Source organism: Cupressus sempervirens, chromosome 9 (genome assembly GCF_028749045.1).
Source record: "Cupressus sempervirens isolate cs-2001-9-10 chromosome 9, ASM2874904v1, whole genome shotgun sequence".
Lineage (NCBI taxonomy): Eukaryota > Viridiplantae > Streptophyta > Pinopsida > Cupressales > Cupressaceae > Cupressus > Cupressus sempervirens.
Genome location: NC_143126.1, coordinates 516,300,985 through 516,373,073, shown reverse-complemented (window position 1 = coordinate 516,373,073; position 72,089 = coordinate 516,300,985). Strand labels below are relative to the sequence as shown.

The following is a 72,089-nucleotide window of genomic DNA, read 5'->3' as shown; positions in this document are numbered from 1 at the left end:
CGATTCAAATATGTATATGTGACAAAAAGAGGGGAAATTATGAACATGATTCCACTTATGATCTAAATTAGATTAGTTAGGACCCAAAGGAAGAAGGGTGCTAATACTAAATCCAAATTATAAAGAGGAATACAATTTAAGGAAATGTACTCTTTGGCCCTTGATAGGATTATGTGAATGTGAAATTGAACTAATTGCTTGAATAATGTAAATCTAGAAGTTATATATGTACCATTATCCCAATTAATATGTAAATCGAGGGTAAAGATATAAAAGGAAATAAAATATGAAAGACTCACCTTGAAATATGTAGAGGAAGATGTACTTAATCTCCAAAACTTACAAATTTGAACTATTTCTAAACTTTTGATCATTGATTTTGGAATAAAATGACGAAAGAAACAAAACCCAAAAATATCGACAAAAATAGAGGCTGAAGGACTAGGTCAACTTGGGAAGATGTCCAAAAAATAAGTTAATGTAGTCTAGTGACCTAAAATTGACTTCTCCAAAAAGCTCCCAAAAATTGGGTTTAAGATCTGTACACCTTTCACTAATAGCCTATAAATCAACACATAAAAAGAAGGGTTTTGGGAATTTTGTTGGAGGAGGGCTTGCCTTGGTCAAGTCTTAGTTTAAGGAATTAACCATAAATGATAAATGTAAATGTAAAGGAAATAAGATAAATGTAAATATTCACCTTTCTTGTAAAAACCCTTGTCAATAAGGATTCTTTGTGATGTATGTTGTAGATCTTAAATTCGATAGGCAGGATGTAAGATATCTCCACAATTGTAATGGATCTACCATAACCACATCATGGAGCCATGGATGTAAATGTTCATCAATGAATAAGATAAAGAATGCCTTACCTTGATGGCCAACAATATGCTAGATCTTGAAGAGGAAATGCTAACAAAAGATCCTTGAATGCTTGAAGAAGATTTGTTTTCTTTCTTAAATACTTGAACTCCTTGTTTGAATGCTTTAATGTCTTGAGAATAAAATTCCATGAATGAGATGAGATGAGATTGAGATATGAAAACGAAGCACCCAAGCCTCCTTATATACTATTTTTTAGGCAAGAAAACAACTTAGGTCGACGAACAAGTAAAATTAATTAATTGGAAAACTCAAGAACTTTTGAGCCCCAAACCTTGCAATCACTGGGGACTAGGTTGACTTGGGTCAACTTAGTCTAGGCTAACCTAGGTCAACCTAGTCCTAATGGAAAGGTTAGAAAGGCCACAAAAAACTCCAAAAGGTGGTATAGGTGAAACTGAAAGATATTAGATTCTTACGAGATATGGTCAAAAAGGTATCAAATGACACCTAGAAGACCATGTCAGAGAGTGAGAGATGACAAAGAAGAGTGAAATGGAAGAGGAGAAGAGAAAAATAGACATTAAGCATAGGTTCATCCATGGTCTGAGAAAAGAATTATGGAAAAGGTTGCTAAAAGGTCTTAAAATGTAAGTGTGTCCATTTTAAGATGGTACATTTAGGCCCCACTTTAGTGAGAGTATGAGTTGCCTCAAACTCACGGTAAAGTAGATAAAAATAAAAATATGATATTATCAAAATTTAAGAGATCAAAAAATCATCAAGATAGGAACAATGCATAGATCTGAAGATAACCTAAAAATCATACCTAGCAATAAAGGCTAAAGTACTTTAGGTCATACTCAAAATCTGCATTTCCTCTAAGAAACTTGAGTCTTCATCAAATCCCAAAATCACTATAAGAGAGATTTCACTGATAGGAAATGAGAGAGAGAGAGAAGGGGGTGTGATCAACTTTCCCAATAATATTTGTGTTCCTTATTGTGAATCATACAACAAGGGATAGGATTGAATAGTCTAGCAATTTTGTGTGCCCAATAGTCAATCCCATAAAACAAAAAAGAAGGTATCTCAAATGGTGAAATGGGTTTGTGTTCCTGATAGTTAATCCTACAAAGAAAAGAAAAGGGGGGGATTGAATGGCCTAATGAGTTTGTGTTCTTGATAGTCAATCCACAAATTTGCACCTTGTGGTGGCTTTACACTCCCATGCTATAGTTCTCCTATATTATGAGAATGGTTTGTGTATGCACCAGGATAGGTTAAATGATCTAGAAAGTCTATGTGGCATGCTAGTCAACCAATCCAAGACATGTAAAAAGAGAGAGTAGCTATCCCTAGCAAGTTGTGTCACAATATTGTACTCTATATGATATTTTTGAGAAATAAACATATGAAAAAGATAAGGGTACCATGTATGCACCCACCTGCCCACCCCCCCCCCCCCCCGCCAACCAAGATTTAATAATAGTTCCATATTCTTAAGTAAGTAATGAAGAAGGATAAAGCAATTTCAACATCAAGGTAGTATCCACAAGCAACACGCAATCCATCACAACTCCTATGAGGTTATGGAAGGGTAGAATGCAAAGGCATGATGAGAAAAGTGAAAAAGGATGTCCTTAAAAGTGAGGATACACTATTATGAGACTCCAAGGTAAGTGATCTATCTACCATGAAAATCCAATTGCAAATGATGTAAGATTGAATGTCTCATGATAAACAAATAACACTCAACCAAAGGAAATAATGGATCACTGAGAAAGTGAAAAATAAGGAAATGGTTCTCTTGCCAACCCCCCCCTCCTCCCCCCACCCACCCCCCCCCCCCAATTATAGAAACAAGAGAAGAGAAAAAAAACATATTATGCTACTCACAAAGAAAACCATGTATGATAATGAGCCCCCACAAAGAAGGCCAACAATGTTACATGAGATGGAGAAATATAATAGGGACTTCAATGTTATTTAAAGAAATCAGAAGTAAAAGAGAGTTCATTATAAGATGTGTGAATAATCTCACTATTAGTGAGTTTTTGGATCTTATATTGTAAACCTTGACAATCATCAATAGAGTGATCACGATAATGGTGATACATGCAAAATAGAAGATTCATGAGTTTTTTACTATGTTTCTTTCTACATTTAGGCCTAGTAATCACCTTAGTATGAAGATTTTTAGGTAACTACAAGTTCTTGATTAGTAGGATAATATATGTGAGGAGAGGATATGGACAAAGAATGAGATTCAGCACATCTTAAATTGTGATCAATAATGGTGTTAAAAGAGTGCCTATGCCCCCGATTACCAAAAGAAATATGATTTTTATCACTAGATTTAATAGATTCATCATGAGTGGAAGTAGGAACAAAGTTGGTAAAGAGAGGAACCGGGATCCCCAATCTTCATCTAGAAGGGTAGAACGAGGATCATCATTAGATTCTTGATTTTGTTGTTCCTCAACATTTAGACAATTACTTGGTTTAGTGTCTATATGAAGAGTGTGTTAGAGAAAAAGGTTAATTTAATTTATTTTATTAAATTACCTTTTCTCCCTTCTTAAGATTTCACTTTATGCACCTATGCATTCACATTTTATAATTAATTAGTATTTATAAAATGTCTTTTCTCTTTTAGGTTACCCTTTTTTTGAGTTTCAATCTCCTTCTATAAGGATTGATCTTTCATAATTATCACTTATCTTTCTCATTTATGAGAATACAATTTGCATATATTGTGATACAAAAAAATATGGGTTATGGATGTGTAAATGTTTATTTTTTGGTGTTATTAACTTTTATGCATATGAATTTTATAGTTATACGAAATGCTATCGATTATATGAGAAGGTTTATCAATTTAAAGATTTGACAGTCTATCAATTTATGTTATGAAAAGAACTTTTCCAATTAACAATTGGTATCAAACCATGTTCTCTTGAAGAAATTTTGACAACTTGAGAGTAGACCTGGGAGCATGGAAATGCATAAGAAGGAAAATTAACTAGAAGAAACATTAGACAAAGCTATAGCCCAGAATGAAGAATTGAAGAAAAATTTGAAAGTCTCATTTCAAAAATGAAAAGAACTACCAAAATGATTATAGACAAGCCTTAAAGATCTTGAAGAACTTTCCCAAAATAGTAAGAGTTCAAAGGAAGTTAATCCTGCAGTTGTAGATATATTGGGCATAAATAATATTCTGGAGGAGAATTGAAAACAATCCAAAAGGGAACTCAAAGGTTAAGCCTTAAGAATGATAGAACTACTAGAAAGGATGAAAATTGTCAAAGATGAAAAAGGAAAACTTTAAAACAATAAGAGAGATTTGGAGAAAGTGATTGAAGACAAGGATGACATCCTTCTTCAATTAAAACATGAAAATAATACATTGAATGGATATGTGAGTGATGCAAATGAAGAAAATAGACAAATCCTTCTTAAAAATGAAAACCTAAGAAAAGAAGTGGAAGAATTAACAAATAAACTAAAAGTAGAATAAGAAATCAATGAAAATCCTATTGAGTTCAACATAAACATGAAGAAGATTATTGATACCTAAAAGGTAAAAGTAGATGTAGTGATACAACTTGACTTGGCTATGTCGATAAAAACAAATTTGAAATAGATAAATCATAATTAAATGCTTTAGAAAAGATACCACAATTAGGCAATAAACCAATCAATATCCAACACAAGAAACCTACTTGCTATGATTTTGGAAAGCAAGGACATACAACAAATGTGTGCAAAAGTAGACCATCAAATATCTCATTAGGAAAACCCTTTAATGGTTGTTGTTATAACTACAATAAATATGGGTATAGAATAAGTGATGAAGGGAAGTTTCTAGACATCAAACCCTAACTCTTGAGATTGACTAACTCTAAAATTACGTATAGAGTCAACCTGGTACATCTTTGACACTTATTTTGGAAATTTTGGTTGGCCCAACTTTAAAGGGGCATAACTTTTGAACCATTTCTCTGATTGGCCATTATAAGAACTTTCTAGATTCCATAACTTTTGATCTACATGGCATGGCTTGTGCAAGCTCAAGTCAACCCCCATTTAAGAGCCCATCTGGGGCCTTTAATGTCTTCAATGATAAGCCTAAATTTTTTACACCAAAAATCCACAATAAATCCATAAATACTTATGATATGGCATTGAGCCTCAACTGGCAAGTTGATATATCGAAGATGAACATTCACCTCTGAAATTAGGACATTTCAAGATCATTTGATTGACTTACTAAGTAGCAAGCCTTCACATACAACAACTCTAAACTAAGGCAACCCTTATTCAAGAAACCAAAAGGAATATTTTTTTGGGTGATGCAAGATTTCGCTTGCAACCAAGATGCTCATGCATCAATAAGAGATTCTAGAATGAGATCATAAAAATCAAACAAAGGAAACTTCATAGGGTACAGTTACACATGCAATATATTTGGACATAAAGTTATATATCGTAGGAACAAAATATCACCGACAATGAAACTAAGAAATATGTACATTGTGAGCATCAACAAAGCTCCAAAGCTAAAATGAAAGATCTACCCTATGGAATCAAGTGTAAAGGAAGATGCAAGAGGTTTATCATTACTACCACCATAATTATTACTAATAGGAGACATCAACACCTTGATTGACAACAAGATTGTATTATTGGGTAATACAGAGATTGAGAAAATTTATAATGAAGAGTTATGTGCAAATGAAATACTAAAAGATCAGTTCAAGCACCTTGAAGCTCAAGACCTCACACATATGGTCTACATGCCCAAATTATTCAGTGAGGAATGGATAAGATACATTAAAATCCATGTACATGATGGGTCACTTTGGATTGATGAGGAGAAGCCCATAAAAATCACCAAAGAAATCACTCATAAGGTAACTAGGCTATTGACACAAGGAAAGGAATGTCCCTTACGAGTCAAAAACATGTCTAAGTTGAAGCAAACCATTGAGCCCACTTCAAACAAGAGGGAAATGGTAGTTGATAAATTCAAGCACAAGGGTACTATATTTGCAACACTAATCATTGGATATAAAGTGTATCAATCTAACCACCCCAACAACATAACTGGTATAGCCATCTAGACAACCCACAAGATAGCCACTCAAGGAAATGTATACGATTTATCATATGGTTCTTAACCAACTAGATGTTAATATGGAATGACTAAAGAGAGATCGACAACAAGATATCAAGTATGCTTCTCTACTTGTTTGCATTTATTTATATGTCAGGAAATGTTTCCTTGGTATAGGAGAGGTTGTGTGGAAAGAAAATAAGCCAATTATTTATTGGATTAATGATTATTTTGAGAATCTATGAGGAGAATTCAAGGAAATTATGTGGGGATACTTCAAAGAGTTTCAACTTAGAATGCAAGAGCATTATCAAATTCCTACATATATTGTGAAAAAGTAGAGAGATACTTGAATATGTTTTATAGATGACATTGATCAGTGTAGGATATAGCCCATTGAGCCCAAAACATCTTAGGTTCTATTATTGGATTACAAGGTTACATAACAAGAAATGATTATGTATGCCAAAAAACATATTGAGTTTGCGAAAGGATACCTCAATCACCTATTTTGGTACATGTAAAGAAGTTTTTAACAACAAAGCAACATAAGCCCATACACCAAAGAAGGATAAAAAGACAAAGTAAGAGAGATAGGATGAAGCTACCACCATCTTATCTATGGAGGAAGTCACATAGGCCACAACCTCGGTATAATTGTCAACACCCAAAAAGAAAAAGAAATGTAAAAGCATTGAAAAACCAAAATAGACCACTATATCTATCACTATTCAAGATGAAGAAAAGGAAGAATAAATTAGAGATGAAATTGAAATGAGGGATCCTAAAGAAAATGTGGAGGAAAGAGTCATCAAGATTAACATGGGTAAAGTATTCAAAAAAATAAAAACATAAGCATCAGTAGCTGAAAGAAGAATCACCAGGAGTCAAGTCAAGATTCCATCAACAACAAAGAAATTAGAAGTTGAATTAGAAAAAGAGGTAATTTCTTGGTGGAGAGAGTGAGGAAAAAGAATGTATAAGGTTCTAACAAATCCCAAAGAACTAGCATAATATATTATTGATATAGGATTAGTTAGGAAGATAGATCCCACAGTAGTAAAATGTTTAGAAAGTGACAAGAAAATGGTTGAAGATTCTTTGATTAAACATTTTAGAGAATCTAGAAAATGTTTGCAAGATATGAAGGATAAAGTTCTAAAGGAACTATACACTACATTGTTAGTTAGATGGATCTCTGTGCATCTTAGAGTTGAAGAATTAAGGAAGCAAGTAATAAAAGAATTACATCCCAATTTCTTAATAAATGATATAAATGTATGGATGGACATGTATAGAAAATAATTTAGGATAAAAGTATTCAAAACCATGGTACTAGTAGATGAATAACAAATTGTGATTAAAAATATCAAGAAAAATGGATTGAATAGTTGGAGAATGATCAAAATCAAGTCCATGAAGAGACAGGTACTTCAACCATAAATGTGTTTTTTGTTGTTACTAATTTACTAGGTAATGCACCCATCATACCCGAGAAGGCATCCGATAAGGAGCAAGTAATCATTGAGGATATTATTGGTAAACAAGGAGAATTAGATGATAAAACTAATGCACAAGTGCAGATAAATGATCAAGAAATTAGACAAGACACTACCACTACTATTGAGAAAAGAGGAGATAGAGTTGAGAAGGATGTAGATAGCCATCATGCACTTATATTGGTAAGTGCTATTACTATGAAATCACTTGAGCTATTGAGTCAAATAATAATATCTAAAAAGAAAGTTTTAATTACAATGAGTAAATAGTATGATGTCTTGAACATGAATGTAAAGAACCCTATACCAGCTGAACAACAACATATGCCCCCAATTTCACAAGCACCAATGACAATGAAAGATAATATTGAAAAGAAAAAGGACACATGTGACTCTAATAGTCAATCAGAGGATTTAGTAAATAAATAAGAATAAGGGAAGAATGGTAGTTATTAGCTACAAAGGTCAAGGTGAATCCAAACTAGTCACTATTAGAACAAAGAAGTAGGATGACAAAGGAAAAGATGATGATGATAATGAAGTAGATATAATGGAAAGAAAGATCATGGAGAAGGTCAAAAGCAACTTGATGTGAAGGGTAAAATGAAAATAAAAAATCAAGAAGAAGAGGAGGATAATGATCCACCCAGTGATGACCCCCAATTTGATATTCTAAAATGTAAAGCTTTAAAGGTGAAGAGGAAAGAGCAAGAAGAGTTTAGATGTGCCTTGGGAATCAAGACATAGATTTAAAAGGGGAGGTCAAAGAGAATAAAGAAGCAAGTATAAAATAAGACACTTTACTTGTTTGAACATCTTATGCCATATTTTGTTGTAAATAAAGATAAATTTGTGCCAAGGCAATTGGAAGTTTATCTAGACACAATGGAGGCATCATGAACAAATTTGGAAGATCAAATACAAAATGAGGTTGAATACAGAGCAAGAGAAAGAACAAAATAAGTTTTTTCAAATAAAATTGTAGATGTAAAAGCCAAGTTACACCAAAGCATAATTTCCGTGTAGGATATTCTACATAAAGCATTCTACAATGTACATTGTGCTATGTAATTTTGATACATTCACTATGGAAATTGACATGAGTATTATCGACATTCAAAATGAAAGAAATAGTCATAGAAAAGGACTAGACTCCTCAATCAACATTGTGCAACATTCACTTAGGCTCAAGGAATTGGTTGCAAAGGAATGAGAGTTGATGACATAAAAGGAGAAGAATATTGTAATTTTTTTGGAATTGCAAATTATGATCAGCTTGCATATTGATTTCATGAAGCTTAACCTGGTAGAAGCACAAAAAAAATTCATATTCTAGATGTATGTATAGTAGAGAATTTAGAAAAATTTCCCTTAGATTTACATAAGCATATTCTTACACTGACAAAATTGAAGAGCACATGAGAAATGTTAGTGTTACTCACCAAAATAAGGTATACTACTATTGTGAAAAAAATGTAAATTGTCTAAATTTTTCATGTATATTCTATTATCATGTTTAGTAACATTGGTTGCCATAAAAAAATGGGGAGAGAACTATATCATAGGAGTATATCAACAAATACAATAAGATAAAATAGTATAAGTCATATGCATGAGGGAGTACAAAGAAAAGTAAAGGATAGAGTATAGTTTATGTTTGGTCATCAATGCCAAAGGGGGACACTATTGGCATTTGATGAGTATGATGAAGAATTTCATAGTGTTTTTTCATTGATGTCAAATACTCAAGGAAGATTCATAGAGACTATAAAAAATCACACTATCGGTACACAAAGGCACTATTGGTGTACAAGCACATTATCAAACTATAGTTATCATAGGTATAACTAAAAGTGTATAGTAATAATGATACTATTGGCCTACTATAAGCAACAATTATCATATTAAGAAAGTTTCATTTTCTGGCTGACAACAAAAAGAGGAAAGAGATGAACCCTAAAATATAAGACCTAGATCATGTGTAGCGTAAGGAAGATCAAGGATAAAGACTAAGATGCAAAAATATCAAGGGGAGAAGAGAAAAAACATGAACAAAAAAGAGAAATGACAAGAAGGTAGAAATATAATCATAGATAAAAAGGCTGAAGCGTAGCATAAAGGGATATGAAAAGCTTAAGACATAAGCATATTTAGGTCATGTTATCTTGTATAAATACTTAATAAAATTTCTACAAGGTTTACTAAATCCTTTAATTAAGATAGTCCTTCATAGGACTAACAAGTTTGTATATGAACTTTTTGTAAATCCTTTAACAAGGTGAATGCGAAGAAGGCGGGATAAAATCTCTTAGCAGAGTAGTCTTGGTAGGAAAAATATATGAATCACATTGTATCAATCACTCTTTACTGGGTGCTTTTCTTAGTAGGAAACATAATTATAAGCCTAATCGACAATCTTTTTCCACTACTTGAAAAAGTTGTGGGTATCATCCCCATCGTAGTTTTGCCCTGTAACAAAGGGTTTTCTACTATACCAAAACCTATGCATTATGGATGCTTAAATTTTTATGTTGGTGTTATTTACTTTTATGGATATGAATTTTCAAGTCATAAGCAATTCTACTAGTTATATGAGAAGGTTTTATATGACAGTCTATCAATTTATTTTATGAAAAGGTTTTAGAATTAGAATTGGATAAGTATAGATTCACCCCCCAGAAATTTTAGGATGACATTTTTCTAAGGCTAGGGTTAGAGGAGAGATTAAAGGTATCAAACTACCAGTAAATTGGAGTTAGCAAACCAAAAATTTGTAGATGACACAATATTGTATGGTAAGGCAGATATATAGGAAGCTAAGAATATTATGAAAATCTTGGATTTGAATTCCTCAACATTGGATCAAATGATTAATAAGGATAAATTGGACTTTAAAAAAAAAAAAAATTATGATTAGATTATAGAAGATATTTGTCATATCGTAGACTTTAGAAAAGGGAACCTCCCTAGAAAATATTTGGGAATACCCCTAGATAAAGGTTCTAGAAGCAATCACCTTTGGAGTAATATTCTAAATAAAATTGATAAAGAGGTAGAATCTTGGAAATGAAAGTGGTTGTCCTCACTTGGAAGGTTAGATATGCTTAAATTAGTTATGTTCTCTCTGACTCTATATCAAATGTCTTGCTTCAAGATTCCTTTGGATGTAAGCACCAAAATTATCTTAAAATTTAGGTTTTTTTTTGTAAGGTTCAGTAGATAAGGGACGAGTATCCATTATTATAGGGAATATGTTATGTAGATCTAAAGTAGTGTTAGAATTGCTTTAGAATAACTGAGAGGGGGGGTGAATCAGTTATTCAAGGTCCAAATTTCCTATTCAAACTTTTCACTAAGTATAGTGAGCCCATTCAATCATTCATTCATCCAAGCTTTAACTTTTCTAACTAGCAAGTTGTTGTAAATCAGCATGCAAGAATAACACATAAGAAATCAACACATAGCATAGTGATTTATTGGAAACCCAATTTGGAAAAAACCACTAGTAACATGCTACTCAATTCTCACTCTTCTGAAGTGATGCCCTGTGAAAGGCATGCCCCGTTAAAGGCTTACAACACACTGTTAAATGTGACCTTGTTAGAGGATTTAACCACCCTATTAGAAGTGGGCCTGGTTAGAGGACTTTAGAACATTCACTTGGAATGCCACCCTATTAAAGGATTTACAAATGGCTATTAAACCAACCTAAGTCCATAGGATTTTCATATCTAATACAATTGCTAGAGAGTATTAGAAAAATCTTTGACTTGACTACAACATACAACTTATCTTGTAGATCTCAGACCACTTCTCAACTCATACCATTGCTTGGCCTTCAATCTCTGCAACTCTGATAGCTTGACCTCTTTTCAAGCTTAGTCTGCTTGAATCTCCATGCTCAATGTACTAGTGCAATCATCTCTTCATGACCACTTGTAGAAGCAGAGCCTTTGTGCTCTTCCTTCTCCTAGATGTCTCCTTCTTGACACTCTTCAACCACTTTGCAGTTTTGGCACTTCAGCAATAACAGTATCAACAACATTTGCTTCTTGGTCTATGACTCCTTAAATAGAAGTCTTGGAGTTATTTTCCCACTCAATTCTTCCATCCTTTAATTTAAATTCATATGGATTAGGTAGGATTCATTGCATCTAACCCATATTTTTTTTCCTCTATAAACTTCTTGAATAATCCTCTTGAATTCGCCTAAAAATGGTTTGAATAGAATTTTGTACCACCAGCTCATCATCCTTATCTTCCAACTCATTCACAAATTCAAGGTAACCACTTTGTTGGCTCAATTTGGTGAATCTTCATCATTTGAAATAATGCAGTAGCTCGACACTATTGAAATACTGGTGCTCGACACATACTATGTTACTTGGCATCAATTGTGTTTTTCTTGATGCTTAGCACCTGAAGATCACTTGGCACCAACTAAGATTTTTTGATGCTCGACACTTGAACTTCACTCAGCACACACTATAATTTTCTGTTACTTAGCTCCAAGTGAGAATTTTCTCGGCTTCAACTAACTTGCTCGGCTCCCATTAATGATCTTAGTTTAAACTTTGCAGTCAACCTTGTTACAACTTCTTCCTCCAATGTTTCTAAGTGTGACCAACCTCTTTATCTTTGAGTAAGTTAGCAATACATCATTTAACCATTGTTTTAACTAATCCTTGCACTTCATTACAACATCATAACTCAACCTTTCCCTTAAGTGCTCTTGTTACATTTTGTTGATCAAATCTTTTTCATCAATCAACTAAGTGATAGTACTTGGATCTTATAAGTAAATGTCATTCCTACAAGTAGTAGGTTTGACATCAATGACAAAACAATGATTGAAAACATTCTTTTAACAACAATCTTCTTTCTTTGTAACAATCTCCCTCTTTGATCTTCATCAATGAACTTTTCAATTAGATTTCCAACAATCTCCCTCTTTGGAATTGATGGGAAACCAAATTGATCAACCATTAGAGTAAAATATTTAACCACAAGTTAACTAGGTTAGAATAATAAGTCAAATGCCAAAAAGTAAATTGTGACTTCACATCTCCTTCTACTATCTAATTGCTTCATTTCTGCTTCTCCCTCTTAGTTGTGGTATCATGCTCTTTTTTTTTCTCCCTTTTTATTGTTCATCTTCTGCTATTTTGATTAACTTCTCCCTCTATGTTCATTTGATCTCATGCTATTGATTAGTTTCTCAACAATCTCCCTCTTTGACAACAATGCCAAAGACATATTAGCATCTTAATATGCAGGTGTAACTTTTGCAGGTTGATTCAATTTCTCCCTCTGTTGCCTTACTTTTGATTGATTTGGAACTTCAACACTTATACTACTTTAGGCATGAATCCTAAAGTAAACATCCTCTGCATCAATGTGTAATATCTTTTAACAATTAGCTCATTTGATGCAGGGCATTCTTGCTTTTGCTTGAAGTAGCTTTGGCTAGGGGTATCACCCCTAACTTACCTCTAAGATACTCAAAAGCATCTTTAGGTAGTGCTTTTGTGAATATGTCAGCAATCTATTCCTTTGAGCTAGCATATTCCATCTTCACTTATTTGTCTTCCACCAACTTTCTTACATAGTGATACTTGATTGCAATGTGCTTGTTTCTAGCATGTATTACAAGGTTCTTTGATATATTGATAGCAGTTGTATTATCACAATAAAGTATCATAGGCTCAGTTACCTCTTCCTTCATACCTTGTAGCAAATGTTTGATCCATACAATATTGGTGCAATTTATAGTGGTTGCAACATATTCAGCTTCAGCAGTGGACTATGAGGTACAGCTTTGCTTTTTGCTAGTCCATGTAATCAACTTTTTTCCTAAGAAAAGTGCTCCTCCACTGGTGCTTTTTCTATCATCAATGTTACCTCCCCAATATGCATCAGTGTAGGTTCTCAGTTCAATTTTTTCACTCCTCTTGTAGTACAAACCAAAGACATTAGTTCCTTTTAGGTACCTCAGTATTCTCTTTACTGGCATTAAGTGATTTTCTCTTGGGTTTACAAAAAATCTTGCTACTATTCCAATAGCTAATGCAATATTTGGTCTACTATGTACAACATATTGTAGCTTTCCAATCATTGACATATATAATGTCTAATTCACTTTAACTAATTCATCATTCTTAGATAACTTATGTCTAGTTGCCATCGGTGTGCTGACTGGTTTTGAGTCTTCTAACCCAAATGTTTTGAGTATCTCCTTGATGTATTTGGATTGGGTCACAAATATGTCATGCTTCAATTGATGTACTTACAATCCAACAAAGAATTTGATTTCTCCAAACATTGACATCTCAAATTCATGTTTCATTTGATCAGCAAAATCTTTGTATAGACCATCTTTTCCTCCAAATATTATATCATCAACAAAGATTTCTAATATCAAAATGTCTTTACCTTTTTCAGCTTTGATATACAAGTTGTTATTGTCATCTGTTCTCTCAAATCCTATCTTCACAAGATATTTGTGCAGTCTCTCATACCATACTCTAGGTGCTTGCTTCAATCCATAAAGTGCCTTGTGCAGTTTGTAAACCATGTCTTTGTTCTTGTCATCTACAAATCCCTCAGGTTGTTCTATGTAGACTTCTTCTTCTAGTATACCATTCAAAAAAGCAGACTTTGTATCCATTTGGTAGACTTTGAAACCTTTGTATGTAGCATATGCAAGTAATGTTCTTACTCCTTCCATTCTTTCAACAGGGGCAAATGTTTCCCCATAATCCAGTCCTTCTTCTTGTGCATAGCCTTTGCAAACTAGTTTGGCTTTGTTTCTTATTATCTCACCATTCTCATGAAGTTTGTTTCTAAACACCCATTTGGTACCAATCAAATTCTTATTAGTTGGTCTAAGAACTAAGGTCCATGTTTTGTTCTTCTCAATCTGATCTACCTCCTCTTCCATGGCTTTATACCAGACATCATCTTGTAGTGCATCTTTCATTGTTTTAGGTTCAACCTTACTCAGTAGACATGATTCATTCCTAATTCTATTCCTTGTCATTGGTCTAGCATCCTTGTCACCAATGATTTGATGTGCAGGGTGATGTATTCTCACATACTTGGTTAACCTTGGTTCTGCCCTTCTTTCCATGTTTGGTCCTTCAGCTTTAGAATCATTTTGTTCTTCTTCATCTGGTATTTCATCATTCCTCTCATGTATGCTATTTTCAAAATCAGAATATGCATTTTGTACATTCTGCATCTTGGCATTCACTGGCTGTGACTTGGAAGATACTAAAATTTGTTGTTGATTCCCAACTTGATTTGCAACATTGTCTTCTACAGTTATTCCTTCATAGAAGTATACAAAGGATCTATAATCCTTTGATTGCTTGGACTCATCAACCTGAACTTCTACATGCTCATCAAAATTTACATTTGCACTCTCCACAATCTTGTTAGTGTTAGTATTCAAACACTTATATTCTTTGCTTCTAGTGGAGTATCCAAGGAATATGCCTTCATCACTTTTACCATCAAACTTTCCATTTCTAGTATCTTTAAGAATATAGCATTTGCAACCAAATACTTTGAAATGTTTAACATTAGGTGAGTGACCATATCATAATTCAAAAGGTATTGCATTTGTACCTTTCTTGACTTGAACTCTATTCAGTGTATAGACTGCAGTACTTACATCTTCTCTCTAGTACTTTAGTGCAACATTTTTCTCCATCACTAAGGTTCTAGCACAGGCAATCACTGACCTATTTCTTCTTTTAGCAATACTATTCTATGGTGGAGTTCTTGGTGCTAATGTTTTCCTTTTGATACCTTTGTCATTATAGAATATTTCAAATTCTTTTGATGTAAACTCACCTCCTCTGTCTGATCTTAGGCATTTCAGGTTCTTTCCTATTTCCTTCTCAGCTTCGGCCAAATACCACTTGAACATTTGAAATGCATCAAATTTTTGATTCAAAAACATAGCAGTCATCATCCTAAGAATAATCATCTACAAATGGCATTATGTATCTGTCTCCTAAGTAGCTTTGCACTTCTATTGGACCACATAAGTTTGTATGGACTAACTCTAGTACTTCTTTCGAAGTGTATGTTTTTCTTTTGAAACTAGACTTAGTCATCTTCCCTAGTTGACATTGTTTGCACATTGTGTTTTTAGGTTTCTTCAATTTGGGCAACCATCTGACCTTTTTCTTCTTGCTGATGCTAATCAGATTATCAAAATTAACATGACACAACCTTTTATGCCACAACCACACATCATCAAGTCTAACAACAAGACATGTTGCATCTTCCATATCTAGGTAAAATAGATTACTCCTAGTTTGTTCACCTTTTCCTATTAGATTTCCATCAGTGTCATAAATCTTGGCAGTTTTGTTTCCAAACTCTACTTTACAACCTACATTGCCTAACTATGATACACTCAATAAGTTGTAGTTCAATCCTTCAACATAGTATGCATTATCACATAAATTTTCTCTATGAGTTTAATAGAGCCTTTTTCCTTTGATTTGACATGAAGCATCATTACCAAATCTAACATTATTTCCATCATATTGAGTAAAGGTAATGAACTTACTTTTATCTCATGTGATGTGATGTGAGCATCCACTGTTTATGATCCACTTGTCATTCTTGTTCGCACATGTAATCAATATTTTTGCTTCATCTTCATCTTTATCTGATTCAGCCTTCATGGACACATAGACTACTTCATCATCATTCTCATCAAAGTCTTCTTGAACAATGTAACATCTTTTGCCTTTTTCCTTGTAGTCTTTGCTATCCTCTTCTCTCTTGTTCCTATACTTGTTTCCTTCTTTGTAGTTTTTCTTCTATGTACATCTTGCAACAATATGACCTACTTCATTGCAATTGAAACATGTGATAGGGAGCTTACCTTTGAATTTACCTTTGCCTCTATGGAATCTCCTAGCCAGTAGTGCTTCTAACTGTTCCACATCTTCATCATCTACACTGCTATCATTGGATGCATGCTTTTCTTTTCTTCTCTTCTTGCTTGATGTCTCCTCCTCATTGTCTTTTATCATCATCTTGGCCTTGAAAGTAGATTCAAGGTTCTTAGGTTTGTAGTTATCAAAATTGGATAGCTTAAATGTAGTAAGTCTTCCCACTATTCCTTCAAAGGTTAGTGTGTTTCCTTGTACACACCTCAACTCTTGGATGGCTAAAACTCTAATAGCATAGATAAGGAGCAGGGTTCTTAAGTATTTGTTGATGATAGTTTCTTCTTCCAATTGACCACCTAAACTTCTTATTGCACTTACTACTTCTTTTATTCTTGCAGCATATTGAGCAGCATTTTCTCCTTCCTCCATTTTCATGTCATCAAACTTTCCTCTTAGGCTTTCTCTCTTTGCTCTCTGGACATTTTGATCTCCTCCATAGATATCTAACAAGGCTTTCCACATCTTGAATGTAGTGTCACAATCTTTGATGTCATCATATTCTACATAACTGAGTGTAGAGGCAATTTCTAGCATTGTTTGATTGTGCTCCTTCCTTTTGCTCAAATCATATGTAGTAAGAGGTCCAACTGGATTTACATGTTCTATTCCAATTGAGGTTTTTGCATAGTCACCTATGGATCCAAGGTGCAATTTCATCATACTCTTCCATGTAGCAAATTTTTCTTTGTTGAGCTTGCAAACTTCTCTCTTGGACATCTTGATCTTCCTGCTTCTAGTACCTTGAAACTAAATCAGCAGATGGCTCTAATACCAATTGTTATAATTTCTTTAGAATAACTTAGAGGGGGGGTGAATTAGTTATTTAAGGTCCAAATGTCCTATTCAAACTTTTCACTAAGTATAGTGAGCCCATTCAATCATTCATTCATCCAAGCTTTAACTTTTCTAACCAGCAAGTTGTTGTAATTCAACATGCAAGCATAACACATAAGAAATCAACACATAACATAGTGATTTACGTAGAAACCCAATTTGGAAAAAACCACTAGTAACATGCTACTCAATTCTCACTCTTATGAAGTGATGCCTTGTGAAAGGTCTACCCCATTAAAGGCTTACAACACACTGTTAAATGTGACCTTGTTAGAGGATTTAACTACCCTGTTAAAGGTGGGCCTAGTTAGAGGACTTTAGAACATTCACTTGGAATTCCACCTTGTTAAAGGATTTACAAATGGCTATTAAACCAATCTAAGTCCATAGTATTTTCATATCTAATACAATTGCTAGAGAGTATTAGAAAAATCTTTGACCTGACTACAACATACAACTTATCTTGCAGATCTCAGATCGCTGCTCAACTCATACCATTGCCTGGCCTTCAATCTCTGCAACTCTAACAGCTTGACCTCTTTTCAAGCTTAGTCTCCTTAAGTCTCCATGCTCAATGTACCAGTGCAATCATCTCTTCATGAACACTTGTACAAGTAGAGCCTTTGTGCTCTTCCTTCTCCTAGATGTCTCTTTCTTGACACCCTTCAACCACTTCACAGTTTTGACACTTCAGCAGCAATAGTATCAGCAGCATTTGCTTCTTGGTCTATGACTCCTTAAATAGAAGTCTTGGAGTTCTTTTCCTACTTGATTCTTCCATCCTTTAATTTCAATTCGTATGGAGTAGGTAGGATTCATTGCATCTAACTCATTTTTTTTCCTCTAGAAACTTCTTGAATAATCCTCTTGAATTCACTTAAAAATTATTTGCATAGAATTTTGTGCCACTAGCTCATCATCCTTATCTTCCAACTCATTCACAAAATTCAAAGTAACCACTTTGTTAGCTCAGATTTGGAAAATTTTCATCATTTGAAATAATGTAGTAGCTCGGCACTATTGAAATATTGGTGCTTAGCACATACTGTGTTACTTGGCATCAATTGTGTTTTTCCTAATGCTCAGCACCTAAAGATCACTCAGCACCAACTAAGATTTTCTGATGCAAGGCACTTGAACTTCACTCGGCAGCTGAAGATTACTCAGCACACGCTAGAATTTTTTGTTACTCGGCTCCAATTGAGAATTTTCTCGACTTCAACTAACTTGCTCGGCTCCCACCAATGATCTTAGTTTAAACTTTGTAGTCAACCTTGTTACAACTTCTTCCTCCAATGTTTCTAAGTGTGACTAACCTCTGTATCTTTGAGTAAGTTATCAATACATCATTTAACCATTGTCTTAACTGATCCTTGCACTTCATTACAACATCATAGCTCAACATTTCCCTTAGGTGCTCTTGTTACATCTTGTTGATCAAATCCTCTTCATCAATCAACTAAGTGATAGTACTTGGATCTTATAAGTAAATGTCATTCCTGCAAGTAGCAGGTTTGACATCAATGACAAAACAATGATTGAAAACATTCTTTTAACAACAATCTTCTTTATTTGCAACAATCTCCCTCTTTGATCTTCATAAATGAGCTTTTCAATTAGATTTCCAACAAGTAGATATATGAGTGCATTTGAAAAACATTAGATATCAAAATTGAGCTTTGGGAGTGACAATAGTTTAGAGAATGTTTACAAACCCTAACCTCAAATAGGTTAAGCTTCTTAGATATAAATATTTGGAGGGTAGTAAAAATATTAACATTTTTAGGAATTCAATTTTACCCAATGGTTCTAGAATATGGAAATTTATCAAAGATGGTAAGATTATAATTAATGAAGACATCTCATGAGATATTGGAGATGATAATGGCTCTACCCTTTTTGGGGATAATTCTTGGGCAAGAAACCCATATATCTCTTCCATCATGAATGATCAATAAAATGTCAATAAATTTAAACAACAACAAGGGGTTTTGGTAAGAGATTAACTGGAATTTCTTGATGGTAATCCAACTTTTTGATAAAATTGGAAGATGGAAAGATTACAAGGGATTTCCACATAGTTTAAGACTAAGTTGATGATAATTTTAGGCTTAAGGTTTCTCTCACCTAGATTTCATAGTAACACAATTTCTTGGGATTATTACAAGGATGGGGAATACAATTTAAAGGTTGGACATATTTGTCTCTACCAATGGGGACAACTAGACAAAAATAAGCTTTCACTTAATTTATGTTGGGACAAGGAGTTACCACCAAAGACTAGTATGTTTGATGGGTTTTGAAAGATGGGGTACCAAGGGCCCTCAAGGTGAATTATTTGTAAAAAGGGAGATGAAACAGTTATCCATATACTCCTAAATTATGAATTCTCTAATAAGTGTTGGTATTGGTTGCTAAGAAGACTCAACTAAAAAACTTCCCTTCCTAGAGATGTAACTAACCTTTTCTAGAGTTGGCCATTATTGAAAAATATGGATGTTTACAGTAACCTATGGATTAGAACACCCTTGATCCTTATTTGGAGACTTAGAAAGAAAGGAATAGAAGGGTATTTGAGGATAAATAATTGAGTTGTACTTAAACCATCAACAAAATAAAATAATCCATGGTTAAATTAGTCATTAGCAGGAACATGGTGTTGAAAATAATTATTCAATTATATGTTGTCTTTGATGTTACACAAAATGTCAAGCCTTTACCAAGCAATCAGTGATAGTCGAGCTTACTCGGAGATCGAAGATAGTTTCATGTGTAGGTCGAGTGTTCATTGATAGACAAGTTCAGAGGCAGTATCAACTGAGTTCACTTGGTTACCAAAGGAAAGTTAGCATGAAGTCAATATTGTTGGGTTGGTTAACGTTAGAACTCCAGTTCTAACCAAGTTGGGTCAATTAACGAAGGGATTTTCTATGTTGACCGACTACTCAATTCTATTTTAGCTGACTATTAGCATATTGAGTGTAATAAATTTATTGATTAATACAAGCCAACTTGACAAGGTGAATCATATATATGAAAGGTCAAGTTGAGGATTGAAGTATGGAATTGAAGAACATGAAGTAAGGAAGCTAATTTGAAGGATATCTATAAAGGGTAGAGTATCCTAGTTGACTGAGATGTAAAGAACAGTCTAATCAAGGGGGATCAAGTAATTGAGCCAAAATTGAGATCTGAATCAGAAAATTGAATTGCATCAACAATCAAGTCAAGTCATTGTTACTTTCTAATAATGTTAGTAGTGAATCAAATCTCTTAGTAGCTATTTAGCAAATCCTCTAACAAGGTAGCATTTCTAGATTGAAGTGTCTAAAGACCTCTAACAAGTCCACTCTTAATGGGGTGAATGAAATCCTCTAATAGGGTCGCACCTAATAGTGTGTTTTGTAACTTTTAACAGGGAACATGGCTCACTTCGAAAAAGTGAAAAACATTAACTAGTTGTAATTGGTGGTTTTCCCAAATTGGGTTTCCATGTTAAATCTTGGCGTCTCTTGTGTTCATGTTTTTTTTTTATGTTTCTGCATCTAAGTTAATAAAGGCTAATCACATTGATATCTTAAGATCTAATTATTTAGTGTTAATCGAGTTATACTAGTATATTCAGTTTTAAACATGAGTTACGATAGAATATTCAGTGTTAACTGAGTTACATTAGGATTTGTTTTTATATTGTGTTGACATCTTAATAGGGGCTTTGGATTTGTTCTTGTAGTAACTGATTCACCCCTCTCCTCTCAGTTACTCCTTTCCATTTCCAACAATTAGTATTAGATCTATTGGTGCTTGTAGATAAGGTTTCAAGGACCTAAGCTAAAGATCAAGATGTCTTACAAAAGGGAAATTCCTAAATTGAACAGAGATAACTTCCAAACATGGTAGGAACTCATGAAGCTACATTTGGCAACCATTGGAGACACATACCTAAAATATTTAGAGAACAAATATGTGGCACCTATTGGACATTTGTTTGTGGATCAAATTATGGAAAAGAAGAATCACAACATAACGATGATTGACATTGCTTCTACTCTCAATTATGTTGAATTTGATGAAGTCAAAGATTGCCCTACTACTCATAAAATGTGGATCAAGCTAAAAGATATCTATAGAGGAGATGAAAATATGAGGAGAGCTAAGGAAGAAAGTCTAAGAGGTTAGTTTGATCAAATGAAGATGAGAGAAAATGAAAACATTGCTCAATATAGTGAAAGAATCAAAGCAAGTGTGAGTGCAATCAAAGTCTCACGAGGGAAAATAGATGATGTGATAGTAGTTAGCAAGGTACTTAGAACTCTTCTTCCTATTTATGCAATTAGAGTTTTAGCTATTCAAGAGATGAGATGTGATCGTAAAAATGATATAACTTTGGATGCACTAGTGGGAAGGTTGACAACCTTTGAGTTAGATAACTTTGATAACTATGTTCCTAACTCTGGTAGCATTGAATTTCCATTTCAAGATAAACTATCACTTAAGAAAAAAGGTGGAAAATCTAAAAGAAAAATGTGTGATAGTGAAGATGAAGATAATTCTGGTGATGACCTTAAATTCATTAAAGCCTTGCTTGCAAGAAGATTCCCAAAAGGCAAAGGAAAGTGCAAAGGTAAAATACCTCTAATATTTTTTTCTTGTGAAGAAGTTGGTCACATTGTTACAAGGTGTCTAAACAAAGAAGGTAAAGAAGAAAAGAAACATGACAAGTACAAAGGTAAGAAAGATTTCAAAACCTACAAGGACTACACGGATAAAGGTAAGAAATCTTGTTACATGGCTAAAGATTCTAATAGTACTAATAAAGATGAAATGGTTTATATTGCTATTAAAGATGAATCAGATGAAGAAAAATGTAAGATGACCCTCATTTATCATATTAGCAAGAATGACACATGGATTATTGATAGTGGTTGTTCTCACCACATGACTGGTGATAAATCAAAATTTGAGCACTTGAAACACTATGATGGTGGGAGTGTCAAATTTGGAAATGATGAATCTTATTTTGTAAAAGGAAAAGGTTGCATTACATTGACTAATGAGTTCAGATATAACATTGCTTGATGGGGTGAGGGACTAAAACAAAATCTACTTAGTGTGGCACAATTGAACAACATTGGATTCAAGGTAGAATTCATGAATGGAAGGGCCAAGATGTCAGATGGGAAAGGAAATCTAGTTGGGACTAGAAATCAAACAAAAGGTAATTTGTTTTACATTGACTTTATTGAATCTATATGTTTTCTAGCTCAGATAGAGGAAACCAAGTTTGCACTGCAACTTGAGTTGTAGCCAATAGAAAAGAAACTCAAGTCATAGAATGTGGGAACCTAGTCTTAGATAGAGGAGACTAAATTTCATCTAGTGGAACCTAAGTTAGAAATCGTTCTAACCAAGTCTCAGTTGAAAGAAGTCGACCAGTAGATAGAGGAGATAGTGAAATTTTTTGGAAGGGAGGATTCTAGACCAATTGGAACACCTATGTCTACTAGACATAAGCTTTCCAAAAATGATGATTCCAAAAAGGTAGATCAGACTACAAATAGATAAATGATTGGAAAACTTCAGTATGTGGTACACACAAGACTTGATTTTACATCAACAGTTGGTATGGTGGCAAGATTTTCTGCTAATCCAAAGGAAAATCATATGATGTCAATAAAAAGAATTATGAGGTATCTAAAAGGTACTAAATATTATGGCTTGTGGTATAAGAAAGGAGGCAACTTTGAATTGAAAGCCTTCACTAATGTTGATTGGGAAAGAAGTATTGACAATGTGGAAGAGCACTAGTGGTGGAGCATTCTTTCTTGGAAAGAGGTTAGTGTCTTGGACAAGAAAGAAATATAATTGCATCTCTTAGTCTACAACAGAAGCAGAATATATTGCAGCAATAGTTAATTATTCCAACATCATTTGGTTCAAACAATTGTTGGCAGGAACGAAGAAAGAAATCAAGGATCCAATAGTTATCTTTTGTGATAACACCAATGCAATTAACATATCCAAGAATCTAGTGATGCATACCAAGACAAAGTACATTGCAATAAAGTATCATTTTATGTGAGAATTAGTGCAAGACAAAGAGGTTAGATTGGAATATGTGAATACAAAGGAATAAATTGCAGATGTATTCACCAAGCCATTACCTAAGGATGAATTTTTGTATCTAAGAGGTAAGCTAGGGGTCATTTCCCTATCTAAACCTAACCAACAATGTTTAGTGATGCATCAACCAAGCATTTTGATGATCAAACAAGTTGATGCAATATTGTCAGAGAAGATTACATATGAATTTGTACATCAGGTACATGAAAAATACATTGATTGTTGTCTTTGGCATAAAATGTGAAAGAGGGGGAGTTTGCTCTCATATCAGAGAAATTTTGTAGAAATTTTGTAAAGAGGGATTTTTTTGTCATCAACAAGTTCATGTCAAAGAAAATCATTCAAGAGGGAGAAATTGATGTCAGAGGGAGTTCTCATAGATAGAGGGAGTTCTCATGGATGAGAATCAGAATGAAACTAAGGATATTGTCCTTCTATTTTTCTCTAAAATTTCTTTCTATTATGATATGTTGTGTTTCCATCAATGCCAAAGAGGGAGATTGTTGAAAACAACTATTCAATTGTATGGTGTCTTTGATGTTACACAAAATGTCAAGTCATTACCAAGCAATCAATGATAGCCAAGCTTACTTAGACATCGAAGACAGTTTCTTGTGTATGCCAAGTGTTCAATTATAACCAAGTTTAGAGATAGTATTAACTAAGTTCACTTGGTTATCAAAGGAAAGTTACCATGAAGTCAGTATTGATCGAGTTGGGTTAGTTAACGAAGGGATTCTTTGTGTTGACTGAGTACTCAATTTTGTTTAAGCTGTAATGTCCCCATTTCCAAGATTAATTTTAATAATAGAGTTAATATAAGGGATAGATAAATATAACATAATATAATTATAATCGCACTTGATAAAGTTAAATATATAATAATACCACATTTATAAGGTTAAATTTAATAAATAACATTAATAAAAATAATAAAAGTATTATATAGCATAACTTAATATTATTAAATATATTATTTTTATCAAATTGATATAGTATTATATTATATCAATAAAATAGTATAATGTATCTAACTCTGTTGATAAAATAACGTAGATAAATTCTTTAATAAATATATTAAAGAGATTAGTAACACATACTATAATATTTTGGAATCAATCATTTATTATTAATATAATAATAAGATGAACATAATAAAAATAAAATATTATATTCAATTAGAATAATTCTAATATTAGAATTGATATGATCTATATAATAATATAATTATTATACATATTACAAACCATTTAAAAGATCACATTAATAAAGAATTTATATAAATATAACCGTGCTTGATCAGTTGCATCCATTCAAAGATATTTATATAAAGGGAACGGACAAGGAGTGAAGGGCAGTTAAGACTACCCAATAAGCTATACAAAGTAGAGAGATATGAAATGACGGGATAAACTACAAGTACAGAAGATAAAGATAGGCATTGCTCGCACAGAGAAGCAAGAATAGGGAATTGAGATACAGGAGGAACACATAAGAAATGAATATATCTTAGGTAGAGAGTTATGGAACAGAGACTTTAATGGAGAGTAAGAACATGGAGCAATCTCATATATAGCACCAAGATTATGAGGAACAACCAATACCTAATAAGTGCACCTGATAACCACCACGGCTGCTACTTGGAGATGAGATACTAAGGAGGATTTGCGAATAAGTAAAAAGAAAAGAGGAAAGTCAACCAGTCGTATGAATGGATTTGGGGATTAAGAGACATGGCAGAGGAATTCGACCCAAGAGATCACTCAAAATAATATATCTAATAAATATACAATATACAACAATTACACTAATAATACTATACAGCAAACATAGATAGTAATGAACAGCGAATGTGATAAAGTGAGGAAGATTATGAAAGGAAATTTACCAAGTGAAGGGATCTATCATTGCGACTCTCTCAGACCAAATAACTGCGATTTTAATGGGAAGGCAATCAGTCTAGGAAACAAGACAGTGGAGCATCCACAGAACATTACAAACGGTGACTGAAACACTTAGCAATAGTAAGAGTGGAAGATAGAGTTATACAGAAAGCACCAGTTCTTATCATATATCTGACTTAGTCCTTACAAAGACAACAGACATTTTTAAAATCCTCTTGGGTTCACCCTCCCATACGCTTGCTATCTCAGATACAATCTGGTCTTCGCACATAGTGAAAATTCATATGATATTAAGATCCGCTTCATTATCAACGTAGACAAACAGTGCATCAGTTTCAGAATGTAACATGATTGAGGGTCAATGATGTATTGGGATTCGTATCTAATACATTACAAATGAGTGGGATGTCATATATGTCCTTGCCGACTAAGCACGTAGAAGGAGATGGGATATAATCATTCACATAATTAAAACATTACATGGAAGAAATTAAGTACTGGTGATAATGATTAGTCAAAGACCTATATAGTTAAATCTATTCAAAAGGTATATCGGGTATGGAATACACCAAATCAGGTTATCATTTGAAAGCCACAAGCTGTGCACGCTCATCAGATGACATGAAGTCATTGAAACGTAACTATTTGGAAACCTATTAGCTTACAGCTTGCAAGTTCAGTAAGTGCAAAGAGGAAATAATTAATAATCACACATCATGATAAATCACTAATGAACAAGTGTGATTATTAAAGGATATAAATATAAATAAGAATGACCTTCATAACAGGGGAAGTGGTCGCAGAAGTATAGAATTAATAGTATATCTAGATACATTCAGTAGATTGACAATAATCAGTAAGAAAATATACTTGGATAAAGAAGATGCACATATTTCATGAATTAGACATTGACAAAGAACATAGGATTTATGATATCTTTGGAAAGAGAAATCTTGTGTAACAATAATTAGATCAAGTAGAGAGGATTCAAGTAATTGTTTCAAAAAAGAAAAGAAAAGAAAAACCAATTACATTAAGGGACATTACATCAGTTAACTATTCACATATTGAGTCTGATAAGTTTATTGGTTAATACAAGCCAACTTAATAAGGTGAACCATATATATGAAAGGTCAAGTTGAGGATTGAAGTATGGAATTGAAGAAGATGAATTAAGGAAGAGAATTTGAAGGATATTTGTAAAGGGAACAATATTTGAGTTAACTGAGTTGCAAAGAACATTCTAATCAAGGAGGATCAAGTAATCGAGCCAGAACTGAGATCTAAATCAGCAAAGTTAGTTGCATTAGTAATCGGATCAAGTCATTGTTACTTTCTAATAATTGTAGCTATGAATCAAATCTCTTAATAGAGTTAGCTTAACATCTATTCAACAAATCCTCTAACAAGGTGGCATTTCTAAATTGAAGTGTCTGAAGAACTCTAACAAGGCTACTCCTAATAGGGTGAATTGAATCCTCTAATAGGGTCACAACTAACAATGTGTTTTGTAACCTTTAACAGGGTTGGCTCCTAACACGACTCAATTTAGAAGAGTGAAAAAAAACTAGTTGCAATTGGCGATTTTTCCAAATTGGGTTTCCACGTTAAATTTTGGTATCTCTTGTGTTCATGCTATTTCCTTTATTTTTTTGCAACTAAGTTAATAAAGGCCAATCACATTAATATCTTAAGATCTAATTATTTAGTGTTAACTAAGTTATAATAGTATATTCAGTGTTAACCGAGTTATAGAAGAATATTCAATGTTAACTGAGTTACAAAAAGATTTGGTTTTATATTTTGTTGACATCTTAAAAGGGACTTTGGATTTTCTTTTGTAGTAACTGATTCATCCCTCCCCTCTCAGTTACTCTTTTCCATTTCCAACACATGGTTGGAAAATGGGACAAAAATTTATCCCATTAGGATGAAAAATGAGGCTTAAATAGAAAGGCCTAAAAATTCTAACATATGTGGGTAATGGTCATGACTTGAAAACCAAATTAAGACACAAATGTAGATGGAAGCCACAATAGGATGGTTAGTTTAAGCTTGACTTTGATGGGACCTCCAGAAGCAACCCTAGGATAAAAAGTATTGTGTGTTGTATACATAGTTCTAAAGGGGAACTAATAGCTAAACTATCTAAACATTTAGATGTAACCTCTAATAATGTAGTAGAATATATAGCTCTTTTGGAAGGATTAAGGGTGTGTAGGAAATTGAACATTTCATGGCTAGAGATTGGAAGGGACTCAACTATAGTAATTAGTATTGTAAAAAAATGTGAAACCTCCAATTGGAAACTCAATGGTCCTATTAAGAAAAGGTTAGAAATTACTAAAATATTTTAACTTAATACAATCATCCCTAGTTATCAAGAGGGTTAATAGCTAATAATTTAGCTAACCAAGTAGTTGATGAAGAAATAAAGGATTTCAATATTTTTTATCTACCACATTCTTGCTAGCTCTTTGGTATTCTATCATTTGTCTCCCATCTACTTTAGGTATCAATCTACCTTATTTAGTAGTTTATTACAGTAGATTCTTTATCTATGTATGCATATGTAAATATATATTTAATTATTTTGATACTGTGGCTTGTGAGCAACCTTTAACTATAGAAATTGTGTTCCTCACTTATTGTTTGATGTGATGTAGTGCTTATTGCATGTCTTAGATTGTGGTGGATTTTTTTGTCTAACCTAATTTTTATTTATTGTGAAGGATTCTAAAGATATTCTATGATGATTTTAGATTTGGATTTTTTTTTCTTATGATTGATTCATACTCCAATTGATGGTTTCCCTTAACATGCTAAATTGATTAGTTATATTTGATGATTTGATGATTTGAGTCTCTATTGTGGGCTATTTCATAAATATGTTACATTATGATTGTCTTATTAATCTATAATAGAATTGGTTTATTGTGTTTTGAATAACCCATGTCATGGTAGAACTAATAGATTTTATGTTCCAAGTTTGATTCCATGCTTAAGAGAAACCATTGAATGAGAACTAGTTCTTATATTTTTGTAGCGTTCTCTTTATAAATTTATATTAGTCCTTTTAAGTGTAGATGATTCTTTATCTTGGACATATAAATGAGCATTTCAATGTATTCTAATGCACCCTCAAATCTAGGGTGGGTTAATAAGGTTCCTAAATTTTGTAACTCTTTTCATATTGGACTTGTATTAAGGTCTCTAACCTCCTTTTCCCACTATTCTAGAGTGTTCCTTTTATGTTTTATATTTTATGTTATCATGATTGACTAAGTCCCAAGAAGATCAAAGGTCTTCTTTACTCTAATCTTTCCTATCGATGCCCGCACATAATGAAGTTTGTAAAAAATATTTTATATATTAATAAAATAATTGTGGCCATGACCTTTTACTAAGCATTAAAAACCATTGTTATTTCTCTTTGGTATTCATTTGCAGTAAATAATATGCATTTTTTTTAATTTGAAGTTCTGGTTGAACATGCATAAACCTTTATTTATAAATAGTAATTGGTGCATTACATATTTAAGAAATTTAACCATTTAAGAAAAATATAAAACCTTTTCAATATTAACACTTACCATCATTACATGTTGCATCCTTTTCTTTTGTTATCTAGTATTTGGTGGTCTATTGGGCCCACGGTTCAATAAGTTAGTTGTTAGTAGATGGTTTTTTGTTGATAACTTTTTATGTTATAGCCTTGTGAAGATTAGTTTCAACACCTATAATAATTTATATTTGATACATTCTATAGGTAGTTTAACTCCTTGGATTTTCAGTTGTTTTCATTGGTCTTTGATTTATTTTTTGCTATAGTGAAATTGTAGTAACTATTTATTTTTGGGTTATCTATTGTACATGCACTAACATTGATTATTTGTTGATAGTTTTTCTTCGAGCATGCAATTGCTAGTATTTATTGAAGTATGTATCATTGTTGAATTTTCAACAAGAAACTCATCTAATGTTGTTTTAGTAAATAGTTTTTAATCCTTGTAAACAATTCTTCCTTCCATGTTTACCTTCCACCATAGAAACAATATGATTTGAAATGAGATTTTATTTTGTGGTTTGACTTTTTTAGAGATATGATATGGCTTGATATAATATTTTATTTTATTCCATTCTCACCATTGGAAATTTTATTTAGGGTAACACTTTGTTTTAGCTAATAGACTTAATTTGACTTTTTAATATTTTATTTAAATCTTTTCCTCTATGTTGGTTTCACAATTATGGGTGGAAAACATTTGTTCATTGAGATATTCCCTCTTGTAGTGTTCTACACAATTTTAAGTTCATTATGAAGTTGGGGGATTTTGGTTGGCAAACCTAATAAAAAAATCTTAAACCATAATAGGAAGAAAACTCAAACAAGAACAATTAAAGAACAATAAATACATCATTGAAACTTGCAATTACCTAGAGCAACATTATAGCAAGAATATAGTTCTTTAGATTGCTCCAATACTTCTCACTAGTATTCCCACCCCTACCCATTCCCATTTTGATTAAACTATTCATTTGTCCTTTCTCTTTGTCAAAGACTCGTTGAATGACATTGTTCAAGAATTTCTCAAGAATCTAGTGCTCATCTTTATAGCATAAGTGCAAGGATTTCTCATACTTTTCATACTTCTCCCTCATGAAATCTTCACAGTCAAACAAATATTTCCATCACCACCTATTTCTTCATTGTTGCTTCATTATGGGGAAAATTGTGATGGAAATATGCAAGGGGTAGTGGAAGGTCTATCCATGGGAAAATCTAGCGAGGAGGAGAAAGGTATGAGTAGGAAGGGTAGGTGTATCATTGTTAACATGGAAGACATGTGGGAGAATTACATTGAAATGAATCTTGTATGACATGGATGGAAGATTGGACAAAAAAATAGGTAGATGCCAAGAGTACAAGTTTTACACAACATTTGTTTTTGTTTAGAAAGGTTAGCTTGATACATAGCATTTGTATTTTTAAATATATTTTACTATTTATATTTTCAAACCAATGATAAATTTTGGGGGGTACCAATTTAAATTCTTTTGTGGATACCAAAATTAGTGTCAAGAAATATATATTACATTCCCTTGGTCAAACAATTAGGTAGAAAAGGGAGTTTTATCAATGTAAAGAAATTTGAAGTTTGGTATAGAAATAAAAGAAATAATGCTTAGATTATTTCCTAAATTCATTGCAAAGTTTAGGTCAGTTTAGGTGGTCAAGAAAAGAAGCATTGAAAGTTTTTTTTGCTTATAAAATTTGAATTGGTATATACCAATTTGGAAACAAATGTATTGAATTTTGACTATAATTGCTTTGGAAATTGCCTATAGAAGGCCTTACATGAAATACTATAGTGAGTGTGAGTTGGAAAATCTAAGGTATAGTTGTCACCATTATTTTGTTTGTTTCTTTAGGTTGTAGAGTTTGTGCATTAGACTCTCACTTTGTCATTTATGTTAAGTGATTTGATGAATGATAGTTGTTAAGACTTTAAGAGCCCATTTTTTTGGTGGAATTGGGTTGGAATTGTCACTGTCAAATTTTGAAATGATATATTCTATATTTGTTTTCAAAACGTGACAATGGAATATGGTTTGTTCATTATCATTTACCCTAGAACCAACATTATGATCTTCCATCTAAAAAGGTGGAATTGGAACATGAAATCCAATTTCACTTAAATAGGAATTGGAGGTAAATCAAATTTTATAAAATTTGAAGTCCATGTTATGTTGAATAAAAAACCTGAAAACTCTACCATTTGGATTTTTAGGGCTTCGACTACTCTAGTCACCGTATACCTTTGAAAATCAAAATATTTATTGCTTGCCTGATGTAGGAGCATCTTGCATGGGAAAATTATTGAAAAAAAATGGAAAAAAAAATTGAAAAAAAAAAAAAAAAATTGCAGAGGAGATAGAAAGTGAAGAAAATTAGAGGAGAAATAAAAAATAAAAATAAAAAGGGGAAAAAGGAGAAAAGAAAGGAAAAGGGGATTTCTATTTTCGAGGTGCATAGGTGGCATAATAGAAAAAATAAAAAATAAATGGTTGTCATTCCATTTATCGAGGTGTGTGGGTAGAATTCTAGAAAGTTATGAATATTATAGAAAGTTGTGGATATTGTAGAAGGTTATGGAAGTTGTAGAAGGTTGTGAATATTGTGTAGGAGGAATTCTAGAAGGTTGTGGATAAATCATGCATTGGGTAGTAAGTGCCTATTTAAGCAAGGCATATGAGCATTTCTAATCAAGCTCAAGGAGTAGAAGCTCAAGAAGGAGAAACTTGAGAAGTGGAAGCTTGGGAAGGTGAAAGCTTCAAGGTGTGAACGAGAAGGAGGAAGTGAAGAGTGAGTTTTCCTGAGTCTGTGGACAGAGCGCTGAATGTGAGGCAGCTTACAGCAGGATTGTGATGGACTTGTGAGTGTGTAGACAGAGCACCGAATGTGAGGTAGTTTACACTTGGATCTTAGATAGAGTTTGTGAGAAGAGCTAGTGATTGCAGTTTAGAAACAAGGAGGTTGCTTGGTGGTTTGCGAGCACAAGTTGAGATCTTGGAGGTTTCTACTAGAGTGTGGATCTGGACTAGCTTGGGTTTGGATTGGATCTTGAGAGATCTTGTAGAAATGTTATTGTAATTGTATAAGATTTTCAAGTTTAATAAAATTTCTTGGGAAGCATTTTATCTCTCTTTGTCTTCATATTGTTGCATTCTTGGTTGTGATTTGGTAAGGGTGGTGTGGCCCTTCATCAGTGGTATCAAAGTGTACTTTCATCAAGTGGTATCAGAGCAGTACTCCATTAGTGGTATCAGAGCAGGAGTTCCTGAGTGTACAAGCAGATCATCGAAGTGTGAGGCAGTTTGTACCAGGACCTTGGTTGGGTGAAGTTTATTAGAGCAGGAGTCCCTGAGTGTACAAGAAGATCGCTAAAGTTTGAGGCATTTTGTACCAAGACCTTGGTTGGGTGAAGTTTATAAGAGTGGGAGTTCTTGAGCATGTAGACAGATTGCCAAAGTTGAGGCAGTTTGCACTAGGACCTTGGGAGGACATGCAGATTGATCGATGGATGTAGAGATGGAAGATTGAACTTGTTGAGGCATGATCGTAGAGAGCTTGTGGATTGCAAATCCATTTTCCTAGACTTGTGATGTGGTTCCTAATTGTTCGTGCGAGGTGGCAGGTTGCGATCTGACCTGCAAACAATTCGAGGTTGTCACAAGGAGCGTGGGAAGGATTTTTTGCAGAGGGTTTACGAAGATCTTAGGAGATGGCTCCAAGAGGATTGGACCCTACGATGATTGTGAAAGTCCATGATATAGTGGAGAGGAATTTTTCTAAGATGTTTGCTCAATTGGATGCTAGATTGGTTGATCGAGCTAAGAAGGTCAAGGTGGAAGAGGTTGGTTTTGCTGATCAGTTTGTGGAGCATGATGCAAAACCTACAGAGCAACTAGAGGTTGTTGTTGAAGATATACATAACCTTGTTGATGTTGGGATAGAGGTTGGTTTTCATGATCAATTGGTTGAGTTTGACATGGAGACTACAGAGCATTTGGTCATGGACGATCTAGTTGATGTTGGTGGTGACTTGTATGTTGTAGAGCACTTGGTCATGGATGATCCGATTGTTGTTGGAGGTGAGTTATGTATTCCAGAGCATCTTGTTGTGAGCAATGAGGTTGCTGGTGTTGAGAGTTTGACATGTGTTGATAGAGATCTACATGTGGCTGCTGATGTGGAGTTTGTTATTGCTAGTATGGACTCACTAGTTGTTGATGTGAATGGGAGTTTGCTAATGTAGCATTATGTTCAGTTTGTTCTTGGGAGTGAGCATACTGATTGGATGGTTGAGATTCTGGTGTTTGATAGAGTGATGCAGATGTGGAAGATTTGCATGGTGGTTTTGTTGCCCTTGTTGAGGTGGAAGCCTTTGGTGAAAATGAAGATGGTTGTAGATCTTTCTTTTTGGCATCAAAGTGTGGGACACACTTTTCTATCTACCGAGGGAGTCTGATGTAGGAGCATCTTGCATGGAAAAATTATTGAAAAAAAAAAAATTGGAAAAAAAATTGAAAAAAATAAAATAAAAAATTTGCAGAGGAGAGAGAAAGTGATGAAAATTAGAGGATAAATAATAAAAAAAATAAAAAGGGGAAAAAGGAGAAAAGAAAGGAAAAAGGGATTTCTATTTTTGAGGTGCATAGGTGGCATAATAGAAAAAATAAAAAATAAATGGTTGTCATTCCATTTATCGAGGTGTGTGGGTAGAATTCTAGAAAGTTATGAATATTGTAGAAAGTTATGGATATTGTAGAAGGTTATGGAAGTTGTAGAAGGTGGTGGATATTGTGTAGGAGGAATTCTAGAAGGTTGTGGATAAATCATGCATTGGGTAGTAAGTGCCTATTTAAGCAAGGCATATGAGCATTTCTAATCAAGCTCGAGGAGTAGAAGCTCGAGAAGGAGAAGCTCGAGAAGGAGAAACTTGAGAAGTGGAAGCTTGGGAAGGTGAAAGCTTCAAGGTGTGAAAGAGAAGGAGGAAGTGAAGAGTGAGTTTTCTTGAGTCTGTGGACAGAGCGCTGAATGTGAGGCAGTTTACAGTAGGATTGTGATGGACTTGTGAGTGTGTAGACAGAGCGTCGAATCTGAGGCAGTTTACACTTGGATCTTAGATAGAGTTTGTGAGAAGAGCTAGTGACTGCGGTTTAGAAACAATGAGGTTGCTTGGTGGCTTGCGAGCACAAGTTGAGATCTCAGAGTTTTCTACTAGAGTGTGGATATGGACTAGCTTGGGTTTGGATTGGATCTTGAGAGATCTTGTATAAATGTTATTGTAATTGCTAAGGATTTTCAAGTTTAATAGAATTTCTTGGGAAGCATTTTATCTCTCTTTGTCTTCATATTGTTGCATTCTTGGTTGTGATTTGGTAAGGGTGGTGTGGCCCTTCGTCAGTGGTATCAGAGCGTACTTTCATCAAGTGGTATCATAACAGTACTGCATCATTGCCTCAAAATTATATAAATTTAATAAAATAACATACCTTTGAATGTTGGAATATTTACCACTATTGAATTAAAACCCTCTATTGTATGGATCATTTTCTCTAGGGAGAGCTTGATTCTCCATTCCCTAACAATATTTTGATCTCTCGAGCCTCTAGTAAATTGGATGGGAACCCTTCAACAATATAAGATGGAGCCCCTAGGAGAAAACATTGGTGCTAAAGTAGAGAAAATTGAATATGTTTTTCTTGGCGTGCCTTCTAGAATAGATTCAAGTTGGTTTAGAGAGAAATAATGGAGTGATTTGCTAGTTGAAAGGGAGAAAATTCGTTCCATTTGCAAGAAGCATTAAATACTCAAGGGATTCTATATTGATGATTAAGTAGAGGAACTTTGATATTTTGTCCCATAAACAAGCTATTTTTTAATCTATGGTGTTTTTGGTTTGAGCTAGGAGATTAAATCATAGAGAAACAATTACATTTAAATCACATTACATTGTTGTTAACAAAAAAAACTAAAAAATTATTCCAATTCTAAAATTATAGAACCAAATAGTTCCAACCATATTTTAAATCGATTTTTGGAAAGAAAAACTTCATGGTTTGTCAAATACTAGAATTTGACAATTCTAAGATTATATAATTTCACTAAACAAACAAGCCCTAAAATGCTAGTTACACACACACACACACACACACACACACACACACACACACACACACACACACACACACACACACACACACACACACATGAAATAGTCTTTATCAAATTTATTCCATGGTTTATTTATTATTTTTGTAATTTTTTCAAGTTGTTAGATTTACAATTGTCATATGTTGTTTGTTTTATATTAATTTTTTTTAATACATTTTGAAGGTATAAGTAAGGGCTAACATTTAATTCAATGCTAGTTAGGTCCATGATCATTGAAGTGTTAATTTATTAAACATTAAAATTAAATTATTTTGTTATAATAGATGAGGCATGATTGAAGTCATCATATCTAAATTTTATAACATTCATTATAAATCTAAATCTTATTCACCATTACACTATATTCTTACATTTTTCTTCATATCACTATTGCACTCAATTGAAACACAAGTTCTTTCAATTACAATAATGCAAACTACATCATCTGACAATAATAATCCTTTCAGTTATACTTCAATAGATGTTCATACCCTGTTTATAGCTACCATTCTGCACACACAATCACAACTCCAACATCTAATAAACATATAGAATTTAAGAGGCTAAACTCTTCAAAGCTAATCAACGAGATATTCAATAAAATCAAGATTGTAAATCAAATGACAAAGTATTTTATAGAGCACTATAAATTAAATTAGAAAGTCCCTTTTTATATGTTATTTTTAAAATTGATCTAAACATATTTTGTGGTACTTTAGATTATAAAAAAGTTTAAATATTCTTTTGGTTAATGGTTAAAAAAAGTCTTAAAAACAATTTTTTTTCCCAACCTCTAACATTTAAAAATTTGAATTTGTAATCATGTAAGTCTAAAAATCCTAGGTAAGTAAACTTGGAAAAACCTAAAGATCTATTTAACAAAACATAAACTAATATCTCAATAACACCAAAATATACTCATCAACACCTACATTATCTACCCATAATTGAATACACCTCTTCATTTTTACTTATTTAATCTAAATTTATACAAAATTAATTTTTCCTTATAATAAAACTAGATAATATCTTATTATTAAAAAATAATACACTTTTTTCCCCTAAAAACTTGCCACACATATCTAGCTACCTTTTATATACTCAATATTAACATATAAATTTAACTAATTTATATTTTTATCTCTTCATCTTATCTCTCGCCTACCTTTTTTCTCCACAAACATCAAAAGGCATACTTTCACTTACAAAGTGAATAATACTAGGTGTAGCCATGGAGGAAAGTCAACCACACTCCAACTCGAGTAGTACTAAGATGGGTTCAGGGAAATCCTCTTTCACCTTTGAGCATCACCTAAATGTAATGAATGCTTAAGTGTTCCATTCATTCATTTTCATGAGAGAAGGTATAAGATTGACTAGAAAAACTACATAGTTGAATTTTAATAGCAATATTAAAATTTGATTTTTGTGAATATCAATTAAAGAGACTAAAAGGCTTTATAATGAATGATATAAGAGACAACACTTGCAAAAGGTTTTGTAACTGGAGTTTCAAGCATAATTGACTTACCTATGGAGGAAATTCCTTCGAGTTGGAGTAGTATTGAGATGGGTGACCTTCCGAGGCAGTGACTGAGCTCCATATAAAATGCACTAGATATAATTTGATTTTTTGTATTAGCAAAAATACTTCAATTAAAAATTTTATATTGGCAAAAATATATAATTATTTTTCTCCCTTTCTTTTTGTGGATTTACAACACAAGGATACACAGATCATGAAGAACAAATGGACAAAAATTTAGTTGTTTTCTATTTTTACAAATTTGATCAAAGGTACATTTCGTATGAATGATAGCCACATCCACCTTGTAGGAAGTCCTTGTGCTTTATCTCTGGAACATCACTTAGATGTAATCAGTGCTAGGGGAAGAGACCTAGTATTGTTAGGGGGTCCAATAACGATGATATAGTTTTGTCATAAATACCTCCAATAACTAATCACACATGTATTGATAGTTGACCATTTTTTAGCTTTTTATGGTTGGTGATTGACCAATTTGTGTACCACTATCGAGACATTTCATAACAACTACTGAGACATTTAACCACAACTAGTGGTGTTTTTTAGTGAGCAACTTTTGAGGGGTGAACATAATGGGTATTGGGCGAGTGTTTTAAAATGAGACTTTTCAACTTCACACTCCATGACCTCTACAAATCTAAAAAATGCCCAAGGGTAGAAACCTTAACTTTAAGCTCTTGAGTTACCTATGACAGTACACAAAACAAATCAACATAATTCAACTTATAGTTTAGGAGATCTAGGTGCACAAAGTTAGACCGAGCGACTACTAGGACTCTAGGTCTTTTCCCCTCTTGCTACCCATGAAACATAAGTCAATGAATTTGACTAAAAAACTACACAATTGAACTCTCCTATTGATAAACTTTCTAATGAATAATTCCTAAGGCAACATTTACATGGATCAATAAATTTGAAAAAAAAACACAATTATATGATTAATTATGATAGTAATATCACAATTTGACTTCTTAAAATAACATCTCCTCTTTATCATGACACTGTTTGAAAGTTGGAAAAGTGCAAACAACATAACCAAATTGGATATGAAGAACAATAATAAAAGGAGAGGGACCAATAGTCGTGAGGGCTAACTTTGTCAACAAGTAGCCATTGCATGGGATATCAGAAGACCTTAATTTTTTTTTAGAAATGTAAAGTGGACATTGAACCACCTAGAACTAAGGTTTAAAGGCGTAACTCATGAGGCAACTCGTTAAAATAGCATACCTAGTGAAATGTGTCCAAAGAATGACTTTTTAAATATTCAACCAAAACTTAATCTAAAAATCTCTAATAGTTAAATTTAAAAATATCATTTGTTGTTAATAGAATATTGTATAACTATATAAAATGTAACATATATGCAACTTAATGGACCAAATAATTATTACTAATTACAAATATTTTTTATAAATAACTTTTATATTAAATACAAAAGACAAATACTTCAAGTTTTTTTTTAATTTGTTGTTATAAAAATAACACGTTATTATATAAAATACAACTTATATCTAACACAAAGGGACCAATAATTGAACACTAAAAGTTTTTGACAGTCTCACACGTTTCATAAGAGAATACAAGACATTTATTTGCATTCACCTTTTATATTTGTGATAAGACATATTATTAATATGATTTATTCTATACATATACATTGTTACCTCAATAGTTGTACACATAAGAATAATGTTTGCACACTAAGATATCAATATTTATTTAAGCAAGCATATAATTTTATTAAATGGACATATTATTTTTGAAGTGACACATATATATTAGCTAGCTATGATATTTTGTTTGAAACAAAAAGTTATCTACTTCACAATGCGGTCATTTATTTATTTTTCTATAACATTTATAGGGTTTCATGTGTTCAATTATTGGTCTATTTTTTTTCAACATTTAGATTTTTTTAAATTTACAAATAGATCAATTAATTACAATACATAATAAAAATATGTAGAGAGATTCTATAAAATATTCAGAAGGTGATTGACCATTAGACCTTCAATTATTGATTCCTCTCCTCCCCAATTTGCTTTCCACCCCAAGTTGCTTTCTAGAGCCTCGCATTCTTTGCTGAAATTCAAGATTGTATGAAATGAAAAATTCTGCTGCAGACAAACATATTCATATATTTTCAGACCAATACATAAATTTACGCCTTTGCCATATATACAGTTGACAGTATATATTCTGATCTTGCTCCAACCACCTCGGTCGCCACAGCTTAATGGCGGCGAAATTCAAACGGTATGAGTCTTTTCCTGTTTGCATCTCTTGAAATGGATTTCTGTGAAGGAGTAGGATGAGGAGCAGCATTCAGCCTCTTCCTCTGAGGCTCATTCCAATATGTTTTTCTCTCGAGCCGATGGAGTGGACTTTCAGCTTCAGAATGCTAGGGTTTTAACGCTCACGGAACGGGTAGGTGCTCTGTATGCCTTATGCAGTGATTCTGGAGGTTCTATACACTGCTAAGTTGTGGAGGCATTTTAGTTTTGTAACAAATGCTTATTCCAATAGTAATGGTTTTTCTGGTTAGGCGGTGATATAAATTTTAGAAGCTGTTATCTATGGAAGCCCGGATCTCTGATATTAGGGAAAGGGTTCCTTAGTATAATCCCTTATTACATTAAAAAAATCCAACAAAACATAGACTCATAGAGTCTTGCTTCCGTGAATAAATATTTACACGTAAATTTTAAATAACCTAGTTCATTTCCCTAAGGAAAATCTGGCAATAATTATGAAGTCAACGGATTTCGTTAATATATTGATGGAAATTCAATTACACTGACTAGCAATTAACAATCGGATAGAAAGGCCTTCATTCCTTGGCTTCTTCCTCAGAATTACGCAATACGAAAGTTTTGTTGGGCATATAACCTGATTAAAAAATGGAATAGATTTCCTTTTACAATCAGCGCAATGAGCCTTCTGCAGTAAATGTATGGCTTATGTTTTTAACTTGAATCCAGCTAACCCTGACTCTGATTATTTTAAAACATCAATCGAAAGACTTGGAGTACCTCCTTGCCAATCGCCTTTTAAGCAAATCCAGCGATCATTCCATTTCACGAGGTCAAATATTTTGAGGGTATCCTTTCAAATGCTATGCTGTGTCATCTATACTCCTACATTTGGACATATATTGACAAGATGTAGAGAACTTCTGTCCTTGAAGATGACCCACATCCACTTTTAATGATATGGGTGTGGAGCTGCTTACCCAGATCCAACAGTGCTAAGTTGGCACAAGCACTTTGGATAATCGTGAAGGTGAAAGGATTAGGTTTAACATCTGTCCATGCTAACTCCTGAAAATAGCTGTAGAGCTTCTTCGCTATACCCATTTAGAAATCATGAAAGTCTATGACATCATCATATTGTCATAATTTTAATGAGAGATGAGTTGTTATGAATCACAATTTATAAAACATAGATTAATTAGTCAGACTTAAAAATTACATTAACAAGATTATAATTTGATATACATTTCAACAAAGAAGTTTATATGAAATTCAGCCCTCAGAACTTAAGCCTAAACTATTTATACCTGCAACGGAACGGCTGAACTCTCCCTGGAAATTAGGTTAGCCGCTAGAACTGTCCTATATTGCTTAGCATCTTCCTTGTGCATTTGACAAAGTAGTTTCTAGGCGTCCCCACCAAGCTCACTTTTAGATCCTTCAATTCAATAAATCAACATTTACATTTAGCCATAGATTGGGGCATATTATATGATCAGTTGTCTTTGATATATGTTACAATATTTTTTATTATATATATTAGGGTTTAACATAAAGAGAAGGTCCTCGTTTAGTAAACTCTCAGAGGTGTTCACACTATCTATCTGTAGACATAGGTGCCAAAAATTGAGGTCAACAAATTTCGAACATTTAAGAGTATCGAAATAGTTTTTAAAGACTAGGTTCACTTATACATAGATGGAGATAGGTTCCAAAGACATGGATTGAGCCATAATATCAGAACTATTTATTCATCTTAGAGTTTAGCCATAACATGAGAAAGATTTTCATCTAAGACTTGAGTCATAACATGAAGTTTTTATTCATGTATCAAAAAATCATCAATTGTAGATCTCAGAGCAAAATTTTTAATGGCCAAGAGTAGTCTAATAAAAATACCTTTCTGCAGCTTCCAACTTTTGAAACTAAATCTTTGATCCCTTTTTAATCATCACCAAAAATAATTATAAATATCATCACTATCTAAACTGACCGACCTGAAACACAATTTTTTAAAAAATCATGTGAAAGTTTTATGTTATTTCATTTAACTAATAATATTATTTTTTTCAGCTTAAATAGTTGATATTAATTTTTCGGATTAAACAGTTGAAATATTATTATTTCAGGTTCAACAATTCACAAATCACTTATGGAAAAAATTGTAAAAGAAGTATGAATCAAATTAAAATCAAGTCAGAATCTTGAACAAAAGAAAACACACACAATTGAATCTAGAAATAAGCTGATATTTACTAATGGATTGTGGAAAACACACACAATTGAATCTAGAAATAAATTGATATTTACTAATGGATTGTGGAAATCTGATAATGTCGAAGAAAAACAGATGTTATCACTGAATCTTAAAATGTAGTCTTTTTATTAGATAAGTGGATGACAATTGTCACAACTGTATAATGTATGGCACGGAGGGTCGAGAAGAAACAAGCATAAATGGATACATTTACTTCAAGAGAGCAATATAGATTTTAGATTAAGAAACTGGACGGTTGACTATTGATAAACTGGACAGGATGGATTGTAATTAGCCTTCACACCAGGAGCAGTTGGACAATTTGCAAGAGAGCAATGATCATCTGCCGGGGCTCCCCCCCACCAATCTAAATTTAGAGTACCATTTAGCTGTAGGGCAAAATAAACTAGAACACCCAAGAATGCAACCCCTGCATCAAGTGCCCCTGACAAAATGTAGTTATTCCTACTCCACCAATGTTTATATCTCCTGAAGATAATGTAGTTGAAAATGAAACCTGCTGTACCCCATGAGATGTAATTGGCAGCATTTGCTGGTGGCATGATTGCGGTGGCTCCAATTAGAACTGGCATGTTGATTAATTGAATCCATTTGACCTTGGGGAACTTTCTGGAAAGATACCAAACAGGCACTGGTGCAAGTACACCCACAAGGAAGAACCAATTACAATTTTGATAGAGTCCCAAGCTCCCAAACATTCTTTTTGGTCCAATTAGCCCCCATATTATGGATGCACTGTAGAAAACACCGTCGACGGGGCAGGTCCAAAGATTGCCTGTTTTGCTTGTATCACACAAGTCATCAACAGATTCTATCATCCACCATGCTGTTCCAAAGTATACAGTGGCTGCAACTACAGTCCCTACGACCTTCAAAAAGCATAAGCTAAAGGTTATTTAAAAAAAAAGTGATTAATCTAGACATCAATTATGTGTGAAAAATTACCTATAACAACCCACAAGATCAGAATTCATGTTATGTGTAAATCAGCATATTATATTACTATTCTAAAAAACCATGAACAATGAACTAGCTAATCCTTAGTCGAAAACACATTCTTATTAATGTGAGATCGATATGGAGGAGTCAATGTTTCTTTTCAACCAATATGATATAATGTCATGTGGGGGTTTAGACATCCTTCCTAGAAAACAACTTGTGGACTGTTTAAGTTATACATTTTTCATAGAAATTCTAAAATAGATAGAAACCTGAACAATGAACATTGACCGTGGTGGAATTTTCATGTAATGCCCCAATTTGAAATCCGCAAGAAATGTAAGAGCTTGAGTCATGCTGATATATCCATATGTCTTGAATGCAACATTTGCAAGTGGTTTGCCTTGATATATGTATCCGATTATGTACTCTGTTATTATATTCAGCCCAGGTTGCTGCAAACAAAATTTGAATAATTAATGACCTAAAACCCAATGTATAAATATTTCATACAACATTGCATACAAGATTTTTTTGATGCCTTTTAGGTTTCAAAACTGTAGCAAAAAGTAAACAATCAGTAAATTATTGTTTGTTATTTGTTGTAGATACACCAAATAGCAAGTATATATTCTAACTTACTGCATTTGTAGTGGCCTGAATGATTCCTACAGGGAGGGTAAATGAAATAGCAAGGGCACAAGCAAGAAGAACTCCCCACCATGGGAGTTGCAGTTGGCCTCCAAATCCTTCGCAAGTGAAAATTGCCAGTCCTATGACAATTAGCAATATAATCACAAACCAGTATTGGGGAACAGCATTGTAGTTTTTCTTCATTAACCTCGTGTGAACGTCCACATTTTCATTGGTCATGGAAGCCTTTGTTTGTTTCCATATTGTCCTGGAGTACATTTGTGATTATGAATCTGAAATGAGTAATCACCTAGAAGGACAAAATTACTTCCAACGCACTACACGTCCACATACAAATGCCATAATTACTAGATCTAAGTGAAAAAAATAAATCAAATTAATATTCAATCTTTCTCCTTTATGTAATGTTCACACATTCTAATACTTACTTCCCATGGAAAAGTAGGACATGGGAGAGTGTTGCTGCCAGTCCAGCAAAGCCTATACCATAGGTAATGGCAAAGAAAGTGCTCAGGTGCAGTTTGCTATAATTTTCATAACCATAATTGTCAAATTTAGAATCTTGTAGTACCCTCGTTATGTTGTATCTGTTCCCTGTTTTGTCGTATGTCCCTGATGAGTATATGGGAAATTTCTTGGCATTATAAACATTTCCCCAGTAGGCAATCGGAGTGATGACATATACAATGATGAAGAAACCCACCATGGTGTTGACTATGGCAAACCAGGGAGTAGCTAAAGGACTTCCCAAATATGTTGATCCAATTACTGACCAATCAAAGCCAAAGGACCCAATTCCAAGCCCATTCAGTCCTGATCCAATCTGGTGAGCTACCACCGAGTCTTTCCAAATGAAGCAAGCAATTGATATGGTGGACATTGTACCAAACAAATAATTTGGTATTATATAATATGCAAAACTGCATGTTAAAGCTAGCAGGAAAAACTGCAATCGTGTCAAACTACCCTTTTCTCTCTTCTCCTTTTCATGTAGTGCCCTGAGCATAAACATTATAATCGATAAGCAACCCAGAAGCTAGAAATAACCTTAAAAAGGGAGAGAATTCCTTCAACAAGTACTATTTTGGAAACAATATACAAAAAAATATTACATAATGATTTATAGATTTGTAGTTTTATATTAAAGAAACTCTACTTTCGTAACTGTAAATATTCTACTTAATATGTAAATATGTTGTTTAACCCAACTGCATTACTTAAATTAGGGTAAGCTCAGGCCTTGCTATTACAATGCTGCATGTAACCAGTTGTAAGATTGCCACAAATTTAAAGGATAATTGGTATAATGAAAAATTAGTATATTAATGATATTAGATTTCTCCAATCTATATTGTTGGCTGTCATTGCTTTTGCATTGGATTGTGTAATTGCTTCTGCATTTGATTTGGTGATAATTTTTGTATCTACATTTCAGATCACATTCTATGATTCATCATCAAGATAGAAGAGTGAAAAAAAAGAAGAAAATGAAGATTTGTATGAGGTTTGCTGGCCAAATGTAATGTAAACTGATTCACATCAAGAGTATATATGTATATATGTGACATGCCTGAAAATGGAGACTTCGACAAGGTTTGCTGGCCACCACATGTAAGCTGATTCTACCAAGAATCTTCTGAAAAGCCCAGCCCATCCAAAGCCAAGCATCTGCATAAACAATCTTATATTTATCAGGTACATGATGCTTAAGGCTTTCTTCCAACCATGAAAGATGAAAAATATATTTATTTTTAACATCTACTAGACTAAAAGTCTACTGGACAGACTGCCTCACAAACTGATTAATGAATTTCAGCCCTTCTTCTATTGAACAAACTATCCAAATCTTTTACAACTTTTAAGACTTTCTGGAACTCTAGAATTTCTTAAAATTTCAGCATCAATATGTAACTTAAACTCCCACAATGCAGTACTGAGGTGAATACGGTTTATGAAAAAACCTTAGAAACATCAAGGAAAAGCGGTCAGATTGCGGAATACCCTGCAATCCTAACATTTAACCTATTTACATAATTTACAAAGTCAAAGAATACGATAAGCTCTAAGAAGACTTGATTTGTCTTAAGTAGGGAACATATCTTGAATCAAATGGAAAGCGGGTGAAATCTTACCTGCGTAGTCACCGATAGTAGCCAACCTGCTAAAGGATGCATGTTTATGTTGTAAAAAAACTGTGATTTCATGATAGTCACAATATGGACGGCGTAAACCCCTCCACTTCCTGCTGAGGCCAGTATTGTTATGAGTACATGCTCTTTCAAATTAAACTTTCCTGGATTAAGGGTGAATTGCCATTTCGTTCCAGGGAGGTGAATTGTTTTTGTAGGCAGGGTGGCGGCCATCAAATGACCCAAAGGTAGAACTGCAATCTGAGCAGTGATTGCTGTTATTGATATAGGATTGTCTCTGTAGAAGAAGAATTGATTCAGAAATGCTAACAACACACAGGAAGCAATCCCCAGTACCCACATGCGAAATGTTAGGACTGGTATATCTGGATCGTCAGTTGTGGGCACGGTTAGAGCCACTTGTTCTATTGGAGACTGGTCCTCAACTTCATCTTCTGATCCATCCATCTTCAAAAATCCTCCTCCTGAAACAGAGAATAGAAGTTCTCAGTACCCATTATTAGTTTTACTTTTCTTACATTATGTGCCAGTATGTTCTTATTGAAACAATGCTGGTGACAGCAGTATGTATCTTGGTGAAGGTTTTGCAAATGGGGTTGCAAGCAGAGTGGGTTTAATCATAGAGGAAACTCTGTAGTTTAGTGTGTTTATGTTGGAGGACAATTGGGATGGGTGACCTCCCGAAAGTTCCTGTGCTTAACCTCTGTGAGCATCCCCTAGATCCAATGAGTACTATGTGTTTCATCTATTCTCATGAGAAATGGGTTCCTGTGAACCAGTACTCATGAAACACGAGTCCATGAATTTGACTAAAAAAACTACACAATTGAATTTTGATAGCAATATCACAATATATACCTTATCTTTAAAGAAACAATACCAAAATGCATGTTTAGGGCATTATTATTTTTGTATTGTCAGTACCATTAAGTGCCTATGACATGACATTACCTGAACTTACAATTAAACCAAATGCCCTTTACAACGGTGTATAATTTTATTGAATTCAATTACAAAAAGACGAAGTACTACAATTTACAGTCAACTCTCAAAGAGAGAGTGACCTGTTTTTGTTACTTCTAAATCAGGACTACCATCTTCGATTTCCATTGAAGTGGATCAGAGATTAAATAATCCCAAAAAGAATGCTTTGTGTAATCGTCCCTCAAAAATAATTCCCAATCGGCTACCTGAAATGTGAAGTCAGAGAAAAAACTTTTGAATCTTCTGGCTACAGCAAGATCTTTCTTAGCAAAAAGGTTTTCTGTGACAATGTGTAGCAGCAATTTAACATTAAAATACTACGATAACACAAAGCAAAAAGATAAGTTCTAGCCATGTTGGCTTTGAAGTTGGGATCAGTCAAAGGCATAAATGAACATTATCTATTTCATTACACAACTGGTTGAACGATACTAAACATGTCAGATAGGCTGGTAGCTCTTTTACTTTTGGATTGGTGCATTTTATTTTCGTAAATAAGCATCTTAATTTCACACTTTTCAAAGTCTCAGAAATTTCAAAAAATTACTTTTGATTTTTGAAATCACTTCAATATCCAATATACATTGACAACACGATATATACGAAATCTTGTTATACAGATATCCTTTTTAGAAAAATAACAATAATATTTATAAATTTCAGTACAAATAAAATCTTACATATCTTAATACACTTTGTCAAATTTTACCTAAAACAAATATGCATATATCGAAGAGAAATACTAGCACAATAATAGGGATTTTGAGAATTCCAACACTCTGTAACTTGATATTACAGTCATGATTCATATCATGCTACACATTAAGTTGATAATCCAATTCACAGCGCACTCCAACACGCGGTAACCCACGTTATAGGGATAATTGATATCATGTTACGTATGGAGTTGATAATTTAGGATTTAAAAAAATAAAATAAAATTCGATCTAAACAATTGTAAAATGACATTAGTAATTAATAATTAATAATTAATAAGAATAATTAGTAAGTATATATTTTTAATTCATTTTCATACGAATATATATTATAGATATCTTGATTCTTGTATCTATCTAATGTTGTGAGGTGTAATTCGAATTTTTTATAATATTATAATTTATTATTAATTATTATTATTACAAATAGTTATTTTTAATTTTTAGTTCTTATATTGACAAGTATCACACAATCTCATCCTTTTAGTATTGTAATTTTTCTTTTCTATTGTAGTTCATATATATATATATATATAAAATTTGTCAAAAATGTTTCATTTCTTGTTAAATTTATTGTAGAACTACAATATAAAAGAAAATTTACAATACTAAAAGGATGATACGCACACACACACACACACACACACACACACACACACACACACACACACATACGCATATATACATACATATATACGTATGTATGTATATATGTATATATACATACATATATACGTATGTATGTATATATGTATATATACAGACACACATGTATATAAACACACATATATGTATATATACACATGTATATATATACATATATATGTGTGTGTGTGTGTGTGTGTGTGTGTGTGTGTGTATATATATATTTTCGTGAAACAATTATATTTATATTAATAATAACTAGTTAAAAAATAGCTCCCAGAGAAAAGAATTAGAAAAGAAAAACTCTAGTCATTGCCTAATACAAAAAGGATGCAAAAGAAAAAATACTGTATCTAGAGAGAGTATTTATCAACACTAATGAAACTTGTCATTGTGAATCCCAAATCTAGAACATTGTGATTTCAGAGAACCCAAAACTCATATGAATACAATTCATTGTTTGGTGTTAGAGACAACACCAAGAGCCAAGCCAAACACTGTAGTAAAGGCTTCCATCATTGATCTTCATCCAAAACTCCAATTGAGACTGCGATATTAGAAAAAAACCATTTGATAAAAGTGCAGTCCATGACTCTGAACTACATACAATATCTCAGCAGAACAAGTGAGATCCATAAAAGTAAAACATGTGAAATCACAGAGAAGCCCTGATTCATGTGGGACACACTATGCATATTGTCACAAACAAAGATCATAATCGTCCGTTTGATGAGGATCGACTGATGTTGCTTTATCGCAAAATGAAGATACATGGTTTTTAACTAAAGCAAGAAAACGACGACATGACACGTGTCTCAGTGGGCCCAAGTCTTAAAAGGAATGCAATGACAGCTAGTATCTTTCATGATCGTAGGATTTGAAATGATCAACGATCGTCACTTTCTCACATTTTCAAAGTGTTTATTGTTTAGCCAAAGCAAGAAATCAAGGTTTTGACACGTGTCCAATTTGTCAAAAAGGTAATGTAGTCATTTAGTTTAAAACAAGACTGTCTGATCATGCCCAGAGCAACAACCAAATTTCAAATATTTGACGTAACATTCTTAATTTGACTATTGGAGCATTGGTGTATCAAAGCGAATTCATGTGAAGGAAATTGCATAAAATCTTCGATTCAATTCATAACTAGTCACAAAGCGAAAGAGAATTGAAGTGCAGAGAACCAAAGCTCAAAGTGTGATTTTCTCAAACAGTGAATTTTTTGCAGACAGTTTTCAACTGAAAGAAGAAATTTGTGGGTAAGTACAAAAAACTTCTAATTATTTGACAAATTGCTGTCTGAATTGAATTTTATTGATAAAATGCCTCCATGAAGAGATTTCTCTAGAAAGGTGGACTACCAACATAGGAATGTGCATGATGACTTTCTAGAACAATTGCCCTTTTCCACTAATGAAACAACTAGAGGGAAAGAATTAGTCCCCAAAAACCCTAGATTGCTGGTTAGTGAGAGTTTTTACGATAAAACAAATTGGTTGAGGGATGCAGAAACATCTACTGTTGGTTTGGAGTTGTTTAGGAAATGATTTTCAGAAAGGTAAAACAACACTCCATTAAGCAATGTTTGGCAGTTTGATATTGGGAAGTTCGTTGTCATTGGCGTCTTCTTCGATGATGATTTGTCGACGATGATAGCTAAGAGGTATGATCTAGTGCTAAGAGTAGTGAAGAATCATGCAGGAGAAAATCTCTTTAGGGTCACACTTGAAGCAATTAGGGAGGTTTTTATGTTAAATTCTAACCAAACATTACATGAGAAGATTGACATGGATGATCATCAGGCACTGTATGATTCCTAGAGGGTGTACCTTAGGGGAGGGCCACTGCAAGAACATTTTGTGAAGATAGGATATCTACCTTTGGTGATAACTCAGACCCTTGAGCCACTATTAAGAAAATACTTTAACCCTAGGGCACATGCACTTTACTTTTCCCTCTGCAGAGTTTTTTGGGATGGATGAGCAAGATCACATCTAGGGATCCCTAGTTTTCATTATTGCCCAAACACTGCAATATGGTATGAGTTCCATATTTGATTTTGCTTCATATATTGCAGAAGAAATTCATAATGGTCTACTTGGCATTAGTAAGGCCAAGGTTGAGAAGCCTTTTTTCTAATATTCGTTGTTGATGTACAGGTGTTTGTACAAAGGGGTTTCTATTTTCTCTAAGGAGATGAAGCTAGAATTGGAGAAGGATGGGGAGAAGCTACTTGTTCAGCTGTGGAGTGCTGACATGACCTGGGAGGTTACTGATGCTAGCTTTGTTTGGTTTGATTGATATTTTGCTTCCAAGCTGAGGATATTGTTGACAGGAAATAACCCCAGAATACCCTAGCCCTTATAGGAGTTGATCAAGCCTAAGGGTCATGCCAAGGGATTGAAAGTGAGCCACAACTAGGGAGATATCATCCCATACTTTGTTTCTACTATCTTCAGAGTGTATGATTTCAAGGGGAAGCCTCATGTTCTTCCCTATCAAGTGCCTTTGAAGGTTGGGATTGCAATTTTTTTATAGCAGATAGGAGGACTGGGACAAAAGAAGCTAGTGGGTAGGTCCAGAGGCACAATTTTCCCTCACTTCATTGTCATCCACAATTTTGTGCTTTTATTGATCCTGAGGGTTTTTATGATATGTTTAAAGATAGGACTAAAGCTAGATCTTATGAGAATTTTGTTTACTTTCCTGAAGACATTATTAGAAATTATTTTTCATTACAAGAACATGAAGTAAGAAAAGAAAAATGGATAGTGTATAGTAGATTTCTAGAGTTTACTAATGCATTAGATAGAAAATATGATCCTCTTGCTCATATCAAATATTGTGGAGATAAAACTAATAAACTTACAAATAATTTTGTTGGGTTCGTGCAAACCCTAAATGAGAAAAAGACAATTTTGATACAAACCTACCCAGACCAAGCCATAGAAATTGAGAAGAAGCTGGCAAGCAAAGCAATTATAAGCCTAGGGCAATACACCTTGAAGAGGAAGGTAGGCTATGTTGTGGCCAAAAGTGTGAACATACAACCTATTCCTTTATACAAGAGGCGGTTTTAAGAAAGCCCTCCCTTAGCACCAACTGCCAAAAAGAAAAAAATAGAACAAGGTTCTTCATCTAGGGCTGAGGAGTACTCCCCCTCACGTACTCCCCTCCATTTTGATAATGAGGAGTCCCTAAGAGAACAATTAAAATAGATGGGAGGTTACGGAGACATTGTAATAACTACTGCAGAGGTGGAGGAAGGAGCACTTGAAGAGCACCCAATGCCACTCCTAGCCCTCACTATAGAAGACTTTAGAGGGAAGGAGATTGATCCTGTTGTAGAGTAAGCAACAAAGAAGTTTTTGGATGATGAAAGTTTTGTTAAGTCTAGGCCTTCATCCAGTTTTTATGGAGGAATAATATTGAAAAATTTGAGGCCAAGTGTAAGCAAATAAAAGCAAAGTAACCTACTAGACAAGACTCTGATATAGAGGAGGAGGTTAACGCTGGCCTAATGCAAGAATTTAGCTGAATAACCCTTGCAAGGGGATGACAATAACTAAAGAGTTTGAGAGTCATGATATTGCCAGAATGGAACATTGCTAATTCAATGATCTTTGATGCAGTGAGGAAGGAGAAGGAAAAAAAAATTAAAACAGAGGAAGAGGTAAAGCAAGCCCATAAAGGGGTGAAGTACAGTGATGACCATAAAGCTTTGGTCATGTGGTCCATTCGAAAGAGGGATATGGCAAGGGCTCAAGAGATTTCAAATTTTGAGCACATAGGGAGTCTCATGGTCCTTAGAGTTGAAGAAGTGGACATTGAAAAGGTAGCCCAAATGAACAAGGAAATGACTGATTTTGGGGTAGTGGTAGCTGGCAAGGATAAAAATAAACTCCTTGAATTAAATGAGAAGTTTGAGAATGTGTTGGAGGCCTATGATGAAAAGGGTTGAAAAATTTATCAGCTGAAGAATACAATTGCTAATGTGGAAAAGCATTTTGGAAAAAGGAAAAGGGGTAGGTAGTCTAGCCAACTAATAATTGCAGCTTCCCTTGTGCCATTGCCACCTTTTGGTCCCATTGTAGAAATTCCTAGTACACCCCAGCAACTAGAATTCTACACAACTGATGAGCTTAATGAGGAAAAGGCAAAGATCTGGTCACTGCATGTGGAGTTGGGCATCCAACATGAAGAGAAAATCAGAGACACAATTTTGTATTTAGTGGATAGAGTCAATTGGCCTCTTATTCACTTAGAATTGTCAAGGTTGGTGGATATATGGAAAGATTTGAATAATAATAAAGCCACCTTGAAACCAATTTTGAATAAATGGATCAGCAGAGATGATGTTGTTATTGCCATGTGTTGTTTTGTTATTGATAACTCTGATGACTAGATAGAGAAGACTTTTGATTAGGCTAGTGATCTCTTGAGTTTTGATCATAAGAGAGACTTGGTGCAGAGAAGATTAATTTTTTTTTTTTCTCTAAATATATCAATAAATTTTTAGACCTCTTTCCCCATGCATTAAAAAGTCTAGTTTGTATAAAAGACAGAAGAGTGGGGACATGAATTGAAGGAGCTCCTAAGTATTAGGATGAATGCGTTGGTAAACAAAAATAAATATATTTGGTTTTCCAGAACTACGCAAGAATTAGTGTAGGTGCAGTTATTCTTTGATTCTTTCAATGAAGATTTTGTTGAGATAAAGAAATTAGGAAAATATATCCTAAGGAGATAGAAAGAAATGATGGATTTGCACTAGCCAAATGACACAATTTTCAACAAGTGGGTGGTAGATTATTCTCCAGCAAAAATATTGTTGTTGATGGTAGCTGAAGATAAAGGTGTGGACAAAGCAATTACCACTAAAGAAATACAATTGATTGAAGAAGTTATTCAAACAGATGACATAGAAAAAGATTGACAAATTGCAATAGTTGACATGGTCACCCAAACTGATGACATGGCAGCTATTCAACAACTAGCAATAGGCGCCTAAGTGTTAGAGCCAGATACAAAAGAAGAAGGGCAAGTTGGGCCACAACTTGACGAACAAGGTTAATCATCAAATATGGTTGAGGAACAAGAAGTTGCCACAACAGAATCGGCCCCACCAAAAAGTAACCAATAAAGGAAATCATTCTATTGTTAGATAAAAGGTCATAAATTCTTTGTCTTCTCTTGAAATGTTCAAATGTGACATTTTTGTCTTTTTTGTAATCTTTTTGCTCTAAGGACAACTGTTATTTTTCCTCTAGACCTAAAGCTTGTTGCAACTCATACTATATAAGTGAGTTTCCAAGGCTAGAGGAGGGTTCAAATTTCTTTTATTGCATGAGTCTATGTAACTTTTGAGTTGGTCCATGCATACTATAAATCTATTCCAAAATTGAATACAAAAAGTTCACAATTGCTGGTCTATGTGAGTTATTGTCTAACAAAGATGATCACTGAATTGTATACAATTTCAAAGAAATTAATACAAATATAGAGAGTTGATTTCATCCCAAATCTTGTCTCTTTTCTTGTTTCTGTATTGTTTTCTAAGATTTAATAGCAAAGTTTATTAAAGTTTAAGTTGTAATTCATTCTAAATTATATTTCAATTTGCTTTAGTTGATAATCTAATGAATTATGTAAATGCTTAATGTAAATTGAAAGAACACTATGGTTTTAAGAAAAGATATGATAAGTATGAGATCTGGAAATGAATATAGATAAATTTGAACACAAAGTGTTAGGGTAGGATCCAAAGGTAACTGTGTGATCTCTGTGAGTTATAACCTAATGGATAAGGCATTGGTCATCCTTATGAATTAATCTAATTGGAATGTTTTGCACAATGCAAAAAACCTATAATCAATCAATCTTTTAACATTTTGTTATCTAAGTAATAATTATCAGCTTATACTTGATACATGATGTCTAGGGTTTGGTAAAATAACTAGTTATCATCTCTTCATTGCCATTGAATTAGAAGAAAGAAGGCTAAGCAATCTGTTATTTTGGAATTCATGTTGTGAATATTAATGTTGAAGTAAATATGACTAAATTTCTAAGGTAAACCCACCTGAATATTGCAGAATTCAAAGTGGAGAAGACTCTAATGTCTTGTTAGTTGGTTTTTTGATATCATAAAAACCTACCCTAAACCCTAAACCCTAAACCCTAAACCCTAAATTATTGTATGGCTTTTGCCAAAAAGTACCCGCACATGCCTATTTTTTGGGTATTTTTTCCTTCATAGTGTTGTAATTTAATTAATTGATTGATTTATTAATATTTTTTAATTAATTAATTAATTAATTATCTTCAAGCATGATTGTTGGTTTTCTTGGAAGTTGAGAAGTCCCCTCACCTCTATTTAAACCGTTTTATTGTACCTTTTATTGTAAGTCCACTGATGATGGGGTGAAATTCTCCAGAAACATGTCTGGACGTTTTTCAATAAAAAATAAAATAAAAAAATTTCATGCTTATTCTTCTGGTTCAATTTGATGCTGCAAGTGATTACATTCTAAATTTTTAAACCCTATCTGTTTTCTCTTCACGTTTGCCATCAAATTTTGCCAGTTTCTGTGGCATGGCTATCGATATTCTTTGCGCCTTTTCTGATTCGGTGTTTGTGCCAATTTGATCTGGTGTTTCTTGATGATGGCTTTTTGCTTCGGATTCAGGATGGTGTTCGAGATGTTACTCATTTTTTTTCCATCCTTCTGCGATCTTGTTGTTGCTGGGTTTTTTGTGCCACTATTGTGACAATTGTCACTACTGTGGTCGCTGCTCGTCTTCTCTTGGCGAGCCTGGTCTTCTTCCTCCATCCTACACCCTGCCGTGTTGATGGAGGCCTGGGTGTTGCTTCCGCTGCCAGCCCTTTGGGCTTTCTTGGCGGTTCTCGCCCCGTGGCGCCGTGCGTTGCAGGCCCTTTTCGGGCTTCCTTCCGTCGCCGTCGCTGCTGGTCTCATGCTAGCCCTTGGCACTTTCGTGCCCCTGAAGACCCCGCCGTCGGCTCTCTTTCTTGCCCCCGCGTGTTGCTGCCTGGTGCGGCCAAGCTTCGGCCTTTGTGGATGCCGCCTCCTTCGACGCCACCTCCACGGGATACCCTTTGGGATCCCCCTTTCCGCGCCGTTTGTGCAGGTCCCTCCTCACGCGTTGGTCTGAAACTGCTCGGCTTCCCAGCCCCCACGGGCATCTTTCAACCTTTTTTGGTCCACTTGGTAGTTTCCGGTTGCCTTGGTGGTTTCCGATTTTTGCTATGTGGTTTTGGTTTCCGTGCCCGTGGGTATTCAGCTTCGATCACCCTCACTATGTCAAGGACTTTTGTGCCTCTTGTTTTAGAGTTGGGTCCCCTCATGCCGAGTTACTATGTGACGAACAAGAGGGCTTCCCTAAACCCTAAATTATTGTATGGCTTTTGCCAAAAAGTACCCGCACATGCCTATTTTTTGGGTATTTTTTCCTTCATAGTGTTGTAATTTAATTAATTGATTGATTAATTAATATTTTTTAATTAATTAATTAATTAATTATCTTCAAGCATGATTGTTGGTTTTCTTGGAAGTTGAGAAGTCCCCTCACTTCTATTTAAACCGTTTTATTGTAAGTCCACTGATGATGGGGTGAAATTCCCCAGAAACATGTCTGGACGTTTTTCAATAAAAATAAAATAAATTTCATGCTTATTCTTCTGGTTCAATTTGATGCTGCAAGTGATTACATTCTAACTCATTCATAGGTTTTTTGATATCATAAAAGGTAGTTTAAATCTTGTCAAATCAGGAGCCAACACACCCTTCATCATAATTAGATTCATAAGGAGATAATCAAGAAAAGATATAAGAAATGTTCAAATAGAAATATAAGTCACTATTTTGATTAAATAAAAACAGGGTTTGAAAGGCCCTGAAACCTTGTACAAAGGGACAAGAAAGATAGAAAAATGTGAACCTTAAAACAATTGTGGAAAACCACCCAACAAACTAAAGGGACACACCAAAGTTCCTAACAAGAGGGCAAACAACCCAAAAAGCCACAAACCATCAAGATTTACATTTTGGTCCAGTCTTTTGAGAACATAAAGACATAGGATTGGAGGATTTGCCTTTTTTTTCCTTCAACTGATGTCCAACCATCCTCCACCTTCTCAGAAATTAAAGTCACTGTTAGTATTGAGCACAAAGAAGAAAACACATCCGATAAGGCTACAGTTAGCCAATCAGTAATTATATTGATAAGTAGTGTAGGTCAACCACCACTTGATCTAACTACTCGATCATTAGTATTGGTATAAGAAGTATTATAAGCTACGAGCAGATAGGAGGAGAAAATTATGACATCGACACCACCAACATAAAAATTACCAAGGGCAATACAAGTGAATAGAAGGACACTAGTGAAAGAGGGAGTTAACCTAAGGACCCAAACACTTAGACAAAAGAAGGAAAGAGTGTCCAAAAACACTAATACTCAAAGACAGAGCTTATCTCATCCAATGACAATCGAAATAGAGAAGTCAACCAACAATGGAAAAGATGGAGATGATGATGATGATAAAGACACATATAAGAATAAATATCATGATAAAAGTATACAATCAGTGGAAGTTAAAGGACAAAGAAAACATGAAGAAGAAGAGGATGAGATAGATGATCCCCCAAGCAACGATCCCCAGTTTGACATATTGAAGGAGCCAACACTAAGTCTGAATAAGAAAGATAGATTAAGAACAAGTTTTCAAGTTTTGGAAAATTAATTTGTGACATGGGCAATAAAGGTAAAAGGGTGAGTAAATATTCACAAAGAAGAATTGACGAACAAGAAGAAGAAAATCGTCGAAAAACTTTATCAAGATATTATAGGAGGCAAGGTATGTACATGTGCAATATATTTTTTCCAATGCATATTTCGTTCATATAGTGTGCAATTGTATTATAGACTTTTTTTATGTATATAGTTAGGATTAAGGTTTATTCAATTAGGAATATGGTAAATATAAACTTAGGGTTACTATTAACTTAATATTAAGGGTTTATTGAATTATGAATATTTAGCATTAAGTTTATTAAATTATGAATATTTAGCAATAGGTATTATTAAATTATGAATATTTAGTCCTATTAGGTTTATTAGATTATGGTTTTTAAATTATGAATATTTACAATTTTAGGGTTTATTACATGATAGTTTTTAAATTATGAATATTTACAATTTTAGGGTTTATTAGATTATGGTTTTTAAATTATGAAAATTTACAATTAGGGTTTATTAGATTATGGTTTTTAAATTCTGAATATTTAGAATTAGGGTTTATTACATTATGGTTTTTTTAAATTATGAATACATATTTAGAATTTGGGTACATTTTAATTATGGTGTTTTAAATTATGAATATTTAGTCCTATTAGGGTTTATTAGATTATGGTTTTTAAATTATGAATATTTACAATTTTTGGGTTTATTACATTATGGTTTTTAAATTATGAATATTTACAATTAGGGTTTATTAGATTATGATTTTTAAATTATGAATATTTACAATTAGGGTTTATTAGATTAAATGGTTTTTAAATTATGAATATTTAGAATTTGGGTACATTTTAATTATGGTGTTTTAAATTATGAATTTATTTAGGACGCAGTGAAACAGGACAACCTACTGAGATTGGAGAAGGTTCATCCCAAGTTCAAACATGTATGTATGCACACATCTCTCGCAAACTTACAATCTCTGGAAATTCTAGATTTATACCCAGGTGTAGAGGCAAACTTTATATCTTTGATTTTTAATTTTGGAGACAAATCCCCATGTACAAACTTGCTTGATTTTATTTGTTATATCGTGCACGTGTAGTAGTAGATGATGAAAATGTTGGACATGAGGAAATTGAAGATGAAGCAACAGATATTGAAGAAGGACCATCTAAAGGCTAGATAAAATTGTATTTAATAGTTCATTTATTATGTTATATATACACATATGTGGACACTAAAGAAAAGTTGTATTTTAAGTCTTTATTTTAATTTTTCTTGCAGCCGAAGATCAAACAACAAATGAGAATGTTAATCTAGCTCAAAGTTTGAAGAAAAAAAATAATCATAGAAACATAGATCATTTAATTGAAATGGATGTGGAAAAATTGAGAGAATATGCCAGTCATACTACAAAGAGGAAATTGAATAAAAAGTCTAAAGAAATAATTGCACAATTCGAGAATCTCGATATAGTGGAGAAAACTCAACTATTATCAATTTCACTTCTTAAAGATGAATTAAAAGAGCCATTGAAACTATTGGGTATAGATACAAGTGTAAAAAAGAGGAAGACTTCTAAACTACAAAAAGATATTGTTGAAACTGTTAAGGAAGGGTTACACTCCATTGGGAAAAAATCTAGATCTGCAAATAAATCCATTGCATGAAGAGTGATACTAACATCTGTTTTAAATAAGAAATTATGGCAAAAAAGACAAATCTCTTCATTGTCATCTCATATTGGGTATAGTTGAAAGACGTTATTACATTATCTAAAAAGGAGAAACAATTTGAATGATAGTACATTAGAAGGAAATTGGGTGCTAATGTGTAGAGTTCCTCGATCTGATAGGATTGAGGAAACAATTAAGAACTTAGTCATTCAATTTTGGATTGATAATACTCGTCCTTCACCAAATAGAAGAGATATCATGAAGCAGAGGATTGGGCCTAAGGAGTATCTTCAACATGCAAAACATTGGTTGGATGTCACACAACATAAATTGTATCTCTCATTTTGTAATTTAAATCCTGATGTGAAGATTGGACAAACAATTTTTGAAAGATTAAAACCCTATTTTGTGAAGATAAATAGATCTTTTGAAACATGTTGTCGATATCATGTTGAATTTGATTTGTACTATCAAGGGTTTCAGAAAGATGATAGAAGAAAGTGGTGGTTCTCAAAATGTTTTTCATAAATGACCGAGCCAATTCATAACATCAATCTTATGTGACAAATGAAATGATCGTGCAATATGCGAAATAGATTGCATAAGAGGAACTTGTGAAACATGTGGTAACCCGACCAAATTTCCTTTGAGAGATGAATATACTGATATTTTGAGGATAGTAAAATGTAAGAGATATAAATACATAATGTCAGAAACAAAAGTTGGAAAATAATCAACAAGGTTAGAATATGTAGAGGATGACATACCTACTGGAGAATTTATGTCAAATTTTCGTAAATTGATTCAACCATATATACATCATGCTTTTTTTGTTAAGTGGCAAGCATAACAGTTTCAAATACTAAGAGAAACTTTCCCACTCGGAACAATTTTATCTGTTGTTGACTTTGTAGAGAATAACTCATTTATTTCTCAAAAACAACTTCAAGCGGAATACTACTATACAAAGCAGGTTACTATTATGGTTCAAGTGTCTTATCAACATGTACAAATTGATTTGGATGGTGTGAAAAGTATAGATCAAGCATGAGTCATTAAAAAGGAGTATCACTTTTACATTAGTGATGACAAAGAACACGACACACATTTTGTGGAACATTGTTTTAAGACATTTTTTGATTATTTGAAAAACAAAGGCATAAAAATGGAAAAGCATTTTGTATGGTCAGATGGACGTGCAACACAATTTAAATCAGCTAGACTATTTTATGCATTATATAGATATCATCGATACCATAATATACCACACATTTGGAGTTTTTTCGAGAGTGGACATGGAAAGGGTGAGCATGATGGTGTAGGAGCTTGCATCAAACGTTATTTAAGAAAGTATCAAATGGACTATAAAGGATATCACATTAATAATGCTCATGATGTGGTTGAGTGGTGTTGAGTGGTGCAAAATGCATTTTGCGGTGCCAACAAATATAGATAACACGTCATCATAAGCGGAGCGAGTCATACCATTCCGAGTGTTTTGGGAGGTATCAGGTATAAATTAATTTTCAAATATTATAATTGAATCAATTTTATATTTTTAATATGTTATGTCATAACTAAATTATGGTACATGTACACACATGTTTAAAACTCATTTTTTATATGTATGTATGGACCTTACATTCAAGTGTCGATAGAAGATCAATGCATGCATGCAAGAGGGTAGAGAAGACACAATCATTGCATTCAGTTATGAGTACAGATAGTAATGTGTGGTCATTGTACACAAGAGAATACTCATGTTTTTGTCTTGATTGCATTGATGAAAACTATGATGGTTGCATTAACCAATAATGTGGATATGTGGGTGAATGGACTTTGGTGCCACTAGATGTTATCAATACAAATGAGTTTAAGGACAAAAACTATGATGATATTCCATTGATTTCCACTGATTATGACCATATTTCAGGATTGATTAGACTTGGTATGTATTTCATAATTTTTGTTAATTTATTACACACACACACACACACACACACACACACACACACACACACACACACTCACATCATGACACATGAAATTTATATACATATACTTTGTGTAGGCAATGTTTTTGTAGTCATGGCAGAATCTGAAAACGTAGAAGGTGTTAGCTATTATTTATTGCGTTGCACCACACAAAGAGAGAAGCTAACAAAGATTGAAATAAGTGATGGAATTATGTTTCCCACAGGTTAGTATATAGTTGAATCATGTACGTGTATGTACATCTTTTTTTTTTATGAATTCAAATTTATTGACTTATTTGATTGACTTGTATGCAGGTTTTGTTGTTGTACAAGGAACATATTTGAAGCAAAATAAAGTACTTATGAATGAGATTTATTTCACTGATTATGAACCTAACATTAAGGTATATCAGTATAGTAACCATGTTATTGCCATTGGTCTAACTCTTCATCCAATCAAAGGACCTAGAAAACATAAGTGGAGGCTCGATATTGATGATCATAGGAAAATATTAAATGTTATCTAGCAACGAGCTGACCCACTTGATACAAGCTAGAAACAACTTGTTGAACTATTTGAAATTTGAAATATGGTTAAACTATTTGAAATTTGAAATTTGGCTGAAGTAAATTTGAAATCTAAACTTTGGTTCAACAATTTGAAATTTGGTTGAAATTAGGACGTGTGTCTTAAGGGGATGAAATTAGGACTTGCAACTAAGTACATATTACTTTTACTCTTTCATTTAACTTGTGTTCACTTTAAATTGTGATTTGTAACTAATTATAGTTCAATTAGGTATTTGTATGCAACTAATTAGGACATGTGCCTCGAGGGGAAGAAATTTGAACAATTGTCTTAAGGGGATCAAATTAGGACTTGTGTCTTAAGGGGATGAAATTAGGACTTGTAACTAATTATATATTACTTTTACTCTTTCATTTAACTTGTGTTCAGTTTTAATTGTAATTCGTAACTAATTATAATTCAATTAGGTACTTGTATGCAACTAGTTAGGACATGTGCCTCGAGGGGAAGAAATTCAAACAATTGTCTTAAGGGGATCAAATTAGGACTTTAACTAATTATATATTACTTTTACTCTTTCATTTAACTTGTGTTTAGTTTAAATTGTGATTCGTAACTAATTATAGTTCAATAGGTACTTGTATGCAACTAACTAGGACATGTGCCTCGAGGGGAAGAAATTTGAACAATTGTTCTAAGGGGATCAAATTAGGACTTGTGTCTTAAGGGGATGAAATTAGCACTTGTAACTAATTATATATTACTTTTACTCTTTCATTTAACTTGTGTTCAGTTTAAATTGTGATTTGTAACTAATTATAGTTCAATTAGGTACTTGTATGCAACTAATTAAGACATGTGCCTCGAGGGGAAAAATTTTGTAACCCTAACATAATCATAATCTAACAAAATCCAACATAATCTATCATAATCTAACATAATTTCCAAGGTAACACAACATTATCCTAGACATAATATAACATGTCAAAGAACATAATCCAAAATAATCCTTCTAATCTAACATAATTTCCAACATAACTAGAACGTTATCCAACATAATATAACATTATCCAACATGTGTAGTAGATAACATAATCCAACATAATCTGATGTATTTAATCTAACATAATATTCAACATAATAGAACATTATCTGGACAACATAATCTAATACATGTAAAAGAACACAGTCTAACATAATCCAACATAATGTAACGTATAAGAACATAACTATATATGTACATGTCAATCATCAAACATGTAAAATCTGGATGTAAGTCTAGAGATCAAATAATATCTCTGGATGAAAGTCTAGATCAAATAATGTATAATATAAAAAAAACTATGGATCGTCAGGTATAGGACTATCATCATGATGTTTCCTCATAGTGTGGTCTGAAGAATGACTATCACTTGGATGCTCACTAGGATGTGCTGACCCCTATATATATTAAGGAGAAAGTGAAATCAATGTACATAATTTCATTTTTAATTAAATCTCTTTTAAATTTACTTGAATTGCATGCAATTTAAATATTACATTTAAAACTCACATGTGTCTGATTCAAAAAATTAAAACTCACCTATCCACTACTAACATCATCAAATGAGTCTCAATGACGTACACGATCGGGCATCAAAGATGGAGTAAAAATAGAAATGCCCCCCTACAATACATACATACATGTGTGCAACAAATCATATTAAAACATGTACATGTGCTTAAATTATTAGTTGAACAAATGCTTGAAATTGAAATTTTAACATGAATGTAAAAAAATTGTAGATTTACCTATGTAGATGTTGGCATCTTTTATAATACTCAGACTGCCTAGCACTGATCGTGTCCACCAATTTATCTAGATTTTGCTGGGCCTCATCTAGCTCCATCGTTGCATCTACACTAGCATGACTGGTGGCTAGCACATGTCTTAATAATGACAATCCAAGTGGACTAACTAGATGAGATGGCATAGAAGTAGAATCATCACGTGTCAACAAGTCCATCCATCTTGTGGTCGACAAGTTGAAGTCAACATCATCAATGCCTGCCTCTGAACTCTAACCATGCCCTACATTGGCTGAAGGGTCTGTACTACTATGTATATGTCCCTCTATAGCAAAAGAGTGGTCAGTAGGTGGATCATGGTGTGTACTACCACCATGAACACTACCTGATCAAGGAGAGGAATGTGGCTAAGGATGTGACCCAATACCACCATGCACACGATGTCGAACATTTGATATGGGTATGCCAAGATGCTTTGATATAAATCTATATGAATATAATAGATCCTTAGCAAGACTACTCATAGTATCTTGTGCCAACACTCCAGTGAGACCTTCTAAGCTAGTCAGTGAAGGGATGATGACTGGTGGTTGGCACATGTTTTAATAATGACAATCCAAGTGGACTGACTAGATGAGATGACATAGAAGTAGAATCATCATGTGTCAACAAGTCCATCCATCCTATGGTCGACAAGTTGAAGTCAACATCATCAATGCCTGCATTTGAACTCTGACCATGTCCTACACTGGCTGAAGGGTCTGTACTACTATGTATATGTTCCTCTATAGCAAAAGAGTGGTCAGTAGGTGGATCATGGTGTGTACTACCACCATGAACACTACCTGATCAAGGAGAGGAATGTGGCTAAGGATGTGACCCAATACCACCATGCACACGATGTCGAACATTTGATATGGGTATGCCAAGATACTTTGATATAAATCTATATGAATATAATAGATCCTTAGCAAGACTACTCATAGTATCTTGTGCCAACACTCCAGTGAGACCTTCTAAGCTAGTCAGTGAAGGGATGATGACTGGTGGTTGGCACATGTCTTAATAATGACTATCCAAGTGGATTGACTAGATGAGATGGCATAGAAGTAGAATCATCATGTGTCAACAAGTCCATCCATACTGTGGTCGACAAGTTGAAGTCAACATCATCAATGCCCACATCTGAACTTTGACCATGCCCTACACTGGCTGAAGGGTCTGCACTACTATGTATATGTCCCTCTGTAGCAAATGAGTAGTTAGTAGGTGGATCATGGTGTGTTCTACCACCATGAACACTACCTGATCGAGGATAGGAATGTGGCTGAGGATGTGACCCAATCCCACTATGCACACGATGTCAAACATTTGATATGGGTATGCCAAGATGCTCTGATATAAATCTATATGAATATAATAGATCCTTAGCTAGACTACTCATAGTATCTTGTGTCAACATTCCAGTGAGACCTTCTAAGCTAGTCAATGAAGGGATGCTTACTGCACCATACAAGTCTCATGAAGATGAAGCACCAAGCGATGATCTGGAACACCGACGTGACATCAAATAATGACCAACCTCATCAGTGGAAATAGATCTGACAGCTACAAAAATGTCTCCAACTCGCTGAATCACCCCCCACAATTGTGTGCTACACATGGCCTCATTAGCTGACGAACCTAATATAGGGGAAATAGTAGGTGCCCTCTCTCCGACAATTGACCTATGTGTCAATGGTGGACAATCCAGCTGCCTATCAACTAGTCTACCACACCCCTGTCCTAAATACGATGATAAATCAGTGTAGTTCACTGCCCTACGTAAGAAAACCTCACAATAAATTTGTCATGCAAAATAGAGTGGAATTTGGTCATTATTTAGATAACAACCATGAGCAGCAAGGAATCATGGGTATATAAGTGAAGCCATCTATGGATCTGTACACTTAAGGGGAGAATACCCCTTCACATACTTTAGTGGAAGATAATGAGGGAAACATTCCCTCTTTAGTGTCTCTTTGGACACTAAGCCCTATACCTACTATAGTGAGAGCCCTAAAGAGACCTCTCATCTCTTACTGTCAAGGACAATCTATATAGTATGTGCAGAATATGAAGCAACACCATGAATCTCATCTCTAATATATGCGAGACTCCGTCAGATGCTCTGACATGTACTACTATACACACTAGAGCATGTGCCACTAGCCAAGGATTCATGAAGTCTATGAATCTCTTGGTTAGTGCAATCATAGAGCATGTTAGGTGGGATAGGCTAGTGATCTGTGGGAATAGTGTGTTGCTGGGTGGGGGATAGGCTGTTGCTTGGGGGGGATAGGAGGCTGCTACTTGGAGGGGATGGGAGGTTGCTCGAGGAGGATAAGAGGTTGCTGCTCGGGGGGGGGGATATGAGGTTGCTGATTTTCCATGTGAAGGTCAATGTATGTACTATACAGGTGCGTCTATATAATGTGTAAACCTAAAATAAAAATAAAAATAAAAATATGACATTTTAATAAACTTGAAATTTATCAAGTACAATGACATTTAAGAAACTAATATATATAATACGTGTAAACATGAAGTTCGAACATAACATATATACATGTATAGTACTACATGTGTGAACATAAATTAAACAATACACACATGTTTTTAAAGTTAAAATATTACTTGGTTAGGTTAAATTAATTTGATAAGGGTTGACATTCTCGAGGTTAATGTTCTATTGAATGATAATGAAACTTATATTATGTATGGTTAAATAAGGTTAATTTTAGGGTTAACTGGTAAATTTTCATTAAGTTAGGGTTAGGAAAATATTTAGGGTTGTAGGGTTAAAGTCCAAATGTGTGTTCAGAATAGTGTTCTATGTCAAGAGTAAGCTATTATGATAGGTTAGAGTTAGGGTTAGTGAACTATAAAATTGTTAGAACTCTATCTAGTTAGTGTTAAGAACTTAGATTTAATTTTAGGGTTACACTTAAAGTTAAAACGTTACCTGGTTAGGTTAAATTAATTTAATTAGGGTTTCAACATTCTTGAGGTAAATATTTACCTGGCTCCTAGGGTTCAAGGAGTGTGTGTTCATAATAGTATTTTATGTTGATGTAGAATCATGATTAAAATGTTACCTAGAAAGTTAATATATAATGTTTAGGGATCTTTAGGATTAAATGTTTAGGGTTAGTGTACACATCTCTAGATCTTAAAGTTTTTATTTAGGAAATTCATAAATTAGCCTATTTTTAATGGTTAAGAAGTGAGGATTGTGCTGTGAAAATTTAAAGTTAGAAAATTAATATTAGGATTAATATTAATAAATAACATGAGTTTGAATTAGAGTTAAGATTAGGATTAAATTTAAACATGAGGGTTAACAATGTGTTACATGACATTTCTTGGGTTAGGATTGCACAATTATATTTATTTAAATTAGATTAGGTTAAATCTAGTCAAGGTTTAATTAGACTTTCAAGATTAGGGTGAGGAGGTCAAGGTGAAGTTTATAAATTAGGGTGTGTGTGTGTGTGTGAGAGAGAGAGAGAGAGAGAGAGAGAGAGAGAGAGAGAGAGAGAGAGGTAACCGTTATCCAACTAATGTTAAAAAGGGTTAATTCATTGAAATTAAATTATTGGAGGTAACTTGGTGAAAATTTAAACACACACACACACACACACACACACACACACACACACACACACGTACATGTATATGAACTTAAATTTTAATATATTGCATTGTTTAAACGTGTGTACATTACAAATTTAAATATACTTGTGTACATATCCACAATATGTTTATGTATGTACAACATGATATATATATATATATATATATATATATATATATATATATATATATATATATATATATATATATATATATATATATAAGGTTTAATCTAGTCAAGGTTTAATTGGACTTTCAAAATTAGGGTGAGGAGGTCAAGGTGAAGTTTATAAATTAGGGTTCCCGTGTGTGTGTGTGAGAGAGAGAGAGAGAGGGGTAACCATTATCCAACTAATGTTAAAAAGGGTTAATTCATTGAAATTAAATTATTGGAGGTAACTTGGTGAAGATTTAAAAACACACACACACACACACACACATACATGTATATGAACTTAATTTTAATATATTACATTGTTTGAACGTGTGTGCATTACAAATTTAAATATACATATGTGCACATATCCACAATATGTTCATGTATGTATATATTTATGTCATGTACACATATATGCATATATATTTTGAATGTATATATATGATATATATGTACATATAATATATACACACACACACACAAACATGTATGACATATATATATATATACACATCACATATATATCATGTGTGCATATATACATATATGATATGTATGTACATTTATACAAAACATAAATAAAATTGAAGCAAAAAAATATATAAAATGTAACAAAAACCCTATAAATAAAACAAAAAAATGTATAAAACCAAACCCATACCTTTTTCGATGTTTGAATTTCGGATGCCTTTCTCGCTTCTGCAATTTTGGATAAGTATAGTTCCGATTGAAAGTTTGGAAAGCCCCACCATGATTTATTAAACCCACGGCCAAGTTTAAGTTTCAATCGGAGCTATGTTATAAGTTTCGATCGAAACTTATAACATAGTTCTAATCGAAACTTAAAGGTGTTAGTTTCTATCAAAACTATCACTTTTTGGTTTTGATAGAAACTAATAAGTTTCTATTGAAACTTATTTATAAAGTTTCTATCAAAACTTTGACGATTTTTTTTTTGGTCGTGCAATTTTCGAGGATTTGCTTCCTCTGAAAAAGTGTAACCCACTATTGTGGCTTCACCTAGTTATTAAAGAAAGAATTTGATTTGAGAGACCAAGATTTATGAAAGAAGATATAAAATAATCAAGAGGCAAGTATTGATGAAGACTCTACACATGTTTGAGAGTCTTATATCAAAAGTCACAAGCAAAGAGAAATCAATTCAGAGACATTTGAAAGTTTATTTGGATAGGATGGAAGCAACACTATGAAATCTAAAAAGAGAGCCAGAGAAGGAAGTTGCAAGCAAGATGGAAGGGTAGACAAGACAAAGTTTGATAACGAAGGTTACAACTTTAAAAGGGAAATTGCAAGAAAATATAAATACATTATGGGAGATTGTTAATACAACATTAAGCAAATATACTACTTTGTCTAGTTTTGACACATTTACTTCTGATATTGACACTCAACTTATCAAAGTTCAAAACGAAAGACTAAGTCATATCGGGAAGCTCGATTCATCAGTCAATATGGTCCAACATTCATTGAAGCTACAAGATTTAATTTTCAGAGAAGGAGAAATCTTAGCAAACAAAGATAAAATGATTGCCAAAATCTTGGAGTTGCATGGAATGATTAGTCTACATATTGATGTAATAAAGTAGAGCTTATCAGAAGCTCAACACAGTATACAAGTGCCAGAGGAAACAAAAATGAAAAGAATGGAGAACATGGCAACAAAATTTGAGAAGCACATTCTAACTATTTAGGCATTAAAGAAACCATGGGAAACATTATTGCAACTTATAGATTCTAAGTATACAGATATTGTAAGTAAATTGTAAAATGTTCATGAAATTTTTATTGCATATTTGTTTTTATTCTATTTGGTCATGTTTATTGGCATTGATTTCTAAAAACAAAAAGGGAGAGAATATATGGAATAAATACATGGGAAAAACTACAGAGAAATACATGAGAGAAAATACAAATTATCGGTATACAATAAAGCTACATGAAAAGGGGAGAATAAAGGACATAGTACATGTATGTATATGGACATGAAGAAGTATAGTTTTTGTTTTTGTCATCAATGCCAGAGGTGGAGATTGTTGGAGTTAGTTAAAAGGATTTTTCATTGATGTCAAAATGCTTATCGGGTTAAAGAAGACATTATCAGAAAGAGAATACATTATCAGAGAAGGCTTATTGAAGAAGTATAAGTAAGATTATCAAAGAAGGCTTCTCAGAGAAGCTTAGAAAGGAAGTTTGGAGTTGATCTAATCCTAAGATCTATGGTCAAGATTAAGTTTAGGGTTATCAAATAGGACATGATATGAGAGAGAGAGAGAGAGAGAGAGAGAGAGAGAGAGCGAGAGAGAGAGAACATAAACAACATTGACTTTTGCAAGACTATTAAGTTCGTTAGTGACCTTTTGATAAAACCTCTAACAAGTTGAATGCCTAGATAGGCAAGATTAAATCTCTTAGCAAACTATTCTTAATAGACTAAGGATAAAATTAACACTGTATTAGTCACTCCTAATAGAGTGATTTTCTTGGAAGGAAACACCAATGTATGCCTAATCGGAAAACCATTTTTACTGCAATGAAAAATTTATCTATTCCACCCCCACCATAGTTTTTTCCTCTAACCAAGGATTTTCTGTGATAACAAAATCTTCATGTTATGTGTGTGAATTTTATTTTATGAATCTTTTATTTATTTTCATGCATATGGATTGTCAATGGTTAAATTCTTAAGCTATTGGTTAGATCTTGACTATCGGAACAATGATGTTATATACTATCAATTAATTAATGAAAATTGAAATTGTTTCCTAAGTACTGATTCACTCCCACTCTTAGTACTTAGCTTCTCCTACCTATAATCAACAAATGTGATGTCTTGCACAATTGGGAGTCGAATCCTAACACTTGTGTTTGGACCTATTCTTAAGAGGAAATGATATTATGTTATCCTTTGCTTGGGTTTTGGTTTACTCTTCCAAGGCTGGACCTATAATGTAATTAAATGCCTATCTAGTCGACTTGTGGCTTAGATGGCTATAAAAGAAGCTTGGATAGATATAGGAAGGAAAGATCTTAGAGAGAAAGAGAGAAGATAGAATATGTGAGCTTGGACTCTGATTTTGTAATTTTCTTTGTATAAGGACGCAACCCAAAATGCTTCACATTCGGACATGCTTATTTATTTTTATATGTGAAGTGAAATAATTGCACCTGTTGAAATGTTGCATATAGTCTCTAATTCCTTGTTGATTATCTAAATAAGCTTCTATGTATAACTCTTAGCAAGGGGTGTTAGTAGGTTTAAGTTGGGCTTATTCCACCTTAGTCCTACTTCTATCCTTTCTTGCGTCATATCTAATATATGTCATGTCACTTCTCATCATAATATATATTCAATTTTCAAGCCCCTATCTTATAGAACCTAACATATTGATCTATTACTATCCAAATATGATAACTAATAATAAGAAATAAATGAAAATCTATATCATCTGAATTGGTTATGTTCTTACAAATTTTCAATCGATAGAGAGAACAACATACAAGAATCCTAGAAATACCCTTAATTAAATGCATCAACTTCCATGTGAAGAGATATTTAACATGCGACTCTCAATAATTCTCTCAAGGAAGGTTGTCTCTTATCTTTGAAACGAAAACTCCCCATCTCGCATATTTGTCCTTTCTAATCCTCTACCAAGGGCACATTCGTAAAGTTAGGGATTTATTAAGTGCATAAGAGCAGGGGTCTTAAAATCATATGAGTATAGTTGATTCAATTTCCTTTAGAAGGTTTTTTGGTGGATAGGTATCATTGTGTTAGTGAGTGTCAAAGGTTCTTGCAATTTTATTTATCCTAGTGTTTGTCAAGATATAAAAGTCAAGGTGTGTGACACACAACCTTATCTTCCAAAGTCATCCAAGTGTACTTATAGCATCTCCAAACTCTATTAATACTTGTCAGTATTAGAAGGGTATTACATGTTGTATATTGGCAGCCTTGATCAATTTGCAATTAGCCATTTTTCAACTTTAACCAAGCATGCAATTTTTGGAGATAGCCACAACCTAGAAATCACATGTTATTCACTTTAAAAAAAAGAAATGCACATTTTTGGAGGTTGTGGACACAATATTTTTGTCATTTTGTCTTCTATGATACATCAACAAGTTATTTCATTAGTTCTGTTACATGTAATATCTTATCTTATCTTATTTTGTTGAGATAAAGAAATTAGGAAAAGATAAGATAAGATAAGATAAGATAAGATAAGATATACAACATGTAATACTTGAGGGTCCGCAGTCTCCCTCTTCCTTGCCTCGAGCCTCTTGCAGCAAGCTACTCCTTCCTTAAAGACCATTTGGATATCATTGAAATCTCACTGGATTGTGCTTGGGTTAGAGATGACAATACCCTCTTTATCTGGTTCCTTTCACTTGCTGACCACCTTCAGGCACTTAGGACAAATAGGAAACTCTTCTCTCTCCCCATCAAGATATATTTTGATGAGGGTCTCAATAGATTGCAGGTGGCAAAACTTAAGGAGGCTTGGGCTCTCATTGTGGTTGCCAAACAGGAGGGTAAATGGGTAGTGATCAAAAACCTCAAGGCTATGATTCATGACACTTTCCTTGTTGGTTGGGAGTCAAGATTGAAGTAGGTCCTATAAGGCTACCAACATTTCCTAGGGACATGAAACAACCACATATACTCATCTCCGGACACACTAGATCTGTCAAACCTTGACATGAGCTCCTCAGGCGGTGACACTCTACCCCCACTGCTACATAGAGACGGCGACGATGTCAGGCCCGACCCTTGCTCGTCCTAGGTCTTATCCTTTTGTGCGAGATTTCTTTGTACCTTATAAGGATTGATGATCTTTCTCTCTTCTTATTTTTTTCCCCGAATGCCTTTTGGCACTCTCACTATTGTATTCCTCTCTATACTATTGTATCTTTCAGTCCCATAGACCCTAGTTGGTCTCTTGTTGGACATTTATATCATTATATTATCTTATCTAAGTGTTAAAAAGAAAACTAGAGCCTAAAGAAGAGGCATTGTTAGTTTAAAAATGGTGAAACAACAGTTCATTCCTCAAAATCTAGATGCTCTTGTACCTTTGTTTTCATGATTTGAGTGGATCAATCCGTGTCAAATCATCTTAGAATGATAAATCTTAGGTATCTTGCATCTTGCTGATTTTAATTAAAGAATATATCTACATTAGATGAATTATTAGATTTTGATATGTATGCCATGGGGTTTCCAATTAATTGATTGATAATTTAACTTCTAAGAATGATTCTATGATGGTTGATGTTCAATAGGGTTTGATTTTAACAATTTGCTTACTTTTCTTGCTACCCAATCTTTTGAACTTCTTTGGAAATGGTTTTTTGTATAACTCATATTAGTTTTAGAGTTAAAATTGCATGTAGAATTTTCATGCATAAAAATGTTAGAAGTATCTTATTCTCCCCTGCAACTCCGCAACTTTAAATCTACCAATAAATGCCTCATTTTAAAATTTCACATTAATCTATGATTGAGTTATCCAAGTGGGTAAACCATGACCATAGAGAAATTTAATGTTCATATTCTTAATTGTTCGGTTGCCTTTGTGGCTCTTTCAAGAGGGAAATTTAATGTTCATATTCTTAATTGTTCGGTTGCATAAAAATAATGCTTAACAATATCGATTCTAATTAGATATAGTATCACTTTCACATAATATTCATCTTGAAGGGGGGCATTTTAAAACTAAGTCTAAAAGTTCAAAACATTAAGTAGATTATAATTTAGAGGATAGAGGAATAAGACTTATTTAAGAACAAGTAACAACCCATCATTAATCACTACTGACCTAGGTTGCAATATTATACCTAGTGGTAACAATATTTATGCAAAAATTACTAAAGCCAAGATGGTTTCTAGGTGGCAGTGGTAAATATCCTATTTCATGTGGTAATATAGTGTCAATATTATATGCTAATGGATACATGTGAAATAATGTGGAATTATTAATCAAAACTTTTATGTAGTGATTGGATGTGTCCATCTCAAATCACAATTGTTGGTTGTGTGTGATTGGATGTGTTTGTTTGTGCTCATGATTGTTGTAGGTAGATGTGAGTGCCCCTTTTCATGAAAATGATATTAGATGGATGTGTTTTATTTCCTATCTAGATTTGTTGTATGACCTTAGGTTTTTTTTTTGTTTTTCCACATCCTTATTAATATGATAAGATGTTTTTATCCATACAATCCTTGGATAAATTAAATTGTGGTTATCCTGACTAAATTACCATAGTGAAATAAACTCCACTATCTCTTATCATGAGTAGATGTGTGTCTTCATGTTTTTATAATTTTGTTTTT

At 33.4% G+C, this 72,089-nt stretch overlaps 2 protein-coding genes across 9 annotated transcripts; one reads left to right on the top strand and one right to left on the bottom strand.

The window, feature by feature from the left end:
* Positions 1-38,544: 38,544 nt before the first annotated feature.
* LOC149539623 (uncharacterized) lies at positions 38,545-60,188 on the top strand. Of its 8 annotated transcripts, XM_089800852.1 has the most exons (5): positions 38,687-38,976; positions 44,108-44,367; positions 56,811-56,870; positions 59,675-59,803; positions 59,895-60,188. In XM_089800852.1, the coding sequence occupies exons 4-5, from the start codon at positions 59,692-59,694 to the stop codon at positions 60,104-60,106; spliced, it is 324 nt and encodes a 107-aa protein (XP_089656978.1). In that variant the 5' UTR covers positions 38,687-38,976; positions 44,108-44,367; positions 56,811-56,870; positions 59,675-59,691; the 3' UTR covers positions 60,107-60,188. The 8 variants fall into 8 exon arrangements, 4 of the variants coding, with proteins under 4 accessions (XP_089656979.1, XP_089656980.1, XP_089656981.1 ...); XM_089800853.1 differs by lacking the exon at positions 44,108-44,367 and having other exon boundaries at positions 38,545-38,976; XR_016356276.1 differs by lacking the exon at positions 59,675-59,803.
* On the bottom strand, positions 38,687-45,734 carry LOC149539624 (oligopeptide transporter 1-like). The gene is made up of 6 exons (XM_089800856.1): positions 44,805-45,734; positions 44,243-44,340; positions 43,101-43,670; positions 42,661-42,919; positions 42,291-42,473; positions 38,687-41,948 (listed from the first exon to the last, which is right to left on the bottom strand). Exons 1-6 carry the CDS (start codon positions 45,267-45,269, stop codon positions 41,319-41,321), a joined length of 2,205 nt encoding a protein of 734 aa, XP_089656982.1. The 5' UTR covers positions 45,270-45,734; the 3' UTR covers positions 38,687-41,318.
* Positions 60,189-72,089: the final 11,901 nt, after the last annotated feature.

What these genes read in the sequence shown, in the direction of transcription:
- LOC149539624 (XM_089800856.1), bottom strand. Translation starts at nt 45,269, where the DNA reads ATGGATGGATCAGAAGATGAAGTTGAGGACCAGTCTCCAATAGAACAA. An exon ending in GTCGAAGTCTCCATTTTCAG is followed by an intron (nt 43,671 to 44,242) that starts GCATGTCACATA and finishes GTTTATGCTCAG; the next exon opens with GGCACTACATGAAAAGGAGA. An exon ending in GGTCAATGTTCATTGTTCAG is followed by an intron (nt 41,949 to 42,290) that starts GTTTCTATCTAT and finishes TGCTTTTTGAAG; the next exon opens with GTCGTAGGGACTGTAGTTGC.
- LOC149539623 (XM_089800854.1), top strand. Translation starts at nt 59,692, where the DNA reads ATGGCAGAATCTGAAAACGTAGAAGGTGTTAGCTATTATTTATTGCGT. An exon ending in TGGAATTATGTTTCCCACAG is followed by an intron (nt 59,804 to 59,894) that starts GTTAGTATATAG and finishes ACTTGTATGCAG; the next exon opens with GTTTTGTTGTTGTACAAGGA.